This window comes from Arachis ipaensis, chromosome B9 (genome assembly GCF_059453495.1).
Source record: "Arachis ipaensis isolate K30076 ecotype BB chromosome B9, ASM5945349v1, whole genome shotgun sequence".
In the NCBI taxonomy this organism is placed as follows: Eukaryota; Viridiplantae; Streptophyta; class Magnoliopsida; order Fabales; family Fabaceae; genus Arachis; species Arachis ipaensis.
Genome location: NC_142444.1, coordinates 22,991,225 through 23,063,089, shown reverse-complemented (window position 1 = coordinate 23,063,089; position 71,865 = coordinate 22,991,225). Strand labels below are relative to the sequence as shown.

Below are 71,865 nucleotides of genomic sequence, written 5' to 3'. Positions count from 1 at the left end.
TTGTCAAAATCATGCACTCAAATTCTGATAAAGGAAACCTTACATTAAGCTTTGTTACTAAACATGTGTACACATAAAAATAAGTCCAATCACCCCTTTTTTCACAAACCCTCTCTTCCCATTATAGAGAAGAAGTTCGATACCAACACCAGAACCACCATGAACCCAACTCGCGGGGTTAAACTCAGCTAAAGCTTTAGCACTTTGGAAGAGGGAAGCGTGACACTTAACATCTGCATGCACCCATTTGTACAGATCATCCTTAATCTCTACTACTTTGTCTTGTGGTTTTTTCATGGCTAGAACTAAGTAGAACAAAGAACAGAGAACAAGTGAAAAAGACTAACCTTTCGTTATCATCTTCTTTTTAGTACGCCAAAGACCTTTTTCCAACCCAAGTAAACTGAAGAGATTTTAAGTTTAATAAACACTATCGCACGATCAACTTCAACAATTACTCCTGGCCATCATATTAAAAAACTGTTCAGGTCATCAATAACTTAACGGCCATGATTACCTCGAACCAATACCCCACTAATCATTTATTGCAAAATGTGCCTTCATGCCCCCCTAAAACAATAAATGCACATTAAGTGTCAAACATCAAAAGCTCTAGTAACAAAGATATCGGTACCATGTTGAGCTTGGGGATAGAAGTAAAATAGGTATAACATCAAAATTTCAAACAAAAGCTCAACTTGCTACCGACATCAGCAAGTCAAGCTTGGGGGCTGTGATCTGTATCCAGACAATTCAGGCCGACGTTATACCTCAGAACTGCTAGGTCAAAGTCGGTTGAGCCAAACTAAAAGAAAGGGATCCGCGATACACCTCGGTTCAAGTCCCAAGAATCTCGGAATTACAACCAACGCACTTTTTAAAGATAAATAGCAAAACACGAACGACCTAGCACACGCAACATACAAATCACAAAACAGAGCTCTACGAATATTATGATTATTTTTCGAGATCACGAACTGACTTAAGTATCGGAGTTCATTTTGCAGGTTCTCCACATTGCTCGGACGAAGGAGGAATTCGTGGTGCAGCACACAGGGGGACAATGCCGATAGTACTCTTCTGGTTGCAAACGACCTATACCTTAGAGCCTAGTTCCAGACAGGAACAAGTGGTATTGAGGTTGTTGTGATCCAATGTAAGAACCTCCAAGCTATCGAGACCGTTGAAGCAATCTAATGGTAGAGAATCTGGAGGTCAACGTTGGTGAGTGTGGTAATTTGGTTGAAGGTGGTAGGCAAGGAACCAGAGAGATTGAGATTCTTGGCTTGAATCTGAGCAAATTTGTTTCTGTCGCACAAGATGTAGTCGCAGCAAGGAGTGCTACATGGGTTGCCTCCATCTTCAGGCCATGGAAGGAGCTTAGGGTCATCAAGTCCTTTTCGTAACTTGTGGAGGATGCTATTGTCGTTAGGGTTGATTTCAGCGAAGATATGGCGGATAGCGAAAGGATCAGGAGAGGGAGAGGAGGATAGAGAAGATAGTGGACATGCTGAGCTTGGGTTCTCTTCCTCAAAGGTGGGCTTGGTGGAGGTGGGTGAGTGGCAATAGTGTGAGAAAGGTGTGGTGATGGAGATTAGAGAGATGAGAGGATAATGTTGATGATAGAAGTGGGTGGTGGAGGCAGAGTGAGTGGCGATGTAGTGAAGAAGGTATAAAGAGAGGATATTGATGGAGATGATAGAAGTAGAAAGAGGTTGCTAAAATGAGGAGAAATGAGAAAAGATAGTATGATGTGTTGATGAGTATGTGATAAGGGTATAATTGGAAGAAAAGTTTTTTACTGACAAAAAATTAATATAAAAGATAAAATTGAATCAAATTAAAAGTTACGATTAATTTTAAAACTTTTTGAAAATATTAGGAACAAAAAGTATATTTCATCTTTTTTAAAATTATCTAGAAAGATAAAATTATTGTATTCATTTCTATCTCATGTTTCATCCTCAAATTTTAATTAAGTTATATTGTTCTATTATTCTAATACCCAACAATAACATATTTATATGATTAAGGTTTTTTTAAAAAAATGTTTAAAATAAAGAATACGAAAATAAATATTTTATATTATCACTACAGGAGACGCAAATTTTATCGACAGTTAAGGCGTCGATAATTAATTTTATTGACGGTTTAAAGCTACCATTGGTAAATTTCGATCAATATTACTGATGATTCCGTACTATCGGTAAAATAAGACGTGGAAATATATTTTTTTCATTGGCCGTCGGTAATACTAACGGTAAAAAAAACATAAAATGTTAATTGGATATTATTAATGACTCTGTCTGTAAGCCTCAAAAAAATTTTTTATCTTTTAAATATAATTTACCAACAACTTATATACATAATCAGGTCCTTAAATGTTTATTTGAAAACATATTTATTTAAATACATGTTATACGATTAAATTTTAATACAGACAATAAAAGATATAAAAGATTTTTTATTCAAGTTGAAAACGAATAAATAGTAAATTTACAAGATTATTCAAAACTAAAACACATCAAAACAACATAATAGAAAAATATCGTCATAATTAAAAATACAAATAACTACATGTAATCATCTGAGATGAAGGCGTCGCCTTCGTCGTTGGCTCCATCCTAAGATCCTGGAAGTTGTTGCTTGTGCTGATGGCGTCGGCGGTTGAAGACCAGATAATGCCTTGGAGGACGTCTAGGTGGCGGAAGAGGCAGCATGGCTAAGGCACCGCTGGACGAGTCACTCCCTAGCTTCTCATTCATGAAAGAGTACATGTTCGTGACCGTATTAGTCAACTGGTCTAGATCGGACTCTTTGTAAACGACGGTCCTGGAGGCTCCTAGCAATTACAACACTCCAAATTTTTCAATTACCAACCCCAATCGTGTATTCATAAATTCAACAAAATATAACACAACATAAACCATCAACATGCAAAAAATATTTATTTTGTTAATCCGAACCATTCTAATCACTTTATACCCCACAAACAAGTACGGAGTAAACACAAACAAACCCCATAACAAACAAACTAAAAGGATCTCTATATCCCCGCACAGAATCATTTCGCCTCCAACATTACAAATCTATCCTAGGATTTAAGGTTTTTATCCTGAACATGCATAATTGGAAAAAATAAAAATTTTCATGTTAAAATATGTTTTCACTTGAATTAAATTATTTACAATTACAATATTTATAAAGTTTAATAACAATCAAAACATAATAAATTACAATAAAGACCAACCTAATTGGACAAATTATCTAAGGGATCCCTCAAAAACAGCAGTAACACAAACAATACATGTCGTGGTAGCAAGCTCAATCTCCAATTGTGGTGGAAAACCTGCAACAAATTACAATAGTTAGACACTATACACATAGAGTTAAAATTAAGGATACTCAAAATGATTGGAAAAATAACGTAAAAAGAAAAATTAAACTGATTAAATTGAATAGAAACTCCCACAAATACAATGGTGGTGTCAGAATTTTGAACGGAATTCCGACAACAGATAAATCTTAGAGAGAAGTTTTGGTGAGAAAGAGAGTGTTTTTAGATAGAGAGAAAGATATGCTAAAATGAGGAAGGATGAGGGAGGTGCACCGTTTTAAATTTAGGTTTTATGTTTACGAATAAATAACCATTTGTACCCATGAGAGATGAAAACGCTGACATTTGTACCCTGAAAGCTCGAAACTAATCTTGTACCCATGATAGATGCTGTCCATGTGACAAAAGTGCCATGGCTTGGATCTGAGCTTGGTTCGTGGGTTTCCGAACCTACATGGCACTCCCAACCCCCCCCCCCAAAAATCTGAGCCAACCATTCACCATCATCATCTTCATCTTCTTCACCATCACCATCACCATAACCTCCATCACCATCACCTCAGCACCGCCACAGCTACCTCCCTTCACCACAACCTCCGGCAACAACCCACACCGCCGCGCCCCTTTCTCTTCTTCTTCCCCTCTTCTCACCTCCGCTGAGCCCAGAAACCACAGCGCCAGCTCCTCCTTTCCACCAAAGCCCAAAGCGGCAGCGGCCACCTTCTCCATTCCTGGGTCTCCTTTCGTCTGCCACCAAACAGCCGCGACACCCAACCTTCTCCACAGCGTCCTTACGGCGTTCCAACCCGTCACCACTCCCCTGTCCGAACCCTAGCTCCGCCAACCTCCATCACCGTCGGCCTCTACGAGCCACCGCAACCCTCTTCTCTTTTCTCCCCTTTGCGTGTTCTCTGTCTTCCTCAGCCACACCAATAAACCGGCCACCTTCTCCTCCCTCTCTCTCACTGGCCGAACCGTCGCGCCGTCGACGAGCCACAGCGACACCAACGATGAGCCCCTTTTCCCCTTTCTTCTTCCTTCTCTGTCATCCCGTCTCACCATCGCGAACCAGCCTAGCACCGTCGCGATTCCATCCCCGTTTTCCGTTCTCCCATGGAACGACCAGAACAGGGTGCAGCCCCTGTGTCTTTCATCCCCTCCGTTTTCCTCTGTTTCATGGCTGCGTTCACTCTCCGCTGCTGCAATTGAAGCAGTGCCACTACCAGGCCGTCGCTTCTGCCCCAGCCAATTCAGCCATCATCTTCCCTTCACCTGTTCATTCTCTGCTTCACAGGTTCCCATTTTCATTTGTTGAGTTCTGTTTCTTTCATTGTATTACTTTTAGTTCATTTTGTTTAATTTGGTTAGTTAGAAATGCATGTTAGTGGATTTAGGTTTGTTTTGATTCATGCTGGTGTTTGAAAATTTTGCTGTTTTGATTCATGCTGCTGTTTAAAAATTTTGGCTTGTCTGATGCTGCTGGGAGCTTTGGGGGAGGTAGGGTTCGGACAAGGGAGTGGTGACGGGTTGGAACGCCATAAGGACGCTGCGGAGAAGGTTGGGTGTCGCGGCTGTTTGGTGGAGAGGAGGAGATGGCGCTGTGGTTTCTGGGCTCAGCGGAGGTGAAAAGAGGGGAAGAAGAAGAGAAAGGGGCGCGGCGGTGTGGGTTGTCGCCGGAGGTTGTGGTGAAGGGAGGTGGCTGTGGCGGTGCTGAGGTGATGGTGATGGAGGTTATGGAGGTTATGGTGATGGTGATGGTGAAGAAGATGAAGATGATGATGGTGAATGGTTGGCTCAGATTTGGGGGGGTTGGGAGTGCCACGTAGGTTCGGAAACCCACGAACCAAACTCAGATCCAAGCCAGGGCACTTTTGTCACACGGACAGCATCTATCATGGGTACAAGATTAGTTTCGAGCTTTCATGGGTACAAATGTCAGCATTTTCATCTCTCATTAGTACAAATGGTCATTTATTCTTTTTTATGGTAAGGCCGTTAATAATAAGGTTTACCACGAAACACGACATTTCATTAAATATCATTTGCCGACAGGTAGGATTACATTCCAAAATGGAATTTTTCAAACGACAAATTTGTCGACGGCCTGACTATCATTAATTTATTAACGTTATATTAAAAATATTAAAAAAAAATTTCATTAGTCATTAGTAAACAATGATGTTTATTTTAATTTATTAATAAAATGAGGGTTTATCTATCATATATCCTAAAACATAAATTAAGATTACAAAATAAAAAAAATTATTAAAAATATAAAAAATTTAAGTTTTTAATACATTTATTTTGTATTCATTAAGTAAAAATATTTAAAATTATTTATTAATAGTAAACTTATCATGTGTCCTTACCTAAGGACACATATTAGCTAAACCCATAAAATAAATAAAATAATTTATTTTTATGTTACCAATGGTCAGATCTGGCCGTTAGTAATTAATTATACCTTATAATAGAGTAGTGACGACCTGACAGTTGATAATGAGTGGCATCAGTAACATAAACGCGTGTCACTTGGCGTCAAGGTGGCGCAAAACTTTATCAACAGTCTAGTTTTAGTAAGATTAATGCTCAAATAATGCCATCAAAAATTTGATTTTAACGATGACATCCCCTAAATAGCGATGGCCAAGTCGTCCGTAACTTAATTGCGTGACGCATTGTTGGATCGGCCACCAATAACACGCACTTCTGTAGCAGTGTATATTGAATATATGGGTCCATCTAGTGTACAGATGGATATATATAGATTTTTGTCTTTTTGTGGCTGAAAAGCGTGTCACTAAAAGTGTTGCTTAAAGAGAAAGTGTTACCTTTAATCGTTAACTTGGCTCTGATACCAATTTTTAAAAGCCATATTTCTTCTTTTAATTTCTTTTTCGAAATTTCTATTAACTCTTTCATATAAATTCATAAAAGTATTGACTATTTCTACTATTACTAGTTTTTATAATTCTGATTTCATTTATAATTTTTCAGTCTTGTTTTAGTTTATAATATTCTTTTTTGCATGGATTATTGTATATAAAATCTTTTACCTGTTTGTCTTTTTCTTTAATATAATTTCTTAAATCCTCAAAAACTTCTTTTATTTCTACACTTTCTGTTGTTTCTAAATATCTTTTTAATTTTTCGACTTCGTTCTCCATTTTTTCTTTTAACAATTTTAATTCTTTTAAGTCATAATATGGTTTTTCAGGCATTTATAAATTTTTTAAGTTTAACTCTAACTTGTTTATATTTATTCTTATTTCTATCCTTTTTATTATAAGGTCATTAATTTCGAACTGAAGATTATTTAATACCCTTTTATACTCTTTTATTTTACTTTTTAATTTTTTCGCCCTTTTTCTTTTTATTTTGTTTTCTGGTCTTTCAATCTTTGTATGCTTCATTATTTATCTTAGAATTTCTGCAAATTCTATCATCGATTCATCACTATTTTCTAGAGATTCTATTAATTTTTCTAGCTCTTCAACTTCTCTTTTCAACTTGTCATAGATTATTTTTAGAGCTTTAAATGCTCTTTGATTTATTTCAGAAAACTGTAAATAATTTAAACGATTTTCTCTTTCAAAGAGCTCTTGTTTCTTGCCTTGATAAGTTACATATATTTCTTCTTTATTTATTGTCATAATTTAGTGTTTAGAGTTTCATTTAACTTTTCGACCTTTTTTGTTAATTCTTTTATTTCAGAATTTTCTTCTTTAATTTTTAACTTAGATAAACTTAAAGGGCTATTAATTTTAGATTCTCTTATTTGAAAATTCGATGAAACTAATTTTCCTGATGGTTCTTTTAATAATAGAACTGGGTTTTCAATAGCTTTATATTTTGGTATTTTTGTTTTTACAATTTTCTGAAATAATTCATCGACATAAATTCTTTCTCTGTTTTTAAATATTATACTATGATGGCTATTTGTTAAAGCATAATTTATAACATATGTAATCGAAAATGGTTCATCATCTTGTTCCATTAGATTCTTTCTGTGAAATTTATAAGCCAAACTTATAGATCTACCAAGGTTTTCAGTTGATAAAGGTATAGCATATCCAAGATGGGCGTTGAATTTAAAATTTACATTTGCCAGGTTTCCATGAACAATTCCGATTATTTGATCTATTGGGTCATCAATAATTCTTTTGTCACAGATTGCTAAGCTTATTGGTGAATTAATTCCTTTCATATATGTAGATTTGATTAAGACTTGTATAGTACTAATATGAATCCATCCAATTTTAGATCTTTTTTGTTGATCCTTAATTTTCTCAATCTGTTTACTCAATTCTTCATCATTTATCAAAGCTATTTCAAGTTCTCCATTGGCGGATTTTATCTTTATAGGGGCTTCAAGTTGAATTTTTCCATAGTATATTATATTTTTTCTATTAAAAACTTCTTTTAAGAGATTTTGTTTATTAAAATTTTCATTTGATTTGAGATTTAATTCTGTTTTTAGAACAGCCTGTTTTTCATTATCTAATAAAGCAGTTAATCTATAATAATCAGATTCTTCTGTTAATTCTAAACTTTCTAAATAATTCATAAATGAAAGACTAGGATGAAGATGTACCTTTCTGGAGAAAAACTTCCTTTATTTAGTATCTTTTACATAAGGTGTTTTTATCTCCAGAGGGGATATTGTAGATGCTAACTCCAGAGGGGAGTTTAGAATTATTTTTTCCTAAGGGGATTCTTCTTCAGACTATAGAATCGCCTTGGCAGCTTCCTCCTTGCTCTCCTAGCATATGAGTACTCTTAGCCTCCTGCTTTCTATTGTCTGATGCTTCTACAATTGCCTAAGCAACCTATTTATAATAGTTGGGTTTGATGGACAATTCCCATCCTTACCCTTCTTATGACGTCATTGCTTACGTCATTGTTTGTTCTTTTTCACCAGCTACATTGTTGGTGCTCTATGACCTAAGTGCTTACGTTACTATGCAATAATGTTGAGAGATGCTTCAGATGCACTGTCCTCCTCTTTTATCATGTGACCCTCAGATGCATTGTCTCCTTCCTTCATCATGTGAGTTGATTCCGTTTCATTATTGCTTTCTTCAGATATCTCTGAGGCACATAGCTGGCACTTGTGGTCTTCTCTGTCTTTTATCAAATAGCAGAGATTCCTCTTTATCCCTTCAGGGAGCTTTTCTAAAAGTCCAGATAAGTTGTAGAATGCTGATTCAAATTCCACCAAGAGTCTCATCTCTCTTTCTTCAATTTCATTTCTTTTACTGGACACAAGCAGAGTATTTCTACTTTTATAATTAATTCTTGTGTGAGATTCCTTCGTTATTTTTTGAGTTCTTTCAAAGACCCTTGCTAATGTGCTGGCTAACCTTCATGACTGTAAATCGTTAAATCTTGAATCTGATCAATTGGTTAAAAATTTTCTGGGAAGACGGACATGAATATTACTTGGTGTGCTGGAACCAAGCATTCTTCTTCTTCATTAAAAATAGGTTGACTGTTTGTAAATTTTAGGGATATATCCCTTGGATTTATATTGTCAATCATATTTTTAAATCAACGAATCCTGCAGGAAACTCACTAATAATTTTTAGATCATTAAAAATTAAAATTGTATCAATTAATCCATATTGAAAAAACTGATAGGTGTCAGATGGGGAAGCATCTGGGAATATAACCAGCTTTGTTAGCTGTTCTTTGGCAATAGGATAATATCCCAAAATTGCCCTTTTTTCTTCAGTCCAATTCAGGACTATGTTAAGGGTTTCTCTGAGATTTGATCTATAGTCCCTTTTCTTTTCCTTGATTTCAGCCCTTGTAAGAATGTTTCTTATTATCCCTGTTCTCTGGGTTTGAATTGGAGCTTTATCTGCTCTTTTTAAGGTTTGCTCTGGATGGAGAGCTTCATATTCCCTGAAGGATTCCTTTGCCTCTTCCAGTGTTAGAAACCCTCCTTTATGAATTATCCTTGATTGATGTGTGAATGGTGCTGCTTTTTCCCAGGCATCATATACTCCTTTCATTGGGCCATTATAAATTACATAATATTTTTTATCTTGGGTGGATTTTTTAATGATTTCAGCAATTGTTTTATTTTCTGAAATTTTTTCTCCTGATTTGTCCACCACGCTTAGCTGGCTGAACTCTGATGGTTTTGCTTGTTGTGTTGATTTCATTGCTTCGATGGCCTTCTTGAGAGATTGGATCTGTGTTCTTATTTGCTGACAATGCTTGCATTTTTCGAGTTCTTGCTCATATTTTTGAATTTCTTAATCTAATGCGTTGTAGACGAACTCCATTCTCTTGTTAATGTATCTGCAATAACATTTTTGTCACCCTTAATATATTCAATTTTTATTGGATATTGTAACAAAAATAATTGCCATCTTACCAATCGTCCATGATTATAATCAACTTTTAAATTATATCGTATGAAACCTGTTAGGTAACTTGAATCTGTCCTTAATGTAAATTCTCTGGGTAGTAAATCAATTTTCCATTTCTTAAGAGATTTAATTGCTGCTAGAGTTTCCTTTTCATGAGTGGTATATCTATGTTCTGTTGGAGTAAAAGTCCCTGAAATATACCTGCAAAGTAATTCCTTTGGGGAATCTTTAGAATCTAGTGATTCTTTTTCTTGTTCCAAACTTTTTATAGCTTTCTTAGCTTTTAGACATCCTGACCAGGTTATGTCTGAAGCATCTGTTTCTACTATTAAGTAGTCATTTTCTTCTGTAATATAAAGTTCTGGAAGTTTTTCACATAATTCTTTAATCCTTTGAATTTGCATACTATCTTTTTCATCCCATTTCCATTCTTTTTTAGTACTTATTTTTGGAAATAAGCTTTTAGTGTATTCTGTTATATTCTTTAAAAATCCTTGATCAGAAATATAATTTATACACCCTAAAAATCTTTGTAATTGTTTTCTATCTTCTATTTTATTAGGAAATAAATTTACCTTTTCTAGGACATTTGGTTGAAGTTTTAGCTTTCCTTGAGTGGATAGAATTAATCCAAGAAACTCTATTTCTTGTTTTGCTATTCTTGCTTTCTTTTTGCTAAGAACTAATCCTTTTTCTTTACATCTTTCTAAAACTATTAATAATTTTTGAAGATAATCTTCTCTATCCTGTTTTGTAAAAATTAGTATATCATCAATGTACACTAAAACAAATTCATTTAATTCTTTTAGATTTTCTTCCATAAATCTTTGATAAATACCTGGGGCTTGTTTTAATCCGAATGGTAATACATTCCATTCATAGAGCAACACACTTGTTGATTCTTTTGTTGGGCAAGTAAAAGCAGTTAATTTCTTTGTTTCTTCGTCTAAACGAAGTTGCCAATATCCTGATTTTGCATCAAGAGATGAAAATCAAGTTGCTCCTTTGATTTTTTCTAAAATAGAATCTTTTCTTGGAAGCTTATGAGCATCACCAATAGTTGCTTCATTCATCTTCTTATAGTTAATAACCATTCTTCGTTTTCCCCTTTTAATTTCATTATTGTTTTCGACGTAAAAGGCTGGAGCCGCATGAGGACTTTTATTTAATCTTATAATTCCTTTTTCCAAAAGATCTCTACATTCTAGTGAAAACTCTTCTCTATCTCTTGCGGAATAAGGAATTTTATTTGGAACATTTATCTCTTTTGTAGGATCTTTTAATTTAATACTTACTAATTCGCTATTTGTATTTTTAATATCTAAAGATTTTCAGCACAAATTTCATCCAAAAGTTCTTCTATCTTTATTTCAAGATTATTTTTTGGGATATTTATCTGAAAGTATAAATTTAAATAACATGTCTCTAATATAGAAAATATTTTAAATTTTAAGATCTTATCTATAGTAGTAGTCGGTATTTTTATACGTTTTGATTTTTGATTTATTGAAGAATCGTGTGGAGCTTTTAAAACTATATATGTTAATTCTTGAATGAATGGATGATATAGCTTTAAAAAATTATTTCCTATGATAAAATCCATTCCAGAATCTAACATATATATAGATGGAACAATGAACCTATAATTTTGAATAAAAATTTCAACCATCTCTGCTTTTTGGTCAATTTTATGTATTGATTTGTCAGCTATTCTAACTCTTAATGGTTTCTTTAATTTTTTCCAATCAAGTTTTATGTTTGAACTAGCAAAGCATTGTGTTGCTCCAGAATCTATGAAAGCATTTATAAACTTTTCTGTTATTTTTATAGTAATAAATGTAGCATTATTACTCAGTCTCTGAGTCTGTTTCCGAGACATATTCAAAAATATAGTCTAAGTTATCATCAGATTCCTCTAAAGGTTCCATGAAACAAGACTTAGCAATTTCTATTTGTTTAGTAAGATCCTTTTTATCCTTCTTTTTCGGACATTCATTTGCATAGTGTCCTTTTTCTTGGCAATACCAATATTTACAATTTTCTTTTTTATTTGGGCAATAGTTATTTCTTTGTCTTTTATTTTTATTATTATTTTCCTTTCTAAAATATCTCTTTCAGACAATTCACTAAGTTTTGGATTAGTAAAGGCTTCTAATAAAAAGGAATTCAACCAATTTTCGAAAATTTCTTTTTCGTTCTTTTTACAGTCTAAATCGAGCATTCTTTCTCCTTCCATTTCTTGGATTTTAGGAACATATTTTGATGGTATTTTTGTATATTTTGAATCTTTATTTGTAAACCCTTTTTTAAAAGCATAATTATCAAAACCTGTTTCCCATTTAAATTGAGATTGATTATCCTTAGATGTTCCAGCTTCATTTTTTACTTGTATTGGAATTGCTGGTTCTTCGTCACTTGAATAATCTAGAATGTGTTCTTCATTTTCTATATTTTCAGAATTTACTAATTCTTCTTCTATTTGAAAACCATGTTCCATAATATTATTTTCTTGAGCCATTTTTAATTGTTTAAAAAGCATTGTAACTTCTTCTAATTTTTCTTCAATATTCATAATTTCAATGGTGGTTTTACTTTTAAGTCTGTTATGTTGATTATATTTTAGAATTTTTCTTCTTTGGGATTCTCTTTTTCCTTATTTCTTTGAAATTTTATGGATATTAATATTTCTTCAAGCATATCTACTATAGAATTTAATTGTGAGTTAAAAGTATGATAAAGATGTGGGGAATCATTTCCATGGTAGCATTTTTTAGAAGTTCCGTGTGAAAAATAAGTTTTTTCAGGTTTTTGAAGTCCTTCAATAAAACTTATAGTAAAATAAAGATTTTGAGAAAAATCGTTTTATATTGATTTTAAGAATTCGGTGTCATTACAATTAACATTGGTTAAAATCATTAATTGTTGATCTATTAATTTTGATAATTTAATTATTTCTTCTCTTAAATCTTCTAATTTATTTTTTTCCATTAGGTGACGCTTTTCTTTGTGAAGAGTTACGGTTTAAGTGAAAAGTGTGGCTTTAGAATGTATGGTTTATATTTTGCCACATAGCATATCTTTAAACTTTGATCTGTACCTTATATTTTACCATATTGAATACAGTTTTTGTAATTTGTATGAATTTTGTTAATTAAGCAAATTTTCTTCGACAATCAGCTATCAAAGTAGTACATAAACAATATATATATATATATATATTTTGTACAATCATATTTATTTTTTTGAATGACTATTCACGTTATCAATGTGAAAAATAGTTATTTTTATTGATATGAAATTCATAATGTACGTATAAAATTACTTACACTCACAGTGTATCAAAATTTAATTATATAAAATTTAGCCAATTTTTTTTACTTTTCTATTAAAATTACTTTTCTCTCCCTCACTTTCATTCACTCTCGTATATATACTTTTGGGATGAGTAATTTCATGACATGGTATTAAAGCTCTAAATTCGAAAGGTCAAGAGTTCGATTCTTGGTGAACTCCAAAATCAGCTTAAGCTTCCCAGATGGATGGTTGATGTTCATTTTTTAACTCATAGCCCATTGTACATATTGTACAAGGGTAAAATATATTTTTTATCCATGAAGTTTGATAAAATTTTCAAAAATACTCCTAAGTTTTATTTTGTTTCAATTTTGTCCCAAAAATTTTCGATTTGAATCAAATATACTCCTGACGACTAATTTTTCAAAAAATTTAAGACCAATTTAACAACAATTTCATAAGAATAACCCTCAACACAAATAAATCAAGTATAATTTTCATGTATTATTGTTAAATTGGTCTTAAATTTTTTGAAAATTTAGCCATTGAGGGTATATTTGATGCAAATCGAAAACTTTTGAGACAAAATTGAAATAAAATAAAACTTAAAGGTATTTTTTAAACTTTTTCCAAACTTCAAGGATAAAAAGTATACTTTACCCTATTGTACAAATATTCCATTGGCTCCCTAACGAGATTCTCATTTTTTAACTCATAACCCATTATACACATTGTATAAATATTCCATTGGCTCTCTAGCGGGATTCACTTACTTTTTCTCCATATATGCAATTATGCACAATGTTGTTGCTTCTAGTTAAAATAGACAGTAACAAATCTCTTTCTCATGGATTTTCTCTCCACCCTTAATCTCCATCGAAATTCTAACACGTCCATGCCAGTAGAAGCATAAGTGACGGCTGGGCAAAGACACAACAGTGGAACAGAGGCGCTGGTAGACAAGTGCCGAGAAGAGACGAGAAGGTGGACAGATGCAAAACATGATGCACGTGCTTTCTTTCTCTTTCCCTTTACTATAGTCGCCCCCATGGCTTTTCATCATTCTACGTCGAGCAATGATACTGCAACCGCCTTCTGAAGTTGAGAAAGAATGCACAAAAATGGTGGGTTAAATCATGGAGAAATTTTCTTTCGATCTGAAATGAAAACAATTTCAAAGCTTTTTAAGTCTTTGGACTTATATACAACAGATAAATATGTTAGTACATTTAAGTTGATCGCAAGATAGTTTTAAGTTCGTTAAAATAGATTTTGAGATAACTATTTCAAAGATATACTTTTTAAGATTTCTCAATCTCCTCCTTTTGAGGATGACAAAACAATTATAACTTCAAGAATTCCATTAAAGTAAGATATTCATATCAAGCACAATAATATATCAAAAATAAGGGTATGACATACAATTACATTTTTGAATGAGCATCATATTATTGATGAATTCAATGTTGGAATAACTTTGGAAGTGAGTCAAGTCAGCTCGTGAGTCAAGTCAGCTCATGAGTCAGCTCGAGGTCGACTTGTTAATAGCTTGATAAGCCGAACTCGTAAGCTGGTGAGCCGAACTTAAGCCTAAAATTGATCTCATAAATTAAATGAGTCGAGCTTGAGCTTGGATAAGTTCAGTTTATTAGCTCCTAAGTTGGCTCGATTATATATAAAATATTAAAAGTATAGATTAAATGCATATAAGATATGCGTGTATATATATATATATATATATATATATATATATATATATATATATATATGTTCTTAATTATTTAAAATTTTATAGTCATTTTTTTATATATATATAAGTTATAATTTATTGTTATATAATTATATATTATGTTTCTATTATTTGAGCCAGCTCATGAGCTCGATCTAGCTCATAAACTTTCATTGAGTCGAGTTTGAGCTTACAAAATAGACTTGATCGTTAATAAGTCGAGTTGTGAGCCAAGCTTAATTTTTGTGAGTCGAATTTAAACTTGGTCTAGCTCGACTCATTTCCAACTCTAAGAATAAGACATATAAAACATATAATAGTTTAGAAATTATTTATAATATTTTATTAGGTTAAAATAACAAATTTTAAGTCTACCAATATAAATCTACAACATAAATAAATTAAAATACATAAATTTAAATTTAACATTCTAAAAGTATAAAATAATAATTACTAAATAATAAACACTTTATACTATAAACTTTTAAAACACGTATCAATTGTGTTTTTAAATTTTTTTTTTTCTAAATACACGAACAAGCTAAAAAGGTTATCAAATTTATGAGTTTGTGAGCATTAGAAAATATTAATTTAGCTTTTAAAGAACGTAGAATTTCTACTAATGAAATAATCCTCTTTTAAAGAAACGTTATAGGATAACCACCGATGATTAGTAGAAAAATTTTAAATTACAATTACCATTATAATGACTTATTTCATTCAAACGGCCAAATGGGTAAACAAATTGCCTTTTTGGTAATTACTTATGTAATTTAATCTTTAAGAAAGAGAAGTCAAAATATTTTTAGAATAATTACCCAAATCAGTCCTCAAGAATTTTAGAATCGGACATTTTAGTTTTTAAAAAAAATTAATACGCAAATCAATCTCTAAAGTTTTACTCCGGCAGACAAATCAATCTCTAGTTCATTTTCCGGCAGAGTAATTATCCAGATCAGTCCCCAAAGATTTTAAAAACGTACATTTTAGTCCCAAAAAAAAACTAATGTACAAATCAATCCCCAACGTTTTTCTCTGTTAGACATAATAGTCCTATGTAAAATAATTATTATTATTAATTGCACAATAATATTGTACTATATTTGTTGGACAAAAATAATGATAAATTTATTCATTAAATTCTTATTTATATATATATATATATATATATATATATATATATATATATAGTCACTTAATAATAATAATAATAATAATAATAATAATAATAATAATAATAAAATTATTAAAAATCAGTTTACAAGAAATTTAAGGTTAAAATCATTTGATATTTTTGTATTTAATATAATCAAAAGATGTCCTATGTAAAAAAAATATATGTTTGTATTAAAAAATATGTATTAAAAGAAAATATTTTAATTTAGATTTATATTAAATACATATTTTTTTAATACAAACATATTTCTTAAAATAGTACATCTTTTGATTATATTAAATACAAAAATATCAAATGATTTTAACCTTGAATTTCTTGTAAAATAATCTCTAATAATTTTATTATTATTATTATTATTATTATTATTATTATTATTATTATTATTATTATTATTATTATTATTGAGTGACTACATATATATATATATATATATATATATATATATATATATATATTTATATATATAAATTTAATGAATAAATTTATCATTATTTTTTTCTAAAAAATACAAAAATATAGTATAATATTATTGTACAATTAATAATAATTATTATTTTATTTTATTTTATTTTTAGATGGAGGACTATTATGTCTAACAGAGAGAAACGTTGGGGATTGATTTGTACATTAGTTTTTTTTATGACTAAAATGTCCGTTTTTAAAATCTTTGGGGACTGATCTGGGTAATTACTCTGTCGAAAAATGAATTGGGAACTGATTTGTCAGCTGGAGTAAAACCTTAGGGATTGATCTGTGTATTAATTTTTCTTGGGGACTAAAATGTCCAATTCTAAAATTTTTGGGACTAATTTGGATAATTAGTCATGTTTTTATTTTAAAAAGGTTTATACATTGAGAAGTAAGGATAGTTTTTTTAAATCAGTGACACGATCATTAAAATATGTGTATATTTATTATTATAATCAATGGGCACTAAGAGAATTTTTCAAAAACAGACACAAAGATATTTTGGTAAGATAACATTAATATTGTGTTATTAGTAATTAAAGAGTGTGTAATTAGTTTCACCCTTAGTTTTTTATACTTTCTACTATAAAAAGTAATTGTGTTTGGATAGAAAATTCAAGAGATATATTTTTAATAAATAATTTATTTAAAAAAATTATAATAATAAACATATTTTATATTATTTTTTTGAATCAACCAAATAATTATCACTAATTTACACTATTAAAAAAAGTTTAAATAGATAAATTTACCAACAAATTTCTTTATCTTTATAGTCAGATTTTATATTACCGATGAATTTATTGACAAAATTTATCTGTCGGTTCAATTTTATGGAAATGGAAGCCATGTGTGTGCTATGCCTGGATATGGACTTGTGGGAAACTAGACAAATATGTGGGACAGTTTTTTTGTCAGTGTGATGTAGAGGAACTCGGACCGTGCGTGTTCTTTGTATTTAATTTTTGAGTCACTAATCGCACGGTCCGATTAGTGTTGGAAGGGAAAAATTTTGCATGGTTGAAATCGGACCCTACGATTTTCTTAGTAGGTAATTTCATTGCACATCGTATGGTCCGAGTTCAAAGTTGAGGAGTTGCATTGAGGCACAATGTAATCGGACCCTACGTTTTCTGGAAGGGTATTAGGAACACGGATGGTCCGAGTTCGTTTCCCTTTTTTTTTTTAAACATTCGTTCAGTTTAACCTAGTCGAAGGGTGCGAGTTCGTTAAGGGTGCTTATATAAAAGAGTGAAGTGAACTGGTGGGAGCTTAGTGCCGTCTTCCTCCTTCTTGAACGGCTGCTTCTTCTCCTCTTCTCTCTGGGTTTTTTCACTTTTGCTTTTAAAAATCTAGTTGCTAAGGCTAAGCTTATGCTTCTTTTTTGTTGAGTGAAAAAAATGAGTGATAGAGTATTACTAAAAATACATTATTTTGGTCAGATTTTATTACAAACGAGTGAAGGAGTGAAATTTATTTGTGAAAATCCACTAGATGTTGTTATTCCTTTTGTTATCTCATTTGAAGAACTCAAATGTGTAATCTGTGAAAAGATTAATTCTGAGAAGGCAAGAAAGATATCCTGTATTCTATACAGATATCCCGTACCGGTGTTTGGTGGATTCATCCAGTATCAAACCAAATATGTGACGGACGAAGCGAGCATGCAGGATATGTTTTCAATGTATATTGGAAACCGGTCTCAGATCTCGTTCCTCGAGTTGTATGTTGAGTTTGAACAATCTGAGGCTGACCAGAATATTCTACGGGAAGAGTATAATAGTGACAGTGAAGAAGAGTTCGAAAGCAACTACGAATTTGTTGGTCCAGATGGAGATGAAGATCAAGGCGACGGAACTATGGCCCCAGATGTGACAGAAGTGGCAAATGCACTCGCAAACGAAGTGCCGTTTGAGGAGCCATCATTCATGCAAGCGTTGGACTTGGAAGCCATGCATGCTCCGGAATTTCCGGAATATATGACTGCAGGTTACGTAATCGTGGTATTAGTGTTTTTTTAGGGTGTCATGGATTGAGTTATTAATAATTTACTTTTTATTTACCATTAATTATTCATGCGGTGATTAAGTTATGAATAATTTAAATAATAATTAAATTCTCTATAATATGGTTATTACAAAATGCGTGAGTTTGTGGACGTTATTATTTGAACAGGTTCGAAACATTGTACGGTTCAAAGTCTATGAACCGGACAGGACCGATCCGGTTTGTTTGGTTTACCGGTCGAACCGGGAGGTCCGGTCTAATTTTTACATTTGTTGCCGATGTTCTTATTTTGTTTAGAGTGACATAATAACATGTTGCAAAATCTGGAGTTATAGCGTACTGGTTGCAGTGAAATTTGATTTACCTTTAGAATCGGTTTTGAAATACCTGTGTATTAATGAAATTTTTTCCAATGGTGGTTGTCGCAGCAGAAGTTCCTATTGTCGCAGATGGTGAATTTGCCATTGGTGTGGAGTTCAGTTCCAGAGAAGCTGTTATTAAGGCGATAAAAGAGTATACGATACAACGAAGCGTGGACTACCGGGTGTATGAGTCTGAGCCGTTGACATTTTATGCTAAGTGTACACAGTATAGGTCAGGGTGTGATTGGGTTATCAGGGTTAGCTTGATCAGCAGGAAGTACTGTTGGGTTATAAGGAGGTATAATGGTAGCCACACCTGTACCAGAGCCACCATTTCACAGGACCATTCAAAGCTGGATTCTATCACAATTGCAGAAGCAATAAAGCCACTGGTTGAGGCTGACCCCTCCATAAAGGTAAAATCGGTTATAGCAGAAGTGCAATCGAAGTTCAACTACACCGTGAGTTACCGGAAAGCATGGTTGGCTAAGCAAAGGGCAGTAGAGAAAATATTTGGTGGTTGGGAAGCCTCTTATGAAGCGTTGCCTATATGGATGGAGGCCATGTGTCACAAGGAGCCATCTGCTGTCGTCCATTTTGAGACTATGCCTGCATATCAAGGCGATGACTTGGTGGGTGATATTCGGGTTCTGCATCGTGTATTTTGGAGTTATTACCCTTGTATTAGGGCATTCAGACATTGTAAGCCGATTGTCCAGGTGGATGGGACTCACTTGTACGGAAAGTATAAGGGTTGTTTGCTTGTGGCAGTTTCACAGGATGGCAACAACAATATCGCCTTGATTGCGTTTGCTATTGTGGAGGGAGAGACTTCTGATGCTTGGCATTTTTTCCTTAGTAACCTACGTCAACATGTTGTAACTCGGGATGGTGTCGGTCTAATATCGGACAGGCACGAGTCCATCAATGCAGCTGTGGAACGCAGTAACGGAGCTTGGTCACCTCCTAGAGCTTTTCATATGTTTTGCATCAGGCATATAGAGTCGAATTTTCTGAGAAAGTTCAAGGCCCCGTACCTCCAAAAATTGGTCGTCAACATCGGTAACCATTTATTCAATTTAAGCAAATAATTAATAGATTCTTCCTTAAATAATTCTATTGACCTCCATTACTTTTCTCTCTATATGTTGTGATATACCAGGATATTCAAGGACGGTGCGGGAGTACGAAGTGCGTTACCAGCAGTTACGGGAACGTGGCGAAGCGTACACAAATTGGTTAAACCGAATTTCTCGCGAACAGTACGCATTGGCCTTCGATGGTGGGTACCGATGGGGTCACATGACGACAAATCTAGTGGAGTGCATCAATTCAGTTTTGAAGGGTGCACGCAATCTCCCGATTACTGCTCTTGTGAAGGCAACATTCTACAGACTAAAGGAGTTGTTCACCCGAAAAAGAACGGAGGCGGAAGCCCGGATCAATGCTGGCCATATGTTTTCTGATATCGTGACCTCGAAGTTGCATGCAAACCAACTTGCATCAGGAAACATCCAGGTTAGTTGCTTTGACCGCCAAAATGAGGTGTTTGAGGTTCGTGAGATGACGAGCGGGCTAGAGTTTGCAGTTGATCTACGTGGCCTTCGATGTGACTGTGGTGAGTTCCAGGTGGACCGGATCCCATGCAGACATGTGTTCGCATGTTGTGCCAACCAGCGACTGGATTGGCAACTATATATGCATGATGTGTATAAGATGGACCAAGTGCGGCGGGTGTACCGAGCAAGGTTTCGGCCACTAGGCAATCCTACCACATGGCCAGCTTATAATGGACCTCGGTTCATACCAAATCCGTACCTGAGACGGGTCACGAAAGGTCGGCCCAGGATGACGCGCTTTTTGAATGAGATGGACACGCGGATGTTACGTTGTCCCAGGCGATGTACGCTATGTGGGGCTGAGGGACATAGTCGTAGCAGATGCCGTCAGGCAGCTGGTTCAAATACCAACAGAGATGCCCCCTAGGTTCATAGGTTTAAGATGGTGTTGTATAATATAACCTGAATGAGCAATCTGAGTTATCACAAATTCATGACCTGCTATATGTAACCTTATAAATTATGACAATCTAGTATTATCACATATCTGTAGCATTATATAATATGTTGCTTGATACATTGATACATCAATATCTGTCTGAACATATTAAGATTTTATGAGACATTATTACACACCCCAGATGGTTAATACATCAAAAAGTTCCTTACAACATGATGATAATAAACATACAATATAAACTTACCATAGTCTAACTAATTAATACATAATGTCCAACACATACAAATTACTCAATACAGAATCCAACACATACAAATTACTTAATACAAAGTCCAACACATACAAATTACTCTAAACATAACTCCACAACTACTTTCTCATCGCCCACTTTACATCCTTCACAAAGTTCTTGCATTTCTTGGCCGCTTTTTTGAAGACAGAAGGAGTGAAGCGATTGGCACTCCGACGTGGCGGATCAATCCTCAGATTGTAACCTTTGACGTTGTCCTCCGGAGTGTCTGCCTGACATGTATATAATTTTGAGTAAACAAGTATATACAGCACATTCCATATTCATTACCAACATAGATACCACAATTCAAGTAGGATAACACACTCACAAAGATGCTATGTATGAAAACAAAAAAAAAAAAAAAGAACTTGTCGAATATGTAAAGCAAAATAGTTAACATAATACCATCATTGCGAGATTCTTCATCCTCATCGAACTCTTCAATTTCATCATCCTCACCATCGGCCTCGTCATCCGGGTCGTCTGCTAGATAAGCATCGGTTTCTTGTTCGAGTGTGTTAGTGTCTTCCTCAATGAGTCCCATGTTAAGACGGTTAGGATTCTGAGTATTGAGAACACCGCGTCCACCCTCACTTCTACTAGAGTCATCAATAGATACGAACCCCCCGGAAGCAACGGATGAGGTATGGCCTGGATACCTCGCATCCAACGAATACCTGCCTGGCATGAACTCAGGCTGATGGCCATATTGTGATTGTGCGGCATCCGTAGCCATGAACCCAAGCAACTGGCTAAAAGAACCTCCTTCGCCTGTCTCAAACTGTGACATACCCCAATATTGTTGCTGCATTGGAAATGATGGGGTGAATTGTGTCTGAGGTACAAACGGATTTGAGGACTGAGGTTGTTCTTGTGGAAGCGGATTTGGAAGTGAAATATGTGGCTCATGTTCTTCATTGTCCTCATCCATATCCTGACTACCTTCATCGGTATCCTGATTACCCTCATCCATATCATCATTACCCGCACCCATATCCTCATTACCCACATTATCTTCACCCACAAGATTCGACAAGGATAAGCGGTTCCCAAATTTTGATCGGTACCAGTTCATGTAACTATCCAATGGATGCTGTGAAGGGATGGGAAGCTCAGAAAGAATGTAGTGATACATGTTTGTCCAATGCATCACCCAAATTGAATGACTCGGTGCTGTGACCCAGTTAAGATTCTTCGGACCAGTCAGAACCTCCCCATGCGCCTTATCCAGATTCTGCTCCTGAGTAGGTACTCCCTGAACGAAACCAAACTGGCGCCTGACCCTATTGGTGGCGTGCCACTCGATACATTCAAAGGACACCAACGAAACTGTAGCGCTCCATACAACCGATTGCATGTAGATTTCAGGAGGAATTATGTTCGGATCCACACGATCCACAGCATAAGCAACCCAGACAAACTGGAAAAATAAAGGAAACTCATGATTAAAACCCACAATTCAAATAACAACAACAATGCAGCATAGTTTTGTCAAAGACCCTAAACCCGAAACTAAAACTTCTTTAATCAAAACGCACCTGGCCTTCCTGAAGTTCATCAAAGGCCTTCCTAAAGTGATCTAACTTCAGATATCTATATCGTCGGTCACCACGCTCCCAGTTACGCCACCTAATATGATATTTTCAATTAGCTCAACTGAATCTTAATTATCAATAAACGGGTACATTGTAACATAATATTACCTATTTGCTAGTGGAAAGCTGCGGGGTTCTCTAGGAAGCGGTGATAGATATGGCAGTCGGATCCAAGCCCAACCGAGCAGAAGTGTTAGTGGTCCATCTATTTCCTTACAGTTATAGCGAGATGCCCTACATAGGGCCCTGTAAAGGTGTGCTAGGCATGCCGATCCCCAGCTATACTGTCCAATACTGACAAAATCACGAAGCAAGGGTAGAAACTTCCAGTGCACGCCTGCCCCAGACTTATCCCCAAACAATATCGTCCCAATCAGCAACATAATGTGGCACCTCACATACCTTTGTATACTGATTTCATCGGTCAATTCTAAATTCTCTTTTAAATTCCGCAGTCAGGTCAGTTTTATGCAGCTAAATCTACAGTCCTCCTTACGCGGTGCAACGCCAAATTGAAGCAAACACTCTGCCTCTATGGCTTCAAAACTACTCATTGTCATTCCTGTAACTGGAAGACCATCTGTGGGAAGACCAAGAATTAGAGCCACATCTTCAAGAGTCACGGAACATTCACCAATGGGAAGGTGGAACGTATGTGTGTCTGGGTGCCAACGTTCGACTAGAGCATTTACCAATGCTTTCTGACACTGCACTATCCCAATCTGAGAGACATGATAGAAACCGGTAACTCGTAGATGCTCCTCAACCCTATCGTTGTACCGATTCGGAGGAACTGGGTGGTTACATGTCAATATTCTTAATTTCTACAAAAAAAAAATAACAAATTACTAGTCAGATAAACAACAACAATTACTAACCTACCTTCATCAATCATTTTACTGAATCCTTATATAACTAATTATTCTAACTTCTAAAATTATTTAATTAATCCTTAAAATTATTCACAACTGCAAATAAAAATCATTACTAATACATATATTCCTAATCAAAATTCTCAACCATATTACAACATCTAGAATTTTATTTAATATCAACGACTCATTTGTTAAACATTTTTCCCTCAATAATAAAAAATATTAACAACCAGTATATGCCATCACTCATTCTAACAACGATAATAATTAACTTGCTAATAATAATTACGACAATTAAAAAAATTTATATATTCTCATAACAAAAAATCTAACATGCCTTAATTAGAATAATCATACTAATCATTCAACATTAACACTATCTCACAATAACAATAACATTAACATCAACTTCTCCATCAGTAACAGTTATATTTAATTGTTTAAAAAAACATTTAAATATTAACGTTCGTTCCAACCACATAATTATACTAAAAATTAATTATAAATTAAAATAAAAACTACATTCTACACTTAATTAATATAATAAGTAACCATTCCCTGTTTACTTCTCTTTTTTTATTACATTCGGAAGTCTTCAGACCACAATAATAATAAGGAATTTCACTATAATAATATTTATAATTAAAAATCTGTAAAAAAAATTTTGAAAAATCTAACAAATTTTAAAAAATTAGTAATAATCATTCTATTTATATTCTTTAACTGCATTTTTCACAACAACCATAATAATTAAATTTCTAACATTAATAAGTATAAACATAATAAATTAAAAAAATTTTAAAAAATTTTAAAAAAACTTACATAATCAGGATCATTGAGATAATGAATAATGTGAAGTTCAGATCGATCAACATCTTTAACCTTATATTTTTTTGGCATGGTTGTTTCTCCTCCACCATGCAAAGCAACCAGAGAAAGGGAGAAGAAGGTGACCCTGAGAGCGAAATGTGAGAGAGACTGAATTGAATTCGGATGGAGAGAGAGAAGGTTGAGGGGTCTTTGTTGGTTTCAAGGGCACCGTTCGGGGTAAAGCATGAGCGCGACGCGTGTCATCTTTTGGAACAACTCGGACCGTGCGATAGGTTGAAGAGAAATCGGACGGTCCGTGACCTGGGGCGTTCTCAGAGGGTCCGAGTTGCAGCCTTCACTTCGCCAACTGCACGCTACTCGGACCGTGCATTTTGTGTGTGGAACTCGGAGGGTCCGAGTAGTTCGTCCCTGACACCACATTTTTGTAAAGCTCTTCTCACCCCCATATCAGAGTTCTACACCATCCTTGGCTCCATATGTAAATTAAAAAGCGGTAAAAGATTTGTCAATAACTTTTTACCGACTTTTTTTTTTGTCAAAAAAATATCGACAGATTTTAGCTTATTACCGACAAAAATTCTGCCGAAAACAGGGTTTCAAAATTTGGCAAAGTTACCAAATTACCGACAGAAGATCCTTCTATAACAATAAATCATTTTTCTTTCAGTAACTGTGACAGATTTTTTTTTTATATTTTTCCTTTCCAATAAACCTGTATTTGTATGGAAAAAAATATATATAAATTAACCAGATTCTAGTTACCGCTGTTTTCATCCAATTCACAATGAAAAATTGAAATAAAACTAAAATGAGAATATATTTAATAATTAAATAAACAATCAAGTTAGCCAACTAAGCCAAGTATTCTAGCACATGATACGTTAACTACAATAATTTCTAGTGGCCTATTGTTCCAAAATGCTTGAATAACCAAAACTGAATTTGACAATCAACCTCCATATGCAATATTACAAATAACATATAGTACATTATTTGATCACTGTAAGCGTCTTCCTCCCTGTGAAGTCTTTGAGTTTTGACAGAGATAGTGCTAAATCTGTATATCATTAGAAAAATCGATGACGTAAATATAATATACTCTAGAATAAAGTAATATCAGTATTATTTAGCCATCTTCTCTTATGATTATAATTTTTCAATGTGCGTATTATTTCTTTAAGATTGAATCCTTTTTCTGACTAATGCTAAAATAGCTAAATATAAAAATTTTATAAATTTTGCATTACCTAAGCTAAAGGGTGAGAAAGTTGTGAATCATGTAGTGTGCACAACATAGCAAATATTTGTTACCCTGCTTATGAGTCTTTCAAAGGCTTCTGTCCATGCTCTTCCATGTATCTCTCAGCCACAGTCAAAACATCATCTTGCTTGCTGAATATGTTCTTTCTTTGAACATACCACATGTGAGAAGTTCGTGGCATCTGCGGCAGCTGCGAAAGTTGTGGGTTCATATAGAAAGGTCTAATGTATTGCCTATAAACACGTGCTGCGCCATTAAAGTGTCGAAGAACCAACTAGCAACAAAGTATCAACTCGGCATAGGGCCATGGCCAAAACCACATGAAGCATAATTCTCGCGTCTACGAGACTACATCAGTATGTAGCAAAGTTTGAGCATTCAACTAACACAGTTTCCACCTAAAAATCATGTCATGCAGGAAAAACAACATAGGAAGGATTGAAAATCCTGACAGAAAACTAAACATTAGAATCCTGCGATAGTACTAATAAACTACCAAACTAAGAAATGGAACTTATTTTTCAGTGATAAAATAACAGTATAAAATGCAAAAATGGTTCAAAATCCAAGCTACAATGTGATCCAAAAAGAGCTGACCTAAATTCAATAACATCTAATGCAACTTACGTTTTGGACAAAGCATCAAAGATGCTCTGTGCCTTGCTGGTAACACCAACACCAATCCTCCCAGCATCCGCCTCAGCTTGTCTTTAAAAAAACAATAAAATTCAAAAATCAAAATCAGACATTAGCAAAAAATCAAAAATAGAAAAAAAATTAATTAAAAGAAAAAAAAAAAGTTGAAATTATTAGAAAAAGAAAGAAAAGTATCTTGGGGGATTGTCCTTTGGCAAGTTTACATACAAAGCAAGGTTTTCGCTGTGGAACAATTGAGAAAATGAGAAAGCTTAAGGTATAAGAAATGAAAGGAAAGAATTTGAATAAAGAGAAACAGCGGTAAGTGCTTAAGTTACTAACTCATTTCTCTTTCTTGAAGTGAATGAAGCCTGATTTGATCCTCTCAGAGGCTTCATCAGATGAAGCAATACCACCGGAAGATGATGTTCCCAGTGAAGCTGTGCAAGTTTGCATTATTATGTATTTTTGAGATTTAATAATAATAAGACGACCATATAAGAATCCCTGCCAATGAAGCAAAATAAGGAAGCAACATGTCAAGAGATGAACAAAAAATACTTATTTGCATCAAAAGTTCAAAACTTACTATAGTAAATGGTTGGAGTTAGAGAAAAAGAAAGTAAAGTCAATAAAATTCAGTTTCATACTTTCATCTATTGGTTTTTGACAAGACTAAAGCACTAAGATGAGTATATTTATAATTAAAATGGAGTAAGTAAGCATTTTTGTACACATGTCAATATATAGGAAAGAAACATAATTAATAAGAAGAGCAAAAGACTTAATTTCATTTAAACAAATTTATTGGCAGTCTCAACTCATACATTCTCTGCCAATATTTGTGATGTTGGTGCAACTTCATTATATAGCAGTTTAGCAATCAATCTTCAATATGCAAAAAGTAAATACTATTTGATTAAACCTCGATTTTAAACTCCTTCAAGATGCAAATGCAATTAGTGTTTCCAAACAAACAGTGCTGTCTTTTATTTCATGATAACAACAACAAAAATAGAAAAGGGGGGAAAAGCTAACAAGAAAAGCTATAAATTCATAATGCTGCAGAGGAAGCAATTCTAGTATAAATTTGACTTCTGCAGAACATGATTGCCCTGTTACCTAGATTGCTGGTGAGTATCAAATTATGGTAAATTCAATTTTCAGCAAGCAATATAAATAGATATAATAAGAGCCAGCATGTTATATTACCATATAAATAGACAATACAATACTATCATAACTTGTCATCATTAGAGTAACCACTAGTGATAGAAAAATAACTAAAATATACTCGCGCACTAATGAAATGCTTGAAAGAATGATTGGTAACGGGAGATTAAGACCAGAAGCAATTTACCAATCCAAAATAGCAGCTGATTAACTTTGAGAATGTGAAGTATGAACAAGAAAAATATCAAATGATATAGAATTCCCAATTAAATTGTGAAAGATTGAAATGCAAACTAAACATATTGCAGAAATGTCATATTGCGCAATTGAGTGTTGACATCAAAACTGTATCATGTCCCGAGGTATTGAGACCACCACTATGCGTGATAGAGTTAGAGCCAGTGATTTTACTTGAACCATCAATATCCTCATCCCTGATTATCAATTTCAACTATACTGACTCCAGCTTCCTTTAACATATTTCCTCCATCAGTTTCAACTGTAACAGCATTAGTTTGCTTCAATTCTTGCAATCTTATTAGATCTGAGATTCTTCCAGCAGCAACGTAAATGCCAGAAATCAGGAGTGAATCTGTAGGATGCTCTGTATAAATGCTGCTTAGCACATCTTTCACACATTCCCCCAATTTAACATCACCATAGACTCGGCAAGCAGAAAGCAATGTACGCCATGCAGTTGCATCGCCCTTAATAGGCAAGCTTTCAATTAGTTTGTGCGCTTCATGTAGCATCCCTGCTCGACCTAGAAGATCAATGAGAGATCCATAATGTTCAACTTGTGGTGAAAAGCCATATTTGCAAACCATGCTCTTAAAAATTTCCATCCCCTCAATTACAAGCCCTCCATGGCTACAAGCACTGAGAACTGCCAAGAATGTAACCTCATTTGGTCTAAACCCTTCATTATCCATCCTGTTGAAAAGCTTAACAGCATTAGTCGGCTGGCCATGAATTCCATGACCTGAAATCATGGCTGTCCATGCTTTCATATCTTTACCCTTCATCCTCTCAAATATGTCTGTAGCCTCGTCTAGAAAGCCACATTTGGCATATGCATTAACAAGTGCTGTTCCAAGAACTGTATCCAGCTCTAGTTTCTCCTCTACCATAAAACTAGTAACATATCGTACTACTTGCATAGATCCGGAAGCAGGGCAACCCAAAAGCAACCCAACTAAAGTAGAAGAATTAGGTTTAAAACCTTCAAGACTCATTTGCTGCAGCAATTTTACTGCTTCTCCAAGCAGCCCATTTCTTGCATACTTGCCAATCAAGCAGTTCCATAGGATAACATCCTTCTGAGCAACACCATCAAAAACTCGATGTGCCAAAAAGATACGACCCATTCTTGCATAGAGATCAATCAATGCAGTAAGAACATTCAAATTAGAACTAAGTCCAAGTCGGATATAGTAACCATGAAGACACTTGCCTCCAAGAAAACTCTGCATATCAGCAGCTGCCGACAAAAGACTCAATGCAGTTGCAACACTCGCTTCAACCCCGCAACAACGCATCTTCCGAAACAAATGAAAGGTCAGCTCAGGCTGAGAAGCAAGAAGGTGGCCAGCCATCAAAGTGTTCCATGAGACCAAGTCATTTCGTTGGGGAAATTCATCAAACAGGTTGTGAGCATCTCCAAGTCTCCTGGAAACGCAGTAGAAATGCAAAAGGGTATTCCTGAAATCAAGAAAAAGCAGAGTTCCAGACCTGAGTGCAAGGCCATGAAGGCCTCGCCCAAAGACAAGGTTGGAAAGCCTAGCACAAGCCTTGATGACAGTGATGAAAGAGAAGCGGTCAATGAGAATTGGGCGGTTCCTAAGTTGGTTGAAAAGGGGCAAGGCCTTGGCAGGGGAGTTGCTGATGGAATATCCTCTGAGCATAGTGTTGAACATGAAAAGATTGGGGTTTGGAGCAGAATTGAAAATGGAGGCAGCGTAGTGGATGTGTGAGATTGATGCTGCGAGGAGCTTGCTGAGCGGGAAGGGAAGGTTGATGAGTGCGGTTTTGAGCATAAAGGCGTGAATTTGAGAAATGTGGGATTGGGTTTTGCATGATGATCCCAAGAGAAGAGCTACCTTGTGATGCAAATGCAATGCTGGAACACCCTCTTTCATTAGCCACAATCAATAAATGAAGTTGCTCACCAAATCAACCCAATAATGAGGGAAGAAGTTGGGTGAATGCGAAAGAACCAAGATGTTCAGCCTACAATTCTAGTAGCCTTTCTGGGTCTTGGTCACTCTCAACTTTTCTAGCGCAACACACAATCAAATTTAATTATTTATTAAATTTTCATTCATTCGAATTTCTTAATTCATCCATAAACTTTACTACTTATAAGTAGATGAAAACAGTAATGCTAGGGAGATGATAAAAAGTCAGCCCAAACTTAGTTACTTTATTTATGAATGCTAAATAAGACAAGTTTGAGTTTATCTTTTATTGTCTCCCAAACATTGAAAAATAATATGGCAAGCTATACATCACTAAAGAAATTTGTCTCAAATCTTGTTTTGGCAAGCAATTATTCTTGTTAATTTTTAAATGCAAGACAAACAACAAGCTACAATAGCATAGACAAGGTTATGTGCCAGAACCAAAATTTTATGAAAAATAAAGAATTGCAACAAAAGTACAATAACACATAGGAGTTCCAATTAGAAAAGAGAGGAGAAAGAAAATAAACATGAATTCAACAGCACATTCTTGAAGTTTAAACTAACAAGTTTCACAAAAGGCATATGAGCTAAAATCCATTTCCTTAGTCATCCTTCTTATTTTATTTTACTTTTAGCAGCAAGTCAGCATCATTAGAAACACCTTTTACTTTCTAATGATAAAGTCTCTCATCTACTTAAAGGTAGTAAAGTTTTTGACTGAGTTAAGAAATTCAAATGAATAAAAAATTCATAACTAATTAAATATAATTGTGTGCTATGCTAGAGGACTTGAGAGAGACCAAGACCAACAAGGGCCACTAGAACTGCCGGCTGAACATCTTGGTTCCTTCCGCATTCCCCCAACTCCTCCTTCCCTCATTATTGAGTCGATTTGGTAAGTAACTTCATTTACTGATTGTGGCTAATGAAAGAGGGTGTTCCAGCATTGCATTTGCATCACAAGGTAGCTCTTTTCTTGGAATCATCGTGCAAAACCCAATCCCACATTCCTCAAATTCACGCCTTTATACTCAAAACAGCACTCATCAACCTTCCTTTCCATCTCAACAAGCTCCTCACAGCTTCAATCTCACATGTCCACTATGCTGCCTCCATTTTCAATTCTGCTCCGAATTCCAATCTTTTCATGTTCAACACTATGCTTAAGGGATATTCCATCAGCAACTCCCCTGCCAAGGCCTTGCCCCTTTTCACCCAACTTAGGAATCGCCCAATTCTCATCGACCGCTTCTCTTTCATCAGCGTCATCAAGGCTTGTGCTAGGCTTTCCAACCTTGTCTTTGGGCGGGGCCTTCATGGCCTTACGCTCAGGTCTAGAACTCTGCTTTTTTTTCTTGATTTTAGGAATACCCTTTTGCATCTCTACTGTGTTTCCAGGAGACTTGGAGATGCACACAACCTGTTTGATTAATTTTGCCAACGAAATGACTCGGTCTCATGGAACACTTTGATGGCTGGCCACTTCTTGCTTCTTAGCCTCAGCTGTCCTTTCATTTGTTTCGGAAGATGCATTGCTACAGGGTTGAAGCGAGTGTTGCAACTGCATTATGTCTTTTGTCGGCAGCTGCTGACATGCGGAGTTTTCTTGGAGGCAAGTGAATCCATGGTTACTATATCCGACTTGGTCTTGGTTATAATTTAAATGTTCTTACTGCATTGGTTGCTCTCTATGCAAGAATGGGTCGTATCTATTTACCGCATCGAGTTTTTGATGGTGTTGCTCAACAAGATGTTATTTTGTGGAACTGCTTGATTGGCAAGTATGCAAGAAATTGGCTGCTTGGAGAAGCAATGAAATTCCTGCAACAAATGAAACTTGAAGGTCTTAAACCTAATTCTTCTACCTTAGTTGGGTTGCTTTCGGGTTGCCCTGCTTCCGGATCTATGCAAGTAGTACGATATGTTACTAGTTTTATGAAGAGGAGAAACTAGAGCTGGATGCAGTTCTTGGAGCAGCACCTGTTGATGCATATGCCAAATGTGGCTTTCTAGACGAGGCTACCGACATATTTGAGAGGATGAAGGGTAAAGATATGTAATTAAGGGGATGGAAATTTTTACGAGCATGGTTTGCAGATATGGCTTTTCGCCACGAGTTGAATATTATGGATCTCTGGTTGATCTTCTGGGTCGAGCAGGGATGCTACATGAAGCGCACAAACTACTTGAAAGCTTGCCTATTAAGGGCAACGTAACTGCATACCGTACATTGCTTTCTGCGTGCCGAGTCTATGGTGATGTTAAATTGGGGGAATGTGTGAAAGATGTGCTAAGCAACATTTATACAAAGCATCCTATAGATTCATTCCTGATTTCTATCATTTACGTTGCTGCTAGAAGAATCTCAGATCTAATAAGAATGCAAGAAATGAAGCAACCTAATGCTACTACAATTTAAACTGAGGGAGGAAATATGTTAAAGGAAGCTGGAGTCAATATAGTTGAAATTGATAATCAGGAATGAAGATACTGCTGATTCAAGTAAAATCATTGTTTCTAACTCTATCACGCAAAGTGGTGGTCTTTGTGGTGCATCAAATGTTTGACAGACAATACCTCGAAACATGATACAATTTTGATGTCAACACTCAATTGTGCAATATAATTTCATCTTTGCTTGTATGGTATGATTCATGTCCACCAAATTAGATAATATTGTAATTTTCTCCTAGAGCACCATACTATCAATAAACCCAACAAGGATAAAGCAAGAGGATATAATAGCAGGTGAATGGAAGAGGAGATTTCTACACTATTTTCATGATGGAGCTTTTACTAGATTTGACCTGAGGTTGTGTAGCAAGTTAACCACAGTTTTTCATTGCTTCCAAAGCCAATGATAATGTTGAGGCGGCAAAGTCACCTTTCTTAGTCCAAGAAGCTTGAGTTTTGTTCTCTTGATTTTTATAACTCATCACTGGTAATGCAAAGGAATATGCTTTCTTCACATCTTCTGCTGAGTGCTAACGTGCAGATATTTGACTTTATTTGAAGAGTTTTTGTGTTATCACGTGGGAGAGCACTCTAGTTTTTAATGAATGAGGATCTACAAAAGGCTTAGGATCATCACAGATGAAGTTACATTACTGTATATCTATTAAGTCAGCACCTTCTGCGAGTCCACTAGAAAAGAATGTTTTTAAGAAGGATGACTAAGGGAAGGGAGTTTAGCTAATGATGCCTTTTGTGAAACTTGTTAGTTTAAATTTCAGAAATGTTTAAACTTCAAAAATGAGATGTTAAATTCATATTTATTTTTTTCTCCTCACTTTTCTAATTAGAACTCCTACGTATTATTGTACTTTTGTTGCAATTCTTTATTTTTCATAGCATTTTGGTTCTAGCACATCATAACCTGGTCTATGCTATTGTAGCTTGTTGTTTGTCTTGCATTTAAAAATTAACAAAATTAATTGCTTGCCAAAACAAGATTTGAGACCAATTTCTTTAGTGATGTACAACTTGCTGAGACAATAAAAAATCAACTCAAACAGCCCAAACTTTCTTATTTAACATTCATTAACTATCGCTTGTATTAATAACATAATATCTAAATCAATAATCACTTAAATCAGTAATCAATAACATTAATCAGCAAATCTATAACATACAATCAATAACAATAAGAGAATCATCAAATGTCTCTCCCCAAACAGAGAACAGAATCATCAAAGTATCAATCATCCCTCTCACAAACAGAAAAATAAAAGAAAAATTAAGATAAATAAACAAATAGCTTACCAGACAAGGACCTTTCCGGCAGAGAACAGGAGCACCTCACAGCCGTCCGCAGAACTGAGAGAGGAGAGACGAGCGCGCCTTGCCGCCTTCGCAGCTGTGAGGGAGAGAGAGCCAAGGACGAGAGGGAGGGCTGTGAAAGAGGGAGACGCCTTCGCCTTGCCGCCTTGTCGCCGCCGGTGCTTTCTGGGCTCTGCGTTGCGCTACGAGAGAGAAAGCTACGTGAGAGGGAGAGCCGAGTCGTCGTCGCCGCCGGTGATTCCGGTGCTTTCTGGGCTCTTGGTTAGACTTCTATCCGAGTTTTGAGGGAGAGAGAGACGTGAGGGAGAGAAAGGCAGGGACGCCGGTGCGAGGGAGATGCCGCTGTCTCCGCCGGTTGGACTTTCATCAAGGAACACAGGCAACGGAGAAGATAAGAATCGACATGGTGCCAACGAGGAACACACGCGATGGAGAATCAGGGAAGTGAGCAGAGGAAGTGAAGTGGGCTTCGATTCTGGCAACTGAGGAGAGGCAGTGAGGTAAGCGACGATTCCAACGACGCCAACAACACAACACAGATGATGGGCAGTAATGGTCGGTGACCGTGAAGAGAGCGAGTAAGGCAGTAAGGGGGAGCGCCGATTGGGAGGGGAAAGGAAAATGGGATTATGACTGATTAGGTTATAATTATTTGAGTGAATCTCAACTCGCCCCTCACAATTACAGCAAAATGACGAGGATATCTCAAGAAAAAAAAAAAAAAAACTCAATCATTCTTGATTTTTTTTTATTGATTAGTTTCTATGCCAAAATTTTTTGGTACAGAGACTTCGTTGTCCTTTGAAGGTAATTGTTAGGAGTTGGACTGAATTTTTTTTATCAAAGATCTCATTGTCTTTCGAGATAATTGTCAATGACTATTTTGGGTGTTTCTCTAATTATTTATATTTTTATTTATTTTTTTAGATTTACCTAAAATTCACAACCGGATTTTATTAGTGTACAGATCAGATTTGATTCGATAATCTTGCGGATCGGATCTCTTTTTCTCAATTTTTGGATCTGATTTGAATAACACCACAGAGATGCAGACTGAATCTGATCCATATTCATCCATACTTTTTAGTCTTTTGTCTTCCCAACAACATTTTTCTCCATCCATTTCAAAAATTTGTACTTTGATATTCCCCATTTAACTGGGAGGCCAAGGTATTTTTTCAAAGTTGAATTATATAGTAAAGATATAAGTTTACATATTTTTCTTTTTATGCGATGAAAGAGGGATTGAAAAAACTAAGACCTACATTTTAAACATTAATAAAATAATTAAAAATAATTATAAAAGGAATTTATACTCTCTCTATACAACTTCAATCTATATATTAGAGTGTTCCGTTTTCAAATTGTCTTATGTGAAAAACCCTAGGTGTTACATAGGTAACCTGAAATAGATGGATTGGACTTGAAGGATTGGCCCAAGCGTCAATGGAAGGTGGTCTCCGACTTGTTCACGTTCGGGAGCCGCCGTCCGAGTTATGTGTTTGGAGAATGGGGGGTGGTACCTACAAAGACACTCCGATACTTAAGTTAGCAAGGGGTTTAGCAGGTTTAGAGTATATTGGAACTTAGAGATATATGAAGGGTGTCAGTGTATTTATAGTGGTGATCCAATAACCACCGTTGGAGTAGTTCCACTTCTGAAGGTGGATAACCGTCCCTTTATCTTAGGATTGTTGAGATATCGCTTCTGGAAGTGGATGAGAGATTTTAGGGGCAGTTACTTATTTGAATAAGTGTTATCTGCCAGATTATCTCGAATCCGACCTCTTTGGGGAGGAGCTTATGTCGAACCCGACCTCTTTCCTAAGAGGTCGGTTAGGCGGTGGGGCCAACCTTTGGGCTGGGCCTTTTTGTCTTACTTGGACCTTGACCACAGTATTGGGACAGGATATGAACAGTGCCCCTCCTCGAGTCTGATCTCTTTGCTTATGAGTTTAGAACCGACGTGATTTCAAAGTTCTCAACCGTCGTGTCTAATCAAACGTCGTGTCCGTTTGGGGTTTCGTATTTACACGTGGGGGCAGTTACATTGGTAACGGCGCGTTTCTTTAATGACCACGTCAATTTACCATTGTGCCCCTGGCATGTTATAAATACTCTTCCCTCTCTTTTCTTTGTTTTCTTTCGTCTCTGAAGCTTCTTGCCTGCACTCTCGTTCTTTCTTATTCAAAAGAAATCCCTCTAACCTTCCTTCTTGGGGTGCTTCATTGCTGCTGCGACTACTCCTCTTCAAGTCTACACTACTCCTCTTCAAGTCTACAGAGAAAGGTTAGTCCTTCCTTTACCTTCTCCTGTCATTTGTGTAGTGTTTTATCTCTGTGTGTTCGTGCGTTTGAGGAGATTTTCGTACTTTTATTGTTTTCTTGTTTGTAATGCGAGATGTTAGTATCTTTATTTGTTGGTCTGGTAGTTCTTTTCTTTACTTTGCCGTTTGGAGGGAGGCTGTCTTGTCTTTTGGGATTCCTATTTTGATGACTTTTTATTTTTCTTTGTAGGTCTTATCACCTTTATACCTACTTTTTTGTTGGAGAAAATGTCTTCATATATCCCTGAGTCCCATTCGAGATAGGTAGATGATTCTGTGTTGGAGGAAAAGTCTTTAGTAGACACCGACTACCTTACCGAACTTCGCACTCACCATAGGATCTGTAGTTTAGAGGCCGATGAGCCTAAATACGAGTTGGTGGCCCCGGGTCCTGAAGACTGGGTTTGTTGCGGGAGGGTTGCTAATTTTGACCCTCATTTTTTCTTTATGTATGATTGTGTTTTTACCCGCCTGGGGGTTTTCTTCCCCTTTTCTGATTTTGAAATAGAAGTACTATCGCACTGTCAAGTTGCTCCTACTCAGCTCCACCCCAACTCTTGGGGTTTCATGAAAATTTACCAACTTGTCAGCCGAGAGCTAGACTTTCCAACTTCTTTAAAGATCTTTTTCTATCTTTTCCATCTGACCAAACCATTTAGTGCCTAAAATAATAAACAACAGTGGGTATCCTTCCGAGCTATTCAGGGACGGAAGGTCTTTTCGATCGTTGATGAATCCTTCCATGACTTCAAAAACTTTTTCCTTAGGGTCCAAGCCGTAGAGGGCCATCATCCTTTTTTCTTAAGTGATAACCATGAACCCCAATTTCTTCTTTATTGGTTGGAGGCTTCCCCTGTTGAGAAGTATGGCCTGGATGACTTGAACGAGGTTGAGGAGGCCATTGTGGGATTTTTCCGGGAGGCTTGGGGGAGAGCTCCTAATCTGGACACTAAGAAATTTTTTCTGGGTTCTCCGAGCTTTGTGCGAACCCAACTAGGTAGTTTTTGCTTTTTATAGTTGCTTCTGAAGGTTTCCGACTTAGGATGTTTTTCGATTTGTAAACTGATTGCTTTTTTATTTCTTCCTTTTAGAAATAGTGAAGAGTGGATCCAGCGCTGCCTATCAGAAGGTCCAAGAGGCCAAGATGAAGGATCGGGCCCAAGCTGATGCTGCGAAGGCTGGATCTGCTGGCATTCCTCCTCCTCCTCCTCATGATTCGGGGACATCCTCTCGCCAGTTATGGTAACCTCTGCCTCTTCTCCTCTCCCTCCTCCTGCCCCTATCCCCCAAGTCCGACCTCTCTCCGAACCCGAGAAAAAGAAACGCGAGACCTCGGAGACTGGCTCTTCTCCTTCTAGGGAGGCCAACTTCGATGGTCCTAAGTTTGTCCGGAAGCACATCTTTCCTCATAGCCAGATTGCTAAGGATGATGCTTCCCTTCGAAATCATCTTCAAATTTTGGTTCGGGGGGGTGTTCGAACTACTGGAGTCTGCACTGCTCTTCTTGATATTTTGGACAAAACTCCTTTGAGTTCTTTGGGATCTTCCCAAAAAACTATGGAAGAGCTTCAGGGGAGGATTGTCCTTTATCAAGAGGAGGAGAAGCGACTTCAGGGGGAGGTTACCTGGCTGAAGGATGAGCTAGCCCGGCTTCAAGAGAGGGAGAAGAAGCTAATGGGTCAGTGTGCCATGGCGGAGGGCTTGAAGGAGAAGGCGGAGAAAAATTACGTCAGGGTCTTTTCTAAAAATATTGATCTTCAAAGGCAGCTGGAGTCAAATCGGAAAGCTTATCAGGAGCTAGAGGATTCCATTGTTGAGAGCTCAGAGGAGGCTTGGAGGGTGTTTAAGGAGCAGGTCGGAGTTATCGCTCCTGACTTGGACCTTTCTCCTCTCTATCCCGACAAGATTGTTGTTGATGGAGCTATTGTCTCCCCTCCTCGTCCTGAAACGGATTCCGAGCTGAAGACTCGTGGGCAAAGCTTTGTTGAGTCTCCTCCTCGTGAGGAGTAGCAGGAGGGATTCCTACCGAAGTCTTCAGAAGCTCCGACTTCCGCTGCCGAAAAAACCACTATGACCACTCCTATTGCAGATCCGAGCTCCCTCCCTCTTTGTGATTCCAATCATCCTTCCAATTAATTTCAGCTATGTTAGGGCCGAGCTTGTGGATCCTTTTTTAACAATTTATTTTTTATGTTTATGTGGTGGTAGTTCTTGATACTTTTGACCTTTTATGGTCGTTAACAAAAAATTGTTTTGTTTGACTCGCCTTTTTTGGATAAGGGCTTTTAAGAAATACATTGCGTGTGCATGCTTTGTTGTGATTTTTTATAAGATTTTTATGAAAACTTGTTTGAAAAATCTTTTTACTAGGCAGACTGTTTTTGTCTAAGTTACTGTAAGGTTTTTTCAAAGACTTGAAATAGCCTTTGCTTTTTGAGGGATTTTTCTTATCTCTTTTGTATTCCTCACATATTCAACTTTTGCTTATTGAATTGTTTTCATGACTTAGGTTATTTTTGCGATGCATTTTGATTCTACTCGGGTTTTTCGACTAGTAAGTCGTTTAGTGATAAGATTCCCGAGTTATTATGATCGTTTTTGTTATTTCTTTACACCGACTTGTACCTCGTCGTTTCATCCTGCCGACCACTTAGGTCGGTCATGAGATTTTCACGCTTTTTCGAGTTTAAGTTGGTGCGTTTCGTAGAACAATAATGGCAATAATGGAATTATAAAGAGACAGAATAAAATCTTTATTTATTGATGGAGGTAACTTTTGTTCTTAGCTACTAAGGGTTTTTAAGACTTATTAACCCTTAACCTCCACTTTGATGCCTCATTAAAACCCCCTTCAGGAAAATCCTTTTTTGGAAAAAAGCCATGAAGTTGGAAAAAAGAGTACATCAGGGAGTGGAGTTCGTTTCTAGCTATAATACCTCCTCATGTTGCAAGCATGCAACAACCTTAGAAGCTCGGTACCGCTCAAGTCGAATACCTTGTAGTATCCCTTTCCTAGGACCTCACTTTTCTTATATGGCCCTTTCCAATTAGCAGCGAGTTTTCCTTCCCCCGACTTGTTAACGCCGATGTCGTTTCTAATCAGGACCAAGTTGTCTGAGGTGAAGCTTCTTCGAATGACTTTCTTGTTGTATCTGTTTGTCATCCTTTGCTTCAGCGCGGCTTCCCTTATCTGAGCTTGCTCTCGGACTTCAGGGAGTAGTTCAAGTTCTTTTTTGTGTGCCTGAATGTTGATAGCCTCGTCGTAGAATCTCACCCTTAGACTTTGCTCATTGATTTCGACTGGTATCATGGCTTCTACGCCGTAAGCAAGTCGGAAGGATGTTTCCCCTCTGGCAGACTGAGATGTATACTTGAAAGAGTTCTTCAGCCCAGGCTCCCTTTGAATCTTGCAACCTTTTCTTTAATCCAGCCAGTATAACTTTGTTGGCTGCCTCAGCTTGCCCATTTGCTTGTGGGGTGTTCACCTGAGGTGAACTGATGCTTGATTTTCATGCTGGCTACCAAGTTTCTGAAAGTAGAGTCGGTGAACTGGGTTCCATTATCAGTGGTGATGGAATGGGAAATTCCATACCTTGTAATGATATTCTTGTAGAGGAACTTCCGACTTCTCTAGGCTGTGATATTGGCCAATAGTTCTGCTTTGATCCACTTCGTAAAGTAGTCTACTCCCACTATTAGATACTTCACTTGTCCAAGTGCTTGGGGGAAGGACACGAGTAGGTCCAACCCCCATTTTGCAAAGGGCCATGGAAAAGTTATGCTGATGAGTTCCTCAGGGGGAGCGACGTGGAAGTTACCATGCATTTGGCATGGCTAACACTTCTTTACGAACTCGGTGACATCTTTCTGCAAGGTCGGCCAATAGAACTCGGCTCGGATGACTTTTCTAGCCAAAGACCTTGCTCTGAGATGGTTTCTACAGATACCATTGTGCACCTCTTCTAAGACCTCCGTTGTCTTTGAGGTTGGGACACACTTCAACAATGGTGTGGATATTCCTCTTTTGTAGAAGATATTCTTCACCAAGGTGTAGTTCTGTGCTTCCCTCCGAATTTTCTTGGCCTCTTTTTTCTCTTTGGGTAGAATGTCAAATTTTATGTATTCGATTAGTGGGTTCATCCATTCAAAGTCCAATCCGGATACTTCTAGGACATCTAGCCTCTGTTTTTGTGACAGAGGGTTCTTGGAGAGTTTCCTGTATCAGGCTTCTATTATTCCCTCCTGGCTTGGTACTTGCTAACTTGGAGAGGGCGTCTGCTCTACTGTTGAGATCCCGATTTATGTGTTTGACCTCAGTCTCCGAGAACCACCCTAGATATTCCAAGGTTTTGTCCAAGTACCTCTTCATATTTAGGTTTTTAGCCTGATACTCTCCATTAATTTGAGAGGTCACTACTTGAGAGTTGCTGAAGACCACTACCTTGGTTGCACCGACTTCTTCTGCTAACTTTAACCCAGCGATCAAGGCCTCATATTATACCTGATTATTGGAGGCTGGGAATTCAAATTTGAGTGAAACCTCTATTTGGGTTTCCTCTTGGTTGACTAGTATTATGCCTGCACCGCTTCCAATTTTGTTGGAAGAACCATCCACATATAATTTTCACGTTGTGGAGGCCTCCTCTTGATCTCCTACATATTCTGCTACGAAGTCGGTGAGACATTGAGCTTTAATTGTTGTCCGAATTTCATACCTGAGGTCAAACTCGGATAGCTCTATAGCCCACTGAACCATTCTGCCCGCAATATCTGTTTTTTGAAGAATTTGCTTCATGGTCTAGTTCGTTCAAACTCTTATTATGTGAGCTTGAAAATAAGGCCGTAGCCTTTGAGATGCCACTATTAAGGCATATGCAAACTTCTCGAATTTTTGGTACCTTAACTCGGGACCTTGTAGAATCTTGCTGGTGAAGTACACAAGATGCTGCCCGACCTTGTCTTCCCGTACTAGAGCTGATGCTACAGCTTTTTCGGCTACAGACAAATACAAGACGAGTTCTTTCCTGATTTTAGGTCGGGTTAGAATGAGAGGTTGGATTAAAAACTTTTTGAACTCCCAAAAAGCTTCTTCGCATTCTGGAGTCCATTCGAACTAGCATCCTTTTCTTAGTAGAGAGAAAAGTGATAAGGATCTCAATGCTGATCCTGCCAAGAAACTGGAGAGAGCTGCAAGTCGGCCATTTAGCTGTTGGACCTCTCTTAAACAAGTCAGGATTTTCATTTCCAAGACTACTCTGCATTTATCGGAATTAGCTTCAATCCCCCTTTCTGTTAGCATAAATTCTAGAAATTTTCCAGCCTCCACTGCAAAGGTGCACTTTGCGGGATTCAATATCATCTCGTGCATCCTTATGGTGTTGAAGACTTGCAAGAGGTCGGTCAAGAGGTCCGTCTCATGCTTGGTTTTTATCAACATGTCGTCCACATATACTTCCATTAAACTCCCAAGGTGAAGTGCAAACACCTTATTCATCAGCCTTTAATATTTGGCTCCTGCATTTTTTAAACCAAAAGGCATAACCACATAGCAATAATTTGCTCTAGGCGTGATGAAAGATGTTTTTTCTTGATCCGGTTTGTACATCGAAATTTGGTTATATCCCGAGTACGCATCCATGAACGACAAGTATTGATATCCCGAGCTGGAATCTACTAGGGTATCAATACTTAGAAGTGGATATGGGTCCTTTGGACATGCGTTGTTCAGGTTGGTGTAATCAACGCATATCCTCCACTTGCTGTTCTGTTTCTTGACTAGCACCACATTCACCAGCCAAGCCAGATATTTGACCTATCTGATGAAACCGGCTTCTAGGAGGGCTTGTATTTGTTCTTCGACCACTTGAGCTTGTTCGGGACCTAGTTTTCGCCTTCTTTGTTGAACAGGTCGAGATCCTGGGTAGACTGCTAACTTGTGAGCCATGAGCTCAGGATCTATCCCGAGCATGTCGGAGGCTTTCCAGGCGAAGATGTTGAAATTTTCTTGTAGGAGCCTTATCAACTTCTGCTTCAAGTCTTCTTTCAAGTTGGCTCCTATGATGGTATTCCTTCCATCCTCTTACCTGATTTGTACCTCTTTAGTTTTTCTCCCGGGCTGTGGTCGCAATTCTTCTTTAGCTCGAATTCTCCCGAGCTCAATTGTATGAACCTCATTGCCTTTACCTCTCAGGTTTAGGCTTCATTGTAGCATTTTCTCGCCAGCTTCTGGTCTCCCCTGATGGTTGCGATTCCCTCTGGTATGGGAATTTCATGCACAGATGGGGTGGATACCACTGCTCCAAGCCGATTAAGGGTTGTTCTACCTATTAAGACATTATAGGCCGAACCCACAATAACGACTATGAAATCGATGCTTAGAGTTTTGGATTTAATCCCCTTTTCAAAAGTTGTATGTAGGAGTATGAATCCTAGTGGTTTTACGGGTGTGTCCCCCAGCCCGTACAGGGTATCAGGGTATGCCCTTAATTCCTTTTCGTCTAATCCCAGCTTGTCAAATGCTGGTTTGAACAGGATGTCGACCGAGCTCTCCTGATCCACCAGGGTTCTGTGTAGATGGGCATAGGCGAGAATCATGGTAATTACCACCAGATCGTCATGTCTAGGGGCAATACCTTGCCCGTCTTCTTTGGTGAAACATAATTGTTGGAAGGTTGGGTAGCTCTCCCCCAACCTGGTAGACTTCCTTCAAGTGCTTCTTACGAGATGACTTTGAGACCTCCCGCAAACCCTCCTGAGATCATATGTATATGTCGCTCTGGGTTCCGTGGCGGGTCTCTCCGATTTTCTTCATCTCTCTTCCTTTTTCCATGATTGTCCAACCTCTCCATGAGATATCTATCAAGCCGGCCTTCTCTGACCAGCTTTTCTATCACATTTTTCAGGTCGTAACAGTCATTCGTCGAATGCCCATATATTTTGTGGTATTCACAGTATTCGCTACGACTTTCCCTCTTTTTATTCTTGATGGATCTAGGGGGAGGTAGCTTTTCAATATGGCAAATTTTCTTGCAAATGTCGACTAGGAAAACTCGCAGAGGAATATAAGAGTGATATCTCCTGGGCCTTTCAGGCCCGACTTCTTTTTTCTTGGGCTCCTTTTCCTTCTCCTTTGACGGGTGAGAGTGCCCAGGTCGCCAGCTTGGTTCTCGTAGCCTGGCATTTTTCTCCATGTTGATGTACTTCTCAGGTCTTTAATGTACATCACTCAAAGAAGTCGAGTGCCTTTTCGAGATAGACTGCAAAAAGGGACCTTCTCGAAGTCCATTTACTAGGTCTATAATTACTGCCTCTGTGGGCAGATATTGAATTTCTAGGCACGCCTTGTTGAACCTTTCCATATAGTCTCTCAGAGGTTCTCCGACCTCCTGTTTTACTCCCAGGAGGCTAGGCGCGTGCTTGACTTTGTCCTTTTAAATTGAAAATTGCTTAAGAAACGTACGTGAGAGGTCGTCAAAACTGGTGACCGACCTTGGAGGGAGGCTATCGAACCACTTCATCGCTGCCTTTGTCAGAGTTGTCAGAAAGGCTTTGTAGTGAGTAGCATCAGAGGCATTGGCTAGGTACATCCGACTTTAGAAATTTCTCAGATGATGCTTTGGGTCAGTCGTCGTATAAATCCATGTCAGGGTTTTTGAAGTTCCTTGGAACTTTTGCCCTCATAATGTCTTCACTGAATAGATCTTCTCCCCCCAAGGGGAATCTTCTCGGTCACTGCGAGAGCTTATACCTCGGAGATTAGATTCTAATCTCAAGAGCTTTTTTTAAAGATCTTTTCGTCGCTCGATCTCTCTCCTTAGGTTTCTCTCTGTTTCTCGCTGTCGTTCTAGTTCTTGTTCCAACTGTTCTAGCCGTCCTTGGTGGCGGTGAAGCAGCCCCATGAGGTCGGTGGCGTGAGGTTGCCCCTCTTTTCTGGCCCATGTACGTCAGAGGGGTTCCCTTTAGGTCTTTTACCCCTGAGGGGCCTTCTCTGTGTTGGTTGTCCGCTCCTTGCAGAGTGATTATGGCTCTGTCATTGTTATCCGCGCCTTGGTTTTCTTACTCAGATTCAGATGCGGTATTTCCATCCTCGTTCAGGTCGTCCACCATCATGCATTGATCTCCCAGGTCCCCAGCAACAACGTCAATGTTACGTAGATAACCTGAGATAGGTGGATTGTGCTTGAAGGATTGGCTCAAGCGTCAATGGAAGGTGGTCTCCAACTTGTTCACGTTCGGGAGCCGCCGTCCGAGTTATGTGTTTGGAGAATGGGGAATGGTACCTGCAAAGACACTCCGATGCCTAAGTTAGAAAGGGGTTTAGCAGGTTTAGAGTGTATTGAAACTTAAAGATACCTGAGGAGTGTCAGTGTATTTATAGTGGTGATCCAATAACCACCGTTGGAATAGTTCCACTTTTAAAGGTGGATAACCGTCCCTTTATCTTAGGGTTGTTGAAATATTGCTGCTGGAAGTGGATGAGAGATTTTAGGGACAATTACTTATTTGAATAAATGTTACCTGCCAGATTATTTCGAACCCGACTTCTTTGGAGAGGAACTTATGTCAAACCCAACCTCTTTCCTAAGAGGTCGGTTAGGCGGTGACGCCAACCTTTGGACTGAGCCTTTTTGTCTTACTTGGACCTGGACCACAGTGTTAGATCAGAGTATGAACATTAGGATATCCCTAATAGGCACTCTAGTTCGGATAAATATTTGGATTCCAATAGAAATATCAGACTTTTTCAGATTTATGACTTGTTCTAAATCTATGGTATAAATATTGAGAATTCGTATAAGGTAAATCTCATCTTTCACATCTAAAAAAATAATACAGTTCTCAAAAAAAAAATGTATTACACTAGAAGCAATGAGAGCCAATTTGACTTCCGAAATAAGATTAGAGACCCGGGTTCTAATTATAATTTTCATGAACGAAAATAAGCTAGCAATAACAACTATACAAGTTTGATTAACATCTCCAACACAATTAGTTTAATTGGTTCCCATCGAAAGCTGGTAGCCTGCTAGTGCTATAGAATAACTAAAATTTGAATAGGATCTACCGCATATACTTGAATTTATATTGGGATTAACATAAGCTAAAAGTGTTTCAAAAACTTGTCATAGTTTTCTCATTCTACTAACTCCTTTCCTCCTCTCTAAAAATAATACAAGGAAGAAACATAATAGAGAATCTTAATAACAAAAGAAAGTGTCTCCGGTACAAAATTTGGCTCAACTAATTTATGTCTCTATTAGCACAATTTATTCACCACTTAATTGAGAACATAAGTTTAGAAATGCATCCTCACTGTATGGAATTGTGAGATCTCCATTTGGATGATCATAACTGAATTCTTCCTTGTTACACAAACTATATGTGTGTACTAATAAGTAATAACACATGGAATTGTGAGATCTCCATTTGGATGATCATAACTGAATTCTTCCTTGTTACACAAACTATATGTGTGTACTAATAAGTAATAACACATGTATGTAGCACCTCGTGAGGATCGTTGCTATATATATATATATATATATATGCAGGTCTCGATTATCCTCGTATAGTGTACTAGGCTTGAATTGGAGAAGACATTTATATTTGTTCGGTACACCATGGGTTTATTTTCAATTCACAATTAAACCTGCTTCCACCCAACCAAAATAGAATAGCCTAAGGCTCTAAGGGTATTTCCTTTACTCTGTTGGAACTACGGCAACTGAGTTTGACTATAATATCCACACAAAACACAATATATTTGTATGAGGAGATGCAAAATAATTTATGTTGTTTGAGAACATATATTGCATATAGTTACTCAGAGCTTCCTTTAAGCAATTTCCTTGAGAAATAATATTTGATAAGATGGGGTCAACCGTACCAAGTACAAGGGATCACAAGAAATCACATGTTATTGACAGAAATCTTTATTAATGGCCAAGTGAAACCTAGTTCTTGCTCTTGCAATGTACTGCATTAGTTGGTAGACACACTGTAAACATCTCACGTGTCTTACGCTCTGATAATGAAATCAATAAATGATGATCAAGATTCAGGACCTTATCTATTGGTTTCTTAAACAAAGTATTTTAAAGTACAAAAGTGAACCAAAATTAGGTACATGATACGGAGCTAATAATATGAACTTCACACCTTTCAAGGGCAACATAATGTGGAACTTCTCATGGGAAACATGATGCAACATTAGACTTAGTTTGCATAGATGTGTTTATGTTATTTCAAATTTATCTCACAGATATATACTAGTTGGCTGTTACACCTTACCATTGAGTTGCGTGAACTAACATGTAGGAGGCTATGATTATGATCTATTATTGGCTATTGAGTTTCATATGCATGACCCAATCTTTCAACCCCCTTCAACAATCATTTCTCTTGCTTTCATAAACAACACAACACAACTCACTGGCAATCTGAAGATCAATACTTGAACACGTTCTTCTTAAGCACTAGAGCTTTCGCTTGCTCTTTCCATTCCCAACATACACAAGAAAAATTTTGGTTTCCGTTTTCCTGTCGTCGAAAAGGTATTCTTCTCAGCTAAGCAAGCAATTTCAGAATCCGCGGAAGCCCAATGGGTTATCTTGCAGTGTATGTCGGAGATAATCAAAAGCGTCATGTGATCCCCATTTCATTTTTGAATCAACCTCCATTCCAAGAGTTGAGTGAAGTTGAGGAAGAGTTTGGATATGAGCATCCTTTGGGAGGTCTTACAATTCCCCTTGAGTTGAGATTGATGAAGAATCTCAAAATGAGATTGATTAACATAGATTAGCATACATGTTGAAATAGATTAGTATAGAGAATTAGAATGACAAATTCAAAGAGTATGTGTTCTTTTTCTTTTTTTTTTTTTGTGCAACACAAATTGACAATGAATTCAATCATTCATATCTATAACATCTTTCAATTCTCGAAGAAAGTAGCAGCCTATACATGCAAATTTACTTGCATGAGAAAAACCAGATTTGACCGTGCTAATAAATTTCAAGCATGAACATAGCACATCAGAGAAAGAAAACTCTACTGTGGAACCAGCTTCACCATTTCAACTTTATATGGTCAACTATACCATCAAACTTCAATATTTTAGAATAAACAATACCAGATGACATCATTCCACAACATAAGTGTCAAGCATACCATCATATCCGATTTTATCCACTCATAGGGACTAATATCCTTCATCGCAGTTCAATTTCTTAGGGCCACATATATTATTACATCTCAATATTGTTGGATAGAAAAATCCAGCTATATCATACATCACCACAATTTGATTTTGCAAAGTCATATAGGTCAAACATATTACTCTTCCACACATTTCATTTTTCTAGGCTCACAAGAATAATGAACATGATCCCACAATTTTACGATCAAAACAAATCATTGCACAACTTTTTTCAAAGGACAAAATTTTAATTTCATCCACTAGTAAGTGAACCAAAAAAAAATCATCACAAAAGAATTGAAATGACTCTACAACTAAGTTGTCATGTTGTAAAAGTCCATCACAAATTAATAATGAATTCAATCACTCAATTATTTTCTGTTTATATATAACATCTTTCAATTCTTGAGCACCTTATATATGCAAAGTTACTTGTAGTGAGAAAAGCCATATTTCATTATTCAATATTCTAATAAATATAAAATTCAAAACATGAACAAGAACACATCAGAGAAAGAAAACTCTATTTTGGAGCCAAGAGATCCCTAACTGCATTTCAACAACATTGGGGCCAAAAGATTCTTCACCATATTTCAATATCATATGGTCAATTATACCATCAAACTTCAATGTTAATGGGCCAAAAAGCTTAATAACATCATTTCGCAACAACACAAGGGTAAGCATATCATCATATCCGATTTTTTCGGGTCATAGGGACCCTTCATCACAATTTCATTTCGTAGGGTCACACATCATTGTATCCGATTTAATCGGATCATAGGGACTAAAATCCTTAATCACAATTCAACTTCATAAGGCCACACATATCATCAATATAGGTACTAAGATCCTTCTTCACAATCCAATCTCACAGGGCCACATATATCATCATTCCAACTTTATCAGGTCATAGGGACTAAGATCCTTCATCAAAATCCATAGGGCCACAGATATTATTACATTTTAATATGATTGGACAGAAAAAGCCAACTAAATTACCCTTCCACACATTTCAGTTTTCTAGGATCACAAGCATCATCAACATTATTGCACAATTTTACCATCAACAAATCATTATACAACTTTTTCAAGGGACATGTTATTTGATCCACATAGTAAAAAAAATCATCGCAAAATAATTGAAACAATTCTGCAACTAAGTTTGTCATGCTGTAAAAGTCAATCATATATCATTCTGCGACAAATTCTTTTCCCAAAAGGCTCAAACATACATTGTGCAAGGTAGAATTGAAATAAATTCAAACTCTAAGAGTCACATCCAAATCATAAAAATAACAGAGAAAATAGTCCATCCCCAAAACTATCAAATGGCAAAACTCAATTGTCCTTAATAACAGAAAAATATTTGGGGCAATAAAGAAAAACCAACTCATCCCCAAGATAATAAAAAAAATAACACCAATAATCAAAAGCAAACCTTTTTCTTTTTTTTTTTGGACATGAATATATTCCATAAGAGCAATGATTTGCACACAAAATTTTGTAAAACACAAATTAACAATGAATTCAGTCACTCAATTATTTTCTGTTTATCTATAACATTTTTGACAAAATAATTATCTATAACATCTTTCAACACGTGAGCAGCTTATGCAAAGTTACTTGCAGTAAGAAAAACCAGATGTTACTGTTCACTGTTATGATAAATTTCAAAGCATGAACAAAAAACATCAGAGAAAGAAAACACTATTTTGGAGCTAAGAGATCCCTCACCCCATTTGGAGCCAGAAAACCCTTCACCAAATTTTAAGGTCATAGGGTCAACTTTACCATCAAACTTCAATATTCATGGGTTAAAAAATACCAAATAACATCATTTTGCAACATAAGAGTCAAGCATATCATCATATCCAATATTCTTCGGGTCATAGGGACTAAGCTACTTCGCCACAATTCAATTTCATAGGGCCACGCATCATTGTATCCGATATTTTTGGGTTCAGTCATAGCGACTAAGATCCTTCACCACCGAGTCATAGGGACTATGATCCTTCATCACAATTCAATTTCATAGGACCACACATCATTGTATCCGATTCTCGAGTCACAGGGACTAAGATACTTTGCCACAATTCAATTTTGTAGGGCCACATGTATCATCTTATCCAATTCTATCGCGTCATAAGGATTAAAATCCTTCATCACAATTCATAAGGCTGCATATATCGTTACATTTCAATAGCATTGGACAGAAAAAGCCAACTATATTACCCTTCCACACGTTTCAGTTTTCTAGGATCATAAGTACCATGGACATTATCACACAATTTTACCCTCAATAAATCAGTACACAACTTTTTCAAGGGACATGTTATTTGATCCACATAGTAAAAAAATTCTTCAGCAAAAGAACTGAAACAATTCTGCAACTAAGTTTGCTACGCTGTAAAAGTTAATCATATATCATTCTGCGACAAGTTCTTTTCCCAAAAGGCTCAAACATACATTGTGCAAGGTAGAATTGAAATAAATTCAAAGTCCAGAGTCACGTCCAAATCATAAAAATAGGGGAGAAAACTCTGCATCCCAGAACTATCAAATGGCAAATCTCAAATGTCCGTAATTCAATCACAGAAAAATACTTGGGGAAATAAAGAAAAACCAACTTTTCCAAAACCAATTCATTCCCAAGATAATCAAAAAGTAACAAAATAATAAAAAAGCAAACCCTTTCTTCTTTTCTTGCACAAAAAAGGCATCTTTATAATGAACTCCGACGTTAAGCACCAAAATGCAAAAGAATTTTTGGGTTGGGGGGATGGGGAATCTTTATAAAGAGAACCAACTAAGAAAAGGGGGAATCATCCCCATTACCGAAACGTGCAGATAATGAAATTTCTTCTCCCACCATTGTTGATTCATACGTTCTTTAAAACCCTAATCAAGCAGATTTTGCAAAAGCACCAACAATTCCCCTCGCATTCACCGTTGAAATTTTGTTGAACTGAGCCTCCGAAATTCACCAACAGTAGAGCCTCGATCCCATTACTCCGTTTCCATTCCCAAAATGAGATGTTAAATTCATATTTATTTTTTTCACCTCTCTTTTCTAATTAGAACTCCTACGTATTATTGTACTTTTGTTGTAATTTTTTATTTTTCATAGCATTTTGGTTCTAGCACATCATAACCTGGTCTATGCCATTGTAGCTTGTTGTTTGTCTTGCATTTAAAAATTAACAAAATTAATTGCTTGCCAAAACAAGATTTGAGACCAATTTCTTTAGTGATGTACAGCTTGCTGAGACAATAAAAAATCAACTCAAACAACCCAAATAAGGAGAGGCAGTGAGATAAGTGGGCTTCGATTTTGGCAACTGAGGAGAGGCAGTGAGATAAGCGAATGATTCCAACGACGCCAACAACATAACACAGATGATGGGCAGTAATAGTCGGTGACCGTGAAGAGAGGGAGTAAGGCAGTGAGGGGGAGGGGAAAGGAAAATAGGGTTATGATTGATTAGGTTATAATTATTTACATTTTTATTTATTTTTTCAGATCTATAGATCTACGGGTATCTACCTAAAATTCACAACCCGATCTTCCACACGTTTCAGTTTTCTAGGATCATAAGTACCATGGACATTATCACACAATTTTACCATCAATAAATCAGTAACACAACTTTTTCAAGGGACATGTTATTTGATCCACATAGTAAAAAAATTCATCAGCAAAAGAACTGAAACAATTCTGCAACTAAGTTTGCTACGCTGTAAAAGTCAATCATATATCATTCTGCCACAAGTTCTTTTCCCAAAAGGCTCAAACATACATTCTGTAAGGTAGAATTGAAATAAATTCAAAGTCCAGAGTCACGTCGAAATCATAAAAATAGGGCAGAAAACTGTGCATCCCAAAACTATCAAATGGCAAATCTCAATTGTCCGTAATTCAATCACAGAAAAATAGTCGGGGAAATAAAGAAAAACCAGCTTTTCCAAAACCAATTCATTCCCAAGATAATCAAAAAGTGACAAAATAATAAAAAAGCAAACCCTTTCTTCTTTTCTTGCACAAAAAACGGCATCTTTATAATGAACTCCGATGTTAAGCACCAAAATGCAAAAGAATTTTTGGGTTGGGGGGATGGGGAATCTTTATAAAGAGAACCAACTAAAAAAAGGGGGAATCATCCCCATTACCGAAACGTGCAGATAATGAAGTTTCTTCTTCCACCATTGTTGATTCATACATTCTTTAAAACCCTAATCAAGCAGATTTTGCAAAAGCACCAACAATTTCCCTCGCATTCACCGTTGAAATTTTGTTGAACCAAGCCTCCGAAATTCACCAACAGTAGAGCCTCGATCTCATTACTCCGTTTCCATTATTAAAAGTTATAGCAGAGAAAGAAAGAACCCAGCAATTGGAAAGAAGAAGGAAAAATAAAGAACAGCGGTACCACAAAATACCAAATTTAAGAGGAACAATAACCGCTTATTGAGAAATCACAACCAGCGTAGCAAATGAAGTTGAAAAAGAGTTTCGCATTCTTAAGCGTAAAACAATTATATGTGGGACAACCTATAAAAAATAAAAGATAAAAAATTCACTTACAAAAAAATTTATTTTGTTTGTGTGTTGTCATTGTGTATCAACACTTTAATTAGTTTTTTGGAATTTAAATTTATCTATCATCGTCTATTAACCAACCTATGTTAATTTAGTACTTATTTCCAAGTTTACTTGAATAAAGAACATTGATTAATAATTTAGATTTTGCATTCAATTTGTAAAAATAAAATAAACCACACAAATAAAATAATAAAGTCATAGAAATACACGATACAATTATAATAAACGGAATACATGAAAGATATGACACGGTTAGTTATTTTTTGTGGATTGATTAGAACAGTCTCTTCGAATATGGCCGATTTACTTGAATAATCCACACCGTTTTTCTTAGCATTCAACTTTGTCCATCTCATTGCGAAATTTCGTAAAAATTGGTTTGCCGATTACTTTTTTAGGCATGGCGGGATTAGGACGCAACTGTGTTCTTACAGGTGGCCCCACCCACCGACGCATAGGCCGAACGCACTGCTCTAGCAGCTCACGTCCAGATCCTCTCATCCTCTTGCTCTAACATTTATCTTACCGATCTACCAAACATCCGAGAAACCGAACAAGTTGAATGAATGTAGGTTTCTCCTCTGCTTAGTGATTTTGTAACATTATATGTTTCTTCTTCTTTTTTATTTGATTTTTTCTTATTTTTATTCTTGTGAAGAGAGTGAAACAAAAAGAATTATGAGAAGATAAAATAAGAAAAAAAAGATAAATAAAAAAAGAAGATGATGATAATGATAATGAAGGAGGAGGAGGAGTTTTGAGTTATCATTAAGTAATTTTGGTGCTTTCTAGATTTAAATAAGGTACACCTTTAGTCTGTGCTTGTTTTGAATTGAGTTTATTTGTGTGTCGTCATTATTAAATAATTTTGGTGCATTCTAGATTTCAATAAGGTGCACTTTTGGTCTTGAACATGTTTTGAATTGAGTTTGTTTGTATATCGCTATCATTCGGGAATTTCAATGCTTTCTGTATTTGAACTTTATACATATAAAAAGACAACGACGATGATAATAGTAAAGAGGAGGAGGAGGAAAAGGACGGAAGAGATTGAAGAAATTCAAATGAGTAAAAAAAGAGGAGGAGGAAGAGGAGGAAGAGATGAAGGAGGTAGTGGTGACAACGATAATAAAAGAGAAAGATGAGAAAAAAAGAGAAGAAAAAGAAGACAACGATGATGACAACAACGATAACAATAATAACGATGACGATAGAGAAGAAGGAAGAGGAAAGGAGAGGAGAAGAAGAAATTAGGAGGACGAGGAGGAAGAGGGAGAAGAAGAGGTGGTGGTAGTGATGGTGACGACGACTATGATAACGAAAAAGAAAGGCGCGCATCAATTAAAAACCTTTAATAACAACTTGGTTAGGTATTTTATTTAGTTGTAGAGCTTTTTTTTATAATTTTATATATCTTTTAACATAATTTAATTATTTCGGTTAAACTACAATTGAATTGATTAAATCTTTAAACCAGTAAACCAATAACTAAAACAGTTTAATAACCGATTTTATGTTCAAAACCTTGCTTACGACCCATGCAAGTAATTTTCTAATGATACCAGTCAGATACCTGATTTTCTCACATTATTATGTCTAATCAATATCAGTAGAACTTATGGCATAAATCAGCCATTAAGGCATAATAAACCATAAAATTGCAGGAAAATTAAATATAATTTAACGAGGATGAACCATACGAGGATTAAGATCGTATCAGATCATACACATGCAAGATAAAAAAGAAATAGGATCCCACCTAAAAGCTCCTGTCGTATAAACTACTCGAAAGGAAATAGTATCCACTTTTCATCTTTCTTTGGGTACAAGGTTACATAAATATCATCATCCGTTTTAAAAAATAATACAGTTTAACTCGACAAAAACCAGCTTTCTTGTATAAAACTGCTTTTTATGCCTAGGGAAATAAAGTGCAACAGTTTCAAACAGTAGCTCTATCTTTACCCTCTGCTGCAGCTTCTAATGGTTGAAGAGCTTTAAGAGGATTCATAATGACACCATCTATGAGTCCGTAATCTTTGGCTTCTTTTGCACTCATAAAAAAATCACGGTCTGTGTCCTGGTTAATCCTCTCGAGACTTTGGCCGGTGTGATAGGAGAGATACCCATTAAGGTTTGCCTTGTGATGCAGCATTTCATTTGCCTGAGGATTATAAATCAAAATTAGTTTTATGAGACAAGATCTGTGTGTAAATAAAAATTTGCAAACATTCAACATATCTACTGCAGTGGAGTCGCGGGTGGTAGAGTATCAAAAAATGAATGTAGTCATTCCATGGCAGATCCATTTTACAATATCAATTTAGATTTGCTCCAGTTCGATTAGATACTATGGTTAGAAGAATTATGCATGGAGCAGTTTGACTTAAATTGATATCGACTCTTAAGAAATCAAAAAATATGGTTAGAAGGATTATGCATGGAGTTAAAATTAAAATGATACCAACTCTCAGAATTTGATGACATATATATGAATACTCAACAAATGAGATAGATACATCAAGATATTCAGAATGAATAATAATAGTAATTTGGATTTTTATTAGTAAGTGAAGGTTACTAGGTTATCTGGGAATTAACTATGATTATGGTATTCATCTTGGTCTAGTTTCAGTTAACTCATGGGCTTTTGACAACTACCCCAACATAGCCTTTAATTTTCTATGAAAAAAAGGTATAGAAGTCATTATATTCATTGATGCAAACAAGAAGTTTATGCTATAATAACAAGGTTTAATTTTGATACACTGAGCTTCTAATAAAAGATTTTTGCAGAGTCAACCAATCATCATCTATTAGCATAACCATTCAAGAAGCAGGTGTAAGATTTAACAATATTTCCTAACATGATAAGACATGAATGGATAATAATGTCAGTACATTCAAAGATAAATTCGAGAAAAAAATGGTAGAGGAAAATGGGTACTATACCTGAATATCTATGTCAGTTTGCCCTCCTTGAGCACCACCAAGCGGTTGATGGATCATTATCCTTGAATTAGGCAAGCTGTATCTCTTTCCTTCAGAAGTGAGAAAGGAACATAACTTTAAAAAGAAGCATTTTCAATTTTCACCAAAATAAAGGGGAACTGCACTCTCTCAAAGTTGCTTAAATGATATTACTCCTCTATCTTGAAAACATACAAAGCGCACCCCTAACATGAAAATATAAAGAACGAGCTCTCATGATAATTTTCTTCCTATTAACTCCCAGTATAATGACAATAACCAAATTGAACATCTTTTTCACATTTTGATAACAAATGTTGAAAGTCCCTACTATTGCCTTTGACATTAAGTCTTAGGTTAACCCCATGTTTGGTTCATAAATGTTTGCCACAATTAAGTGGTTTGTTTATATTAAAATAGATTGAGCAGTGTCACATTTACATCGCACAGGGAAGGGAGTGTAAATTTCAAAATAAAAGGAATAAACACTATATTTTATATTACTCTTGAATGAGGAAAGTGCAATATGGTGATTCAGAGTAGAATCATTACCTTTGGTTCCTGCACTAAGCAGAAAAGCTCCCATACTGCTCATGAAAAGATTTATGTAAGTATGAATGTAAGTTAAATATGTCATTTAAAAAAGAAAGAAACAAAAAGGTTTCAAACTAGGAATCATTCCCAGAGTACAATTGTCAACAGATTTTGGAATCATGGAACTATTCCATGAACATATCATCACCAAATAATAGATACAACTTATTTCTCATGTTTATAATGGCATATACTTAAAATATAAATTCTGCCATGACTAGTGAGTAGTGACATTAAACAGGAAAAGGTAGGGACTTAAACCCAATTACCCAGAGCATAAAACCCCAAGGTATGTAAGACATACATTTGAAATATAAATATTCCCTTAAGAATATTTCTCATGGACAAGAAGGTGAAGCTCTTGGGTTTTGAGTTCAATATAAATATTCCCTTAAGAATATTTCTCATGGACAAGAAAGAGAAGCTCTTGGGTTTGAGTTCAGAAGTACATAGTTAGTATTGTTGTCAACAATCCTAACACTCAAAATGATGTAATTGTAAGTTGTACCTCTCCTCCCATTCTACTTCTGCTATTTTATTTGGGAGTCAATCATATACTGGAAAAAGGCTATAGTCAAAACCATAACTACCAGTGGAATAAATCTTCTAAAATGAAATGGCAGCCTCCAATAGCTCTTAGGACCCATACTGGGTGGCTACACCTTAAGTCTACAAGATCCTCGTAATATATTATTCACCCTAATTAGCTTTACCATGATGGATATACTAATGATAGGGTGAATACAAAATAAAATGAAAACTAGCAAGAGGCCAAATGAAAAATGCAGATAAGATATAATCATGTTCACAAAAAGATATGCAATTTGCTAAAAATAGAAAAGATACAATGAAGGAAGGGTCTCATGATAATTAAAGGTTGATCATTGTAATCTTTGTTGTCATAACAGCCCAAGAAAAAAAAAGACAAAAAATCAATCTCATAGCAGCATCCAAATGGTCTAGAGGTAACTTGAAAGGTTAAATTAACAAAAATGACCTAAGGAACACATGAAACATTACCTAGCCGCTAGTCCAACGCAGACAGTGGATACATCAGGTCGAATATGCCTCATTGTATCAAATATAGCCATACCTTAGAAAAATAACAAGATGGTGTTGAGTTTCTGGGTGAGTCCATGTATTTGAACAACGAACATGATATAGTAAATATGTAATGCTGGATAAGAGTTACATGAAATTTTGATTACCAGCAGTAACTGATCCTCCTGGAGAGTTTACATACATGACAATATCCTGTATAACATACCCAAAATTAGCAGTGGATTAAGAGCAAGATTTTGAGTTTAACACGACCAAAAAGAATTAAAGATACAAAGACAACCTCAACCTCAATACAACCAGTTTGGGTTCATACAACGTAAATATGAAGTCCCACTACAGTTCCCATGCATTCAATAGGATAAACCACAAGTCTTCAATGACTGAAAATTAAGAACAAACCTTGTTAGGATCAACAGCATCAAGGTAAAGGAGCTGGGCCACTATGATGTTTGCCATATCATCATCAACTGCTCCACCACAACGGATAATTCTCTACATACCAAAACATTATTAACAGCTTGAAAACTCACATAATGAGAAAACTCGGCATTATGCAACAAGGGTTAAAATAAATTTCATACATATTGAAAAAGTTGACTTATGACACTCTGGAAACGCTCCTGCACCATGGGAGGTGGCCCTTGTCCCTGTGCATATGCAGGGAAATAAGGGGAAGATGGGACTTGCAAATCGTTCCTTCAATAAACAGTTAAAGCAAGTCAACAATATTAAACGAGTAAAAAGCTAAAGCAAATAAGTAGATGAAAGCTACCTTATGGACCAAATATCCTGTCGCAAACTCTCAGGTGTCCAATATTCATCACCATATATTGCTTTCACAGGAGACCTTTTAGTAGCCTTTCTATTATCGACTGATTTCCTTAAATTCCTACAAATCACAGCAAGGATTCACCCTCTTTATTGAACCAAATGTCCCAGAGAATAATTAACAAAGAGAGAGGACTAAAGTACAAATAAAAGGTGCAAATTTAAACATTCCATGCTTTACCTAGCAAAATTCCAAACCCCCTATATCCCTATCTTCCCTACTCATTGAGGTATAGCCTATATGGTTCGTTTTCTACTTTTTTTTTCTTTTCAATTAAAATATTTAACTAACTGTAAAAGTGCTCCAGTATTTTCACCTTGTTTCAGGGATATTCAAGGTTAATGTAAATAAGATGATGACAGCAACACAGTGAATAGAACGGACAAGTGACATTTTTTTTATAATTATTAATACTAACATATAAATATAAGAGTAAAGTGACATTTAGATCCCCGAAGATGTTGATCTTGGACTAAGTAGTCGTTGAAGAAAAAAAGTACCAATTAAGTCTTCTAAGATAGCAAACGTCGACATATATGTCTTTCTGTCAATGAATAGTGCAAAACAAAATAGAATTGTCCATGTATTTCGTTATTTATAGTGGTGGTGCATGTCTCGTTACTGTCACATAAGCAGGAAAACAAGGTAGTTTTAGTGAGTTTTTATATATCCTTTATCGACCACTTTTTATTTATCACAAATCCTATCAAAACAAGTGACGTTTCACGCCAAAAATTGTTATCTACATTACTATCTTTCGTAGATAGACACATCAGAGTATTTAACCATACATATAAGTATCACCGTTAAGTTTTAGTTGATGAATTGATAGGAGAACATCATGTGTCCACCGTTTGCTATCCCAGAGGACCAAATTGAAATTTTTTTTTTTAAGGAACTAATTAGTCCAAAGTTAAAATTTTCAGGACCTAATTGTTACTTTCCTCTAAATATAAAGATAACAACCAAAAGAAAAAAACAAAAACAGAAAACAAAAAAATTTTCAAACTGGAACGGTGGAACCTGTTAATAACAAAGAAGAAGAGGGGGTACCCGACCTACTTCTAAATTGAATTATTCTTTTACAGCTAGGTATAAATAATCCTAATTCATCTAAAATAAACCGATAAACAGATAAACAAAGCGCATAACAACAAATTAGAAACCTCGAAGTTGCAGATTACTAATCAAAATGCATACTTGACAACAAAATTCACATTGAGTCTTAAAAAACACAACGCTCAATAACAGAAAGAACACGCAATTGATGGTATAGAGGATATTAAATATGGATAAGTAAAAAAGGGGTAAAAATGTAAATACCAGGAGAGGAAAGGGTTGGAGGAGGAGAAGGACAGGGTGAAAGTGTGAGGAGAAGACGAGTGGGTGGAGGAAAGAGCGAGGGAGTTGAGCCTAAGAGAGGAAGTGGGAGTGAAAAGGCAAGTGTGTGCCATCCTTATTCGAAGAAGGAGGTGTGTTTTGTTTAGTTTTGTTACTTGGAGGAAGAGAGTAAAAGAGTCGAGAGTGAGGGCCTTGTTATCTGGACGGCGCACAGTGGAGAGAAGAAAAGATGTTTGGGGCCAGATTGTATGACGGTGAAGTTGATTTGGGAATTCGGAATATCTTTTCACCACTAAACTCGCCGTGTACGTACAAGCTATTTAAAAAAAAAGGACCTTTCAAAATAATAATTATTAGGAAAAAGATGAGGAGGCAATGTATGTTTTATACAATGTATAAATTGGAATTAGAATTCAATTAAAGGTAATTAATTAATTTTAAATAATTTTTAATTTAAAATTTGAATCAAATCATGATTTCCGTCAGTTATGGAATCAAATTAGGATTACCTAACTAAATTAGATACAATTAATTAATTTTGAGTAGTTTTCAATTTAAAATTTGAATCAAATCATGATTCGGTCAGTTATGGAATCAAATTAGGATTACCTCCCTCTTTCAAGGAACCGGATTCGGTGGTCCCAGAACGTTTGGATCATTAAATAGTCTCATAACAAAACATGTTTTTTAAATTTTTTTAATAACTGCTAAATAGTCCTTTTTTTAATTTAATTACAAATTAACCCTATATATTTATTTAATTATAAAAATGATTTTTTATTTTATAAATAATTATTTTATCATAAATCTATCATGTTTATTAAAAATTAAGAACAAAAAGTCAAACACAATAACGAATTAGATCTTCCATTGATCCTAATAAATATTTTGGCTATTCCAATCGATTAAAAGATTAAGTTTGATCTGTCACGTTTGAATCATAAAATCGTGTTTCCTTGAAAACCAATCGATTGGACTATCAAACCAATCGATTGAATTATAACTCAATCGATTGGATTACAGTTTACCACTAAACAATTGATTGAAAATTGCTGGGCAGCATGGTTTTTGCAAAATCAATCGACGATTGAGTGATGACTAAAAAAGTGTGTTTTGTACAATTCAATCGATTGCTTAGAATTTCCAATCGATTGAAGGCTTCAAAATAACCTGGGTCTCACAATTCAATCGATTGCTTTTGATACTCAATCGATTGAATTCATGAAAATAATATGGACATACCAAATTCAATCGATTGAAGTGTGCTATCCAATCGATTGAAATTTGTACTAGGCCTATTTCAATCTTGTTATCGTTTTTAGAAATTATCTTGTTATTCATCTATCTTATCTTTAAAATTCTATCTTCAATTTTTGCGGTTTTATTTTGATTTAAATACTCTAATCTTATCTTTTCCTTAATATTAACATTATAAATTGGTGGATAATCCATCACCAATTATTCAATCCCACCATTGAAATCGTGTATCATTTTCTTTGATTATAAAAAATTTTATTGTTTTTCTTTGGAACATCCATCTACTCAATATCCAATTTTTTTTTTATTTTTTATCCGTCTATTTAATATCCACTATTTCTTCATCGTTAATCACCGTTGCAGCAATCAGCAAAGATCCAATCAAGTTTTTCATTGTAGTGTTAAGAAAATAAACTATCGTTTTGATTACAAAATCGAGGTTAGTGAATAGAATCTCTAATTTTGCAATTATTCGTTTCGATACTTTATTCGTGAAATTGATTGTGTAATAAAAAAAAATATTTTTTTTATCTTTTAATAATTCACAGACATTGAAAAATACTAAAAAGTAAATAGATGTTATTATTTTTTATTATTAATTAGCTAACAATCAAGGGCGGACCTAGAGGGGCGAGTCGTGGCCTGGATACCCCAAAAGTTTAAGAAACTATACTTATCTATAACAATATATAATGGGAATACAGAGAGTTTGGTGTCCAATATTTTTTTTCTATTTTACCCCTATCTTTATAATCTAAAACTACATGCTCAATCACGTATTCACGTTCTGTAAATTTTGCATTAACCCATGACAAAATGATGTAACTGTTTCACTTAAAAAAATTGCTCACTCTCAATTGTAAAATTATAAAAATGGCTGCACTTACACTATAGTTTAAACAAGGTAATTTTTTTTAATTAAATGTACAAAGAATAATTTTTCTCTTTAAATTATTATCATACTATTTTAATAATATACTCTTGATGCTTATATGCAATATATAATGATAATTAGTGTCTAGATTTAAATTCCAATATTACTCTTAAAGAGAGGTTTATTATTAAAAAAATTCTATTGTCAATTTAAACAAGTATAGATAAGTAAAATAAGTATATTATTAACGAAATTGACAATAGAATTTTTTTAATTAACGAAATTGACAATATATAATATCAATTAGCGTTCAAATTTATGTTCCAATATTGTTATTAACGAGAGAGGTTTATTATTTTTTTAAAAAATTTACACACAATAAGTTTTGTATCAATATATCATGATTCATTTTAAAAATAATATTTATTCATCTAAGTCATAGAGTGTCTTGAAAAATCATATTTAAATAATTTTTTTATCTTTTAACTATTTTATATTTTTAGATTGAAAACTTTGTATTTTTTTTTATTCGAGGTTTATTTTTATATTTTATTTTAATTTTCTTATTCAAAACTATTAATATGAATTTTTATTTTGTAGGATAAATAAAAAGATGAGATTTTTTTAATAAATTAAACTATTGAAAAACTTACTTATTATAAAAGAAGTTAAGTATATTTTTTTATTATAAGAATACATATAATTCACTTTTGAATGTAATCAAAATATATATCAATTTATTCAATTTTTTAAAATTTACATTAATTATTAAAATTATAACATAATGAATATACTACTATACAAATATAAAAATAATTTCATAACTATTTTTTTTGTTAAGAAAAAATATGACTTAATAAGCATAAAGTCTAATTTAAACAAGTATAGATAAGTAAAATAAGTAACAAAAAACAAACATAAAATTTAATTTTTTTTGTTATTTGGTATAAAAATAAATATAATAAAATAAATTATTAAATTTTTTTAATTAACGAAATTGACAATAGAATTTTTTTAATAATAAACCTCTCTTTAAGAGTAATATTGGAATTTAAATCTAGACACTAATTATCATTATATATTGCATATAAGCATCAAGAGTATATTATTAAAATAGTATGATAATAATTTAAAGAGAAAAATTATTCTTTGTACATTTAATTAAAAAAAATTACCTTGTTTAAACTATAGTGTAAGTGGAGCCATTTTTATAATCTTACAATTGAGAGTGAGCAATTTTTTTAAGTGAAGCAGTTACATCATTTTGTCATGGGTTAATGCAAAATTTACAGAACGTGAGTACGTGATTGAGTATGTAGTTTTAGATTATAAAGATATGGGTAAAATAGGAAAAAAATATTGGACACCAAACCCTCTGTATTCCCATTATATATTGTTATAGATAAGTATAGTTTCTTAAAATTTTAGGGTATCCAGGCCACCACTCGCCCCCTCTAGGTCCGTCCCTGATTGCTAGCTAATTAATAATAAAAAATAATAACATCTATTTACTTTTTAGTATTTCTCAATGTGTGAATTAATAAAAGATAAAAAAAATATTTTTTCATTACCCAATCAATTTCACGAATAAAGTATCGAAACGAATAATTGCAAAATTAGAGATTCTATTCACTGACCTCGATTTTGTAATAAAAAACGATGGTTTATTTTCTGAACACTACAATGAAAAACTTGATTGGACCTTTACTGATTGCTGCAACGGTGATTAACGATGAAGAAATAGTGGATATTAAATAGACGGATAAAAAATTTTAAAAAAATGGATATTGAGTAGATGGATGTTCCAAAGAAAAACAATGAAATTTTTTATAATCAAAGAAAATAATACACGATTTCAATGGTGGGATTGAATAATTGGTGATGGATTATCCACCAATTTATAATGTTAATATTAAGGAAAATATAAGATTAAAGTATCTAAATCAAAATTAAACCGCAAAAATTGAAGATAGAATTTTAAAGATAAGATAGATGAATAACAAGATAATTTCTAAAAACGATAACAAGATTGAAATAAGTACAAATTTCAATCGATTGGATAGCACATTTCAATCGATTGAATTTGGCATGTCCATATTGTTTTCATGAATTCAATCGATTGGGTATCAAAAGCAATCGATTGAATTGGGAGACCCAGGTTGTTTTGAAGCATTCAATCGATTGGAAATTCTAAGCAATCGATTGAATTGTACGAAACACACATTTTTAGTCATCGTTCAATCGATTGGGTAATATGACCAATCGATTAATTTTGCAAAAACCATGCTGCCCAGCAATTTTCAATCGATTGGTTTGATAGTCCAATCGATTGGTTTTCAAGGAAACACGATTTTATGATTTCTCACGAATGTGACGGATCAAATTTAATCTTTTAATCGATTGGAATAGCCAAAAAATTTATTAGGATCAATGGAAGATCTAATTCGTTATTGTTTTTGTTCTTGATTGTTAATAAACATGATAGATTTATGATAAAATAATTATTTATAAAACAAAAAATCATTTTTATAATTAAATAAAATATATGGGATTAATTTGTAATTAAATTTAAAAAAGGACTATTTAGTACTTATTAAAAAAACTTAAAAAACATGTTTTGTTATGGGACCATTTAATGGTCCAAACGTTCTGGGACCACCTAATCTGGTGCCCTCTTTCAATACGGTGTGAACTTCTTCTCTCACTCTCTCCTCGAAGCAAAAGTCGGTACAGTGTCGCCACGGTTTCCAGCTACCGTCGGACATCACGCCGAAACTCTTTTGCATGAATTTGCAAAACAGTTACAACTTACACCTTACCACAAGAAATTGAATATGGAAGTTGTTTCGACTGTTGATGTTTAAGTTTTTCTTCATTCCAGCTTCTTATATGAGAGTGGCAACATTTACTTGCACTCTTGGCAGGATTGATTTCTATTAAGGCATTGACCATAACAGCAATCGGTCCTTGTGTTGGGCTTAGTTTGCAAGAAAGTGTGAGAATAAGATTGCTTCTATCCTAAGGAGGCGAGTTTGGATTCGTTGTTGACGTCCAGCGCCTTCGTCGCAGCCGGTTTGTGCCTTCTTCCCGTCGTCGGATGTTCACTTTCTCCGTGAATAGTTATTCTTGGGTGCTTAGTTTGTAGACGATGATTGCTGGTTATGATTTATCTGACTATCACAGTTTCAAAATATTTTTTTACACGGTCATTTGGTTGGTAGCTAGTCGTTCACATTAGATGTTCGTTTTTGTATGATTTTGAATGTTCACTTTCTCAGTTTTCGTAGATGCTTATTATTCAAGTAATTCAACAAGTCCCAGGCAGCAGGCTGGCGTTGGGATGACGCGAGCGCGAGGGTTCGGGGCTGCAACTCATATCGCCGACAGTTGCAGGTCACTGATGTTCTACCGTGTGACGAGTGACGGAGGTTCTTCCGGCGAGGGCGTTGGCACGAGGAGGTGGAGCGCGACAATTCCGGTAAGCTAGAACGGAGGCTACACGTCGTGCATGCGCACAAGGCGGGGCGGCGGAGAAAGGGGAGTTTTTCTGCAGAACAAACAATGGGATTTTTTTGGGGGGTAGGGTAACGGTGGGTGATGAAGGGTTAATGTGAAAGAATTTGGGGTAAATTAGGGGGTAGATATCACAAAACTGAACAGGCAACTAGAAATTAGGGATAATAATGTTTAATTTACATCATTAATACATATTGGGCCAAATAAACAGCCTATTGTACATATTGTATACATACCTCATTGTTTCCCTAGCGGAACTCTAATTATTATTTAGAGAAAGTATTGGGAATCAATACTAATTGTATACAATGTCTACAATGGATAAAAAAAAAGATAAAACTACAATTAAAAATTATATCATTAATTAATTATTTAATTTTAAATTTTAAAATTTGGAAAATTAGGATTAGTATTTAAACTCATTCACACTACGTACGGTTATTTCTAATCTTTTCGTAACTTCCAATACACGTTCAAAACTCACCGTCATCTTCTCCGGTCCTCACCTCGCATCATTGAATTCCTCGCCGGCCATACCAACGCCGCCGCATCCTCCCACCGACACCGTTCTCACCTCCACTGGTCAGCCCGACGCGCCTCGCCCTCCGACGCTCAGCCTAACGTTGCTGCCGCTTTTTCGTGCACCTCTCTTCCGAACCGGCTTCGCTTTCTTCCATTTCTTCAAGCCTCTTCTCACCGATGATACTACCATGCTCTTCTTCTTCGGATCCAAGCATGGTTAGCTTCTGTCAGATTTGAGTCCTATGTTTCACAACAGTGCTGCTTTTGTCATGCCTATTCCTTCAAAACTATGTTTCACTACAATAGTTGTTTGTTCTGTTTATTCATTTTCTTCTTTTTCTATTTTGATGGTCAATTTAGGATGATCATTTTAGTAGATATGCAGATGGTTATGTTAATTTTTATATAGAGGATTATTTTGATTGGATTGGATTGGGTTTAGTTATACATAATTAAAATCTGTTAGATGTTCAATTCATTAGGTATGCGGATGATTATTTTTATCCTTAAGTGGATGGTTATTTTTACTAAGGGTGAGTGGCGTGTGGCAAGCCAAGTAGCGACTGTGAAATGGGATGATTATTGATGAAGGTGGGACAGCCGCCGGTTGAAAAAGAAGAGAGTATTGGAGTAAAATGTTTTAGTAAATTAGGATTTCAAATGGTTATTCTTTTGAAATAACTAACTAAATTTTTTAAAAATTTAAAATTTGAAATTGGAGGATTTAAAATTTGATGTGAAATAATTGAATGAGAGTTTTTAAATTTATTATTTATTTTATTGGGCTAAATAACCAACCCATAGTATATATTGTCAATATTTCTCGTTAGCCCTAGAGAGATTCATTTATTTATTATTAAATTTTATTATCTTAAGAGTTACTTGTTTACCAGTAAAAGTGAATGATTTAAAGAAAAGTGAATGAGTAACAGCATGTCACTGTGAATAAAAAAATAAAATAAACGATAAAATTAGGTTAAAAATATATTATTATGATTAGATTTTGTTATAAATATTTAAGGAAGTGAGATTTGTACATAATAATTTATTTGATATTATTATTCTTTATACATTATTTTTTGAAAAATTAAAATGTGTGATTTATAAAAGAATAGATCTTCAAATATTAAAAAAGGTATCATGTATGTTGTATAGGCATCCTAAATCATTATTTGGTAGATTTGTTCAATTTTAAACGAAGTATGTCTCCAATGAAACGAGCATGCAGGAGATATTTTCAATTTATTTTCAAAATCGGTCACAGATGTCGGTGATAAAGTTGTATATTGAATTCAAACAATCTTAAGACGACCAAAATATCAAATGAAAAGATTACAACAGTAATAGCGAAGAGAAGTTTGAGAAACTACGAAGCTGTTGATCTAAATGAAGACAATGATCAAATTGATGCTAGTATGGAGGCAGACATAGCAAAAGTGACAAATTCACTAGCAAACCAGCATTCGTTTGAGGAGTCATTTTTCATACATGCGTTGGATCTAGACGACACGCATGCACTAGAGTTTCCTAAATAACAACGTGGGTATGTAATTTAGATATTTGTATAGTAGATTAATATTGTAGATTTAGTTAAGTTTAGGATAGTATCATGTGATTAATATTAAGTTTATCACGCAATTACTTGACTAGCATGATAACGATGAAAATTGTGTATTTATTTATTTTAAAGATTAATGATATAATTTGTAGAACATAATATTGTTATTAATAGATATATAGTATAAATAATATTTATATTACTATTTGTTCATACCTTGGTCCATCACTTAGTCAGTCCCAAAAAGGATGGAGCCCAACCAGCTGATATCATCTACATCAAACAGTTATTCGATCTCTAGATCAGGCCTCAGCCCCACACCTCTACTTATCCAAATAAGTAACTAACTCCTACTATCTCTTTTACTCATCTAGAAAGGAGATCGTAATAACCTCCATAACAAAAAGGAGTAACAACCACCATCAAAGATGGAACTACTTCAAAGGTGGTTATTAACTCTACATCTACACTTATAAATATCCTGCCATTCTCAGGTATATTTCGAATCCAATCTGCAAAAAACATGTCTAAAACTCTTGCTAACATAAGTATCGGAGTCTTTTGCAGGTACCACCCCCCACCTCCTCATGAGAAACTTGGAGGGCAACACTTCAACACCAGTAGACGTCGAATGCTGCCCCAAAAGAAGTTTGGACCTCATGTTCAGGCTTAAAACAACCCAGTTTTAGGTAACCCTTGGAACATTGGTGCTGTTGTCGGATATCTAGAAGTCTACACCAAATCATGACGGACGATCATCCTGAAGATGAACACACGGCATCCGACTCCGAGCCAGAACATCGCAACAACGATCGTGCAATCGTGGTACCTTCACGACAAAATAGAGCAGACGGCCTTAATGGGGAGGGGACTTCATGAACCCCTCAACCTAAAAGGATAAACTCAGAAATTCACCCACCTGAGGACGTGGTGAACCAAAATCCAACAGAGCTCACGGGTTTGGTACACAGACACCATAGACGGTTGGAGGCTTGGAGCAGCTCGAGATTGAATTAGAGCGACAACGATAATCTGAACAAGCTCTAAAAAGGGAGGTACAACGATGAAGAGGTCTAAAAACAAAACTCGAGAAACAAGAGACTGACCTTCGAGGTCGGAGAGCTCATGTTGATCAGGAAGAGACCCCCTTTGGGGATGAAGATCGATTCACGGAGGAGATCATGCGGGATAAAGTTCCTAGAAACTTTAAAAGCCCAGACATGGACCTCTATGATGGAACAACCAACTCGAGACACCATCTAAGTAACCTCAAAAGCTGAATGTACTTGGCTAATACGTCATATGCAACTCGTTGCAAAGCTTTTCCGACGACATTAACCAAGGCGGCAATGAAGTGATTTGATAGTTTACCACCCAAGTCGGTAACTTTTTTCAACGACCTTGTGAGAAGTTTTCTCACTCGATTCTCCATTCAGAAAGATAAGGTCAAATACGCTCCAAACTCTTAGGGGTTAAACAAGAAGTCGGAAAAATTCTCCGAGCTTATATAAAAATATTCAATAAGGCTTGCTTGGAAATTCAAAACTTGCCTACTGAAATAGTCTTTATGGGCCTAGTTAATGGCCTCGAAGAAGGACCATTCTCCCAGTCCATATCGAAAAGTTGCCCGACCTCTTGTACGAGGTGCAAGAGCGAGCAAAAAAGTAAATCAAGATGGAAGAGAATGTCCGATTAAGAGATCCCACCCGAGACAAAAATCTCACTATCAAGCTCGACATAAAGAGAAAGAAATAAAGAAAAAAATGAATACAACTCGGATAAGTCTCAAAGGTATCACAACTACACCTCCTACAAGTTTCTCTTGTTGACATCTACAGGGAGATTTGCCACACAGAGAAAGTTCCACCTCCTCATCCCATCAAAAACAAAAAGGTAAAAGTCAGACAGAATATTATGAATACTACAAGATATATGGTCATTCCAGCAATGATTTCTATGACTTAAAAATGTGATAGAAAATTAACTAGAGAAGGTCGGTTGAAAAGATACTTGACAGAAAGATCGGACAGTCAGAAAAAAAAAAGGAAAAGAGAGGAAGAAGACATGAGTCAGCGAGATTGGCCACCACAAATTCCTGAAAGATACATCCACATGATTTCTGGAGGATTGTAGGAGGTGGAATAACTAAATCTTCCTACAAGAGGTATTTGAAAGAAGTCTATCAAGTCGGAGAGGAGTTTCAAGCTCCCAATCTACCTACCATTATCTTCACAAAAGAAGATGCCCAAGGGATAACACTCGAGCACAATGATCCTGTCGTGATCACAATGGTACTTGCCAATACAAACCTCCACATAACTCTGGTAGATCAAGGAAGCTCAAGCGACATCTTATTTAAACATGCTTTAACAAACTGGGGTTAGAAAAAAAATAACTAAAGGCATATCCAAACACTTTTTTTGAGTTAGAAGACACACTAATCCGACCTCTAGGCTTTATTTTTCTATGTATCATCAGCCTACAATTCCTGATAGGTCGAACAACTTTAAACCGATTTGTTGCGATAGTCTTTACCCCTCACCTTTGCATGAAATTCCCAACTTATGAGAGAATAACTATTGCGAGAGGAGATCAGAAACTGGAAAGAAGGTGTTACAATGAAAGTCTAAACCTACATGGATGCACAAAAGGAAAGGAGGTCAATACCATAGAACTCGGCGGTGTCCGAATTCGAGAAGAATTGAGACCACAACCCAATGGAAAGACTAAGGAGGTCCAGATTGATGATCAGGATGGAAAAACAACAAGCATAGGGGCTAACTTAGACAGACAGTTAAAAGAAGACCTCGTCAAGCTCCTCTAAGAAAATTCTGATCTCTTTGTGGAATCCATCCCAATTTCATGAGCCACAGGTTTGCCGTTTACCCAGGTTTATGACCTGTCCAACAAAAATAACGAAAGCTCGGGTCTGAAAGAGTACAAGTCGTAGAAGGATAGGTGATAAATCCATATTTTACAATTATTTTTGACTTGAAAATAGTGGATTCTATCAACTTACCTTGCATTTATTCTTTGAAATTGTATGTTTTTATGAATCTCTTCCTAATTGTGCTTAATTGTGCAAAACATGCTTTTTATGCTTTTTATGATGACTATGATAGTGGTTATTTTGATTAGCTAATAATTTGTGACATTGCAGTAGTATAAGTAATACTTTATAAAAAATTGTGTTTTGGCATTTAGTTAGAATCTAGCTTGTTTGATACTTCACAATTGTAGTTTATTGAACAAGTTGAAACATGATTCACTAACACAATCACCTAAAATATTACATAACCTAACTGAAATTACATAATATTATTTCTTGAACTCAAGTATATCACCATAAAAAAACACAAACTTAACTTAAACCCTAAAATAACATTAAAAGGCTATTGATAAACAAAGTACTAAATAGCTCAAATCAGTAACACTAAATAAGAAAAATAGCAGCAGCAAATGCAATTATAAATTCCAACATACACCAAAATCCTAACAATGTTAATATTGTCCTACTGTGCAATTTATTATGTACTGACATCTCTAAATTCTTCATTCTCTCTTCTAAATCTAATAACTTGCCTTTCACCATGGGTTTTTCTCCTCCAACGTCAGCATCCTCCGAATTGGAATAAATATTCTGTCCAATCATCTCATCAAACCACTTGAAGTACTTGTAATATTGTTGTAGAGTCTGCAATTCACATTAGCAATTACTCTTCAAGCATGAAATAACAAAAACTAATCATATTAACATGAATAGTAACTTACCTTAAAGTAACAGCAGCCAAAGAACAACCTACTATGATTCAGTTTTGTGCAAGATTCAAATAGGATAGCATGACGTCCGCAATCACAACTTGGGTGTTTGAACTTCTTCTTCCTACCTGTTTTGTTGTTCTCAATCCTACCTTGATAACATCTCATCAACCTCTCGATAGTCCTCCATGAACGACTATTAGAAGCTAAAAATTGCTCTACTGTGCAGCTCATCCTTCTATTTAGGGTTTGAAGTGGTTAAACAACGAAAAGAAGAAGAAGAAGTAAAACGTTCTTAACCACTCAATGCAGCATTTTTTTTAGTCATTAGGGGGTTATTTGTCCTTGAAAATGGTTGTGTAACACGTGTTAATGTAACGGTACATGTAGGCAAGTTTCGTTAGCTAGAGACGGAGACATTAACAGAGGTCAGAGGGGGCAAATGATCTAACAAAGATAGTGGTTAAGGGTCGCAATGTCATTTTTCAATTGATGAGAGGTGGAATGGGGTTCGCATAATGGTTAAAGACCGGGATGAGATTTTACTATTTTGTTTTTAGAAAGTTGTTAGGTATTACAGTTGTATTCTTGATCTAATCTTGCTGCTGATCAGTTACAGTACTGTCTATAAAAGGCCAATGTATGTTGTATTAGTGATGAAGTCAATATTACACTACTCAATGCATTTTCTTTCTTCACTCTATCTCTCTCAGTTCAATTGCCTCGTTTCAATTCGAATCTTCATTCCTCTCAATATTTCTACACCTAGTTCCTGTGCAAAATTTAAACAAAAGTTATTTGTAAATGTAAAGAGAACATGGACAGGGAGTATAAAAGAGCCACGGAATATTGGTTTTCTCTAAGCCAAGTATTCAATATTTGGCCTGCAACTCTCTTTTGAAAATATCATGTAATGTTAGCCGTTAAATGAATTATGTCTTTTTTTTTTCAAAGACTGACATTTTATTAAATGAAAATAATTAGTTTGGTTCTCAAAAGGACAACAGAACGGAAGATGTGGCACTCTCCAAAACAAAGAATTACATTGACTAAGAAAAATTATAAGAGATACTTAAGAAAGAGAATTAAAAAGTGAGAACTAGCAAAGGGTAACTCCACAGAACTCGTCCTTGGCTCTAGTGGCAGCTTGAGCGATCTCTAAGCTTGAGGAGTTGTTGTCTTCAAAAACTTTTAGGTTTTGAGCTATCCAAATTTGCCAGAGGGTTATTGCAGCAAGAGATTTTCTTCATGTACCATTAGTGCCTGAACCTATGTTCTTCATATTCAAGACCCACCATTTCCACAACTCGTCATAATCTCCAGGTATGTTAGTAATTCCAATTCCTGATCAAACATGAGTTGAGTGTTGGCATGTAATTAAACAGTGCAGAACATTTTCTTCCTCAATTTGACATTTGGGACAATTTGATGGGGTTGTGGGGATTCTAACTTGAAGTTTCTTCCTTACAGGTATGCCACCATGAACCGCTCTCCAGAGAAAGAGCCTGACCTTAGCTAGACACCTGAGCCCCCAAATTGAACGCCATAGCTCTTTCTGGTGGAAAATTTCTGGAAGGTACTCCTAAGATGGATGGAAGAATTGGAAGCTAATTTAATAACCCGTATTTACCGACTAAGGTCCCTTTTTTACCTTCCCCCATATAAGCTTGTCTTATTCACCAGTTCTAGGAGTTTGTAAGATCTTTTGAGCTACTACATCTGCGAAAGTGCTACAGATTAGATCTTCATTCCATGTACTATTAGGAAATATTATCTGGTTGACCCATATTAGGTTATTATTTAAAACATTCATCAGTTCTCTCTGAATTGTTCCCCCAAACACCCTCATAAATACGGACCTGAATACCTTATCCAATTTGCCATTTCAAACCTTTTTTTAGCATGTTTCTGCCTTCAAGAATGCTCCTCCAAATCTAAGAGGGGTTCTGACCAATCTAAGCATTCATGAAGGGGAATAGGGGGAGTATTTGGCTTTGTAAACTTGGTGCAATAGAGAATCATTTCTCTTCAGTATCCTCCAACTTTGCTTTCCCAACA

The 71,865-nt window shown here is 35.6% G+C and overlaps 6 protein-coding genes and 1 pseudogene across 17 annotated transcripts; 2 read left to right on the top strand and 5 right to left on the bottom strand.

Moving 5' to 3' along the window:
- Positions 1-17,785: 17,785 nt before the first annotated feature.
- On the top strand, positions 17,786-20,740 carry LOC107615216 (uncharacterized). Its single transcript, XM_088497848.1, has 3 exons — positions 17,786-18,374; positions 18,824-19,816; positions 19,917-20,740. The coding sequence occupies exons 1-3, from the start codon at positions 17,786-17,788 to the stop codon at positions 20,738-20,740; spliced, it is 2,406 nt and encodes an 801-aa protein (XP_088353974.1).
- A 402-nt stretch (positions 20,741-21,142) lies between these two features.
- On the bottom strand, positions 21,143-21,855 carry LOC110266789 (uncharacterized). The gene is made up of 2 exons (XM_088498425.1): positions 21,471-21,855; positions 21,143-21,300 (listed from the first exon to the last, which is right to left on the bottom strand). The coding sequence occupies exons 1-2, from the start codon at positions 21,853-21,855 to the stop codon at positions 21,143-21,145; spliced, it is 543 nt and encodes a 180-aa protein (XP_088354551.1).
- A 154-nt stretch (positions 21,856-22,009) lies between these two features.
- Positions 22,010-24,435, bottom strand: LOC107647676 (serine/threonine-protein phosphatase 7 long form homolog). Its single transcript, XM_088498829.1, has 6 exons — positions 24,358-24,435; positions 23,145-23,484; positions 22,769-22,997; positions 22,604-22,694; positions 22,071-22,485; positions 22,010-22,020 (listed from the first exon to the last, which is right to left on the bottom strand). Exons 1-6 carry the CDS (start codon positions 24,433-24,435, stop codon positions 22,010-22,012), a joined length of 1,164 nt encoding a protein of 387 aa, XP_088354955.1.
- Positions 24,436-25,164: 729 nt separating this feature from the next.
- LOC107617830 (Pentatricopeptide repeat (PPR) superfamily protein) lies at positions 25,165-34,013 on the bottom strand. 12 transcript variants are annotated; one of them, XR_015900091.1, is made up of 6 exons: positions 33,382-34,000; positions 27,624-29,711; positions 26,606-26,770; positions 26,255-26,335; positions 25,614-26,074; positions 25,165-25,423 (listed from the first exon to the last, which is right to left on the bottom strand). XR_015900091.1 is itself a non-coding variant. In XM_088500424.1 (2 exons), the coding sequence occupies exon 2, from the start codon at positions 29,572-29,574 to the stop codon at positions 27,865-27,867; it is 1,710 nt and encodes a 569-aa protein (XP_088356550.1). In that variant the 5' UTR covers positions 29,575-29,711; positions 33,382-33,742; the 3' UTR covers positions 27,619-27,864. The 12 variants fall into 12 exon arrangements, 1 of the variants encoding a protein (XP_088356550.1); XR_015900090.1 differs by having other exon boundaries at positions 26,255-26,506; positions 33,382-33,742; XR_015900094.1 differs by having other exon boundaries at positions 25,678-26,025; positions 26,255-26,506; positions 33,382-33,742.
- LOC107617831 (pentatricopeptide repeat-containing protein At1g26900, mitochondrial pseudogene) lies at positions 30,545-32,104 on the top strand (annotated as a pseudogene).
- A 7,904-nt stretch (positions 34,014-41,917) lies between the features above and the next one.
- LOC148544015 (uncharacterized) lies at positions 41,918-42,319 on the bottom strand. The gene has a single exon (XM_088498828.1). The coding sequence runs from the start codon at positions 42,317-42,319 to the stop codon at positions 41,918-41,920; it is 402 nt and encodes a 133-aa protein (XP_088354954.1).
- Positions 42,320-53,183: 10,864 nt separating this feature from the next.
- Positions 53,184-58,613, bottom strand: CLPP5 (nuclear encoded CLP protease 5). The gene is made up of 9 exons (XM_016320346.2): positions 58,304-58,613; positions 56,924-57,040; positions 56,733-56,847; positions 56,551-56,643; positions 56,298-56,343; positions 56,110-56,182; positions 55,048-55,082; positions 54,478-54,566; positions 53,184-53,689 (listed from the first exon to the last, which is right to left on the bottom strand). The coding sequence occupies exons 1-9, from the start codon at positions 58,432-58,434 to the stop codon at positions 53,468-53,470; spliced, it is 921 nt and encodes a 306-aa protein (XP_016175832.1). The 5' UTR covers positions 58,435-58,613; the 3' UTR covers positions 53,184-53,467.
- Positions 58,614-71,865: the final 13,252 nt, after the last annotated feature.

Excerpts from the sequence above, each read along its gene's own strand:
- LOC107615216 (XM_088497848.1), top strand. The coding sequence starts at position 17,786 with ATGAGTGATAGAGTATTACTAAAAATACATTATTTTGGTCAGATTTTA. Across the intron at positions 18,375-18,823 it reads TCCGGAATATATGACTGCAG|AAGTTCCTATTGTCGCAGAT; the intron begins GTTACGTAATCG and ends TTGTCGCAGCAG. Across the intron at positions 19,817-19,916 it reads AAAATTGGTCGTCAACATCG|GATATTCAAGGACGGTGCGG; the intron begins GTAACCATTTAT and ends GTGATATACCAG.
- LOC110266789 (XM_088498425.1), bottom strand. The coding sequence starts at position 21,855 with ATGTCACAGTTTGAGACAGGCGAAGGAGGTTCTTTTAGCCAGTTGCTT. Across the intron at positions 21,301-21,470 it reads TGAAGAATCTCGCAATGATG|GTCAGGCAGACACTCCGGAG; the intron begins GTATTATGTTAA and ends AATTATATACAT.
- LOC107647676 (XM_088498829.1), bottom strand. The coding sequence starts at position 24,435 with ATGCCAAAAAAATATAAGGTTAAAGATGTTGATCGATCTGAACTTCAC. Across the intron at positions 23,485-24,357 it reads ATCTCAATGATCCTGATTAT|AAATTAAGAATATTGACATG; the intron begins GTAAGTTTTTTT and ends TTTTTTTTGTAG. Across the intron at positions 22,486-22,603 it reads ATGAACTTCAGGAAGGCCAG|TTTGTCTGGGTTGCTTATGC; the intron begins GTGCGTTTTGAT and ends TTATTTTTCCAG.
- LOC107617830 (XM_088500424.1), bottom strand. The coding sequence starts at position 29,574 with ATGAAAGAGGGTGTTCCAGCATTGCATTTGCATCACAAGGTAGCTCTT.
- LOC148544015 (XM_088498828.1), bottom strand. The coding sequence starts at position 42,319 with ATGATTCTCGCCTATGCCCATCTACACAGAACCCTGGTGGATCAGGAG.
- CLPP5 (XM_016320346.2), bottom strand. The coding sequence starts at position 58,434 with ATGGCACACACTTGCCTTTTCACTCCCACTTCCTCTCTTAGGCTCAAC. Across the intron at positions 56,848-56,923 it reads CAGGATATTTGGTCCATAAG|GAACGATTTGCAAGTCCCAT; the intron begins GTAGCTTTCATC and ends TGTTTATTGAAG. Across the intron at positions 56,644-56,732 it reads TAAGTCAACTTTTTCAATAT|AGAATTATCCGTTGTGGTGG; the intron begins GTATGAAATTTA and ends TTTGGTATGTAG.